This window comes from Helianthus annuus, chromosome 15, assembly GCF_002127325.2.
Source record: "Helianthus annuus cultivar XRQ/B chromosome 15, HanXRQr2.0-SUNRISE, whole genome shotgun sequence".
NCBI lineage: Eukaryota > Viridiplantae > Streptophyta > Magnoliopsida > Asterales > Asteraceae > Helianthus > Helianthus annuus.
The window spans coordinates 77418442-77490530 of record NC_035447.2 but is presented as its reverse complement, the minus strand read 5'-3'; the positions used below and the strand labels follow the sequence as shown (position 1 = coordinate 77490530).

General features: G+C 36.5%; 3 protein-coding genes, 2 long non-coding RNA genes and 1 pseudogene across 11 annotated transcripts; 3 read left to right on the top strand and 3 right to left on the bottom strand.

Annotated features, from left to right (window-relative positions):
• Positions 1 to 11477: 11477 nt before the first annotated feature.
• On the top strand, positions 11478 to 13342 carry LOC110911878 (peptidyl-prolyl cis-trans isomerase Pin1). The gene is made up of 2 exons (XM_022156529.2): positions 11478 to 11849; positions 13025 to 13342. Exons 1-2 carry the CDS (start codon positions 11609 to 11611, stop codon positions 13147 to 13149), a joined length of 366 nt encoding a protein of 121 aa, XP_022012221.1. The 5' UTR covers positions 11478 to 11608; the 3' UTR covers positions 13150 to 13342.
• Positions 13343 to 15430: 2088 nt separating this feature from the next.
• On the bottom strand, positions 15431 to 17678 carry LOC110911880. The gene is made up of 6 exons (XM_022156530.2): positions 17513 to 17678; positions 17364 to 17444; positions 17151 to 17247; positions 16094 to 16182; positions 15892 to 16003; positions 15431 to 15795 (listed from the first exon to the last, which is right to left on the bottom strand). The coding sequence occupies exons 1-6, from the start codon at positions 17546 to 17548 to the stop codon at positions 15614 to 15616; spliced, it is 597 nt and encodes a 198-aa protein (XP_022012222.1). The 5' UTR covers positions 17549 to 17678; the 3' UTR covers positions 15431 to 15613.
• A 3590-nt stretch (positions 17679 to 21268) lies between these two features.
• LOC110911881 lies at positions 21269 to 44108 on the bottom strand (annotated as a pseudogene).
• LOC110911883 lies at positions 33120 to 35706 on the top strand. 4 transcript variants are annotated; one of them, XR_002577428.2, is made up of 4 exons: positions 33120 to 33267; positions 34157 to 34223; positions 35303 to 35388; positions 35482 to 35706. It is a non-coding gene; the product is annotated as an uncharacterized LOC110911883 (long non-coding RNA). The 4 variants fall into 4 exon arrangements; XR_002577426.2 differs by having other exon boundaries at positions 33146 to 33267; positions 35102 to 35388; XR_002577427.2 differs by having other exon boundaries at positions 33146 to 33267; positions 34153 to 34223.
• Positions 39316 to 42169, top strand: LOC110911882. 4 transcript variants are annotated; one of them, XR_002577423.2, is made up of 4 exons: positions 39316 to 39629; positions 40520 to 40586; positions 41479 to 41765; positions 41859 to 42169. It is a non-coding gene; the product is annotated as an uncharacterized LOC110911882 (long non-coding RNA). The 4 variants fall into 4 exon arrangements; XR_002577421.2 differs by having other exon boundaries at positions 40516 to 40586; XR_002577424.2 differs by having other exon boundaries at positions 39334 to 39629; positions 41680 to 41765.
• Positions 44109 to 62833: 18725 nt separating the features above from the next.
• On the bottom strand, positions 62834 to 64472 carry LOC110910063 (protein ALP1-like). Its single transcript, XM_022154783.2, has 2 exons — positions 63852 to 64472; positions 62834 to 63760 (listed from the first exon to the last, which is right to left on the bottom strand). The coding sequence occupies exons 1-2, from the start codon at positions 64351 to 64353 to the stop codon at positions 62910 to 62912; spliced, it is 1353 nt and encodes a 450-aa protein (XP_022010475.1). The 5' UTR covers positions 64354 to 64472; the 3' UTR covers positions 62834 to 62909.
• Between the last annotated feature and the right edge of the window lie 7617 nt (positions 64473 to 72089).

Below are 72089 nucleotides of genomic sequence, written 5' to 3'. Positions count from 1 at the left end.
GGAAAGTGAGGTCGTGCAGGATTCTGGGCAGGGTTTTGTACTGCTTGGTTTTGAGCTGCCTGATTTTGGTTAGGAGCAAAATGGCAGGTGTTTGCAAGATGACCAGACTTGCCACAATTTATGCAAATGCGACATTGCAATTGTGGCTGGTGATGGCTGTTACATTTGTTGCACAGAGGTGCATTTCCCGCATACTGCCTCTTGGCAGCAGGTTGTGCAGCCTGATTCTGTGCTGCCTGATTAGGAGCAGCCTGGTTAGTCTGAGTAGTAACAGCGAATTTCTTGGAAACCTTACGCTTCCTTGATTTCATTGAAGACTCAGCAGCCTTCTTGCCCTTCTTCTCAGTGGCGCTATCAGAGTGTTTCTGTTTCTTATCACCTCTTTTGTGGAGTTTACCCTTCTTGACTTGAGATTCAGTAAGGGTAGCAGCTAGCTCAATGGCCTATCGGACGGTAGTAGGGTTGCTGCCAGTGACAATATCCTGAACAGGATCTGGCAAACCGTCTATGTATTTCTCAATAGCCTTATCCAAAGGCGTGACCATTGTAGGACAGAGCAAGCTTAACTCCTCATATCTGTCTGTATAAGCCCGGTGTTCACCACTGTCTTGCTTCAGATCATGGAATTCATCTTCTAGTGCCCTCTGCTCGTGACGAGGACAAAATTCTCTCATCATGAGAGCTCTAAGTTCCTCCCATGTCTGACCCAAAGCAATATCAGCACCTCTATCTCTCATTACCCCATTCCACCAGGTAAGAGCCCTCTTCTGGAATACACTCGAGGCAAACTCGACCTTACGATTGTTCGGACACTAAACATGGCGAAAAGTGCTCTCAAGACTCTCAAACCACTATAGGAGCCCTGTTGCTCCTTCAGTACCACTAAACTTGAGTGGTTTAGCTGAGTTAAACTGCTTAAAGTTGCACGGAGCAGGTGCATTAACATTGTTATTGGTGGCTTGGTTTATTTGAGTTATGAGACAAGGTAGCATAGCAGCCATCTGTTGTGCTATAATAGCTGTCAGTTCGGCATCAGGTTGTTGAACGTTACGTCGAGGAGGCATTCTAAAAGAGGAAACATGAGAGAAAATGAGTGAGATGATGTGATGAAAGATGAGATATCATAAAATCGACAAAATGCAAGGATGGTGGTCATTTGTTTGTTACCACAAAGCAAACAAACAACACACAGTTGCAAATCAAAGTAAGTGGGTCATAATAATGTATCGCGAAGACATGCTCGCCCATAAGTGAACACTCACCCCAAGAGTTCCCAGGTAAGAGTGACTGGTCCGATACTGCGGATTTGTACGAACACTCTAGCCTTAGACAGAAAACTCAGGGTACAAGCATTCACTCTTCCAGTTTGCACGTGTTCACATTATTTAGACCCAGACTTTGACGAGATTTTGAAAAACTCAGAAGGCACAAAGCCAAAAAGAAATCATCTAAGGATAGATGATTGATTTCAAAATCATTTTGGAAAATTGTGTTCATGTTTTGGTAATCACCTAAGGATAGGTGACAGGTATTGTTTTAAGATCTAAACACAAGTAAGCTTGTGTTAGGGTCCTAGAAAGTTATAGTCTAGGTCAAAGCATTACTAATAACCTAATTCCCTATAACCATTGGCTCTGATACCAACTCTTCTGTCACACCCCGACCGCGTTAAAACAACAAACCACGGCAGAAACGTCGGGGAGTGATGCGACAGAATTATTGTTTCAACAACCATGGTAATTAAAGTTATGTATTATTGAATAAAGAGTTTACATTGTCTTTGAGTTCAAACTAAAATAATATAATTAACAGTCTTTTAAGTCACTAAGGCCCGAGTCCGCCTAAGTGAAGCACAAACATCATCATGCATTAGCACCTGAAACACATGTAAAAATAGGTACGTCAGCATAAAAATGCTTGTGCGATACATAGGTTTTGTTTATGCAGGATTCATGACTTGTGGTTTAAAAATTGTTTAACAAAATGTAGTCATGAACCTTGTAAAATGTTTTCCTTTATAAAATCATGTGAAAATCGATATGAAAATCAAATGATAATAAAAGGACAATGCATGGTTAAACGAATAACCAATTAAAAGTGAATTTGTATAACATATGTAATTTGTAAAACAATGTCATGTTCTTGTATAAAACATTTCATGTCTTGCCCAAGTGGTTTAGATAACGCAACAATATATAATACAATAAAAGCACTTATATATAGGAAGTACCAGCGGCGTATCCACCATGCTTTTATCATATAACACATAGCCCCGTTACATTAGTCACTTATCAATAACCACAAAAATGTCTTGTTTAATGTCAAAAATGTTTATGTATAAACCATGTTCAATGTCATGTGTAACATGTATCATGTATAACCAAGTGAAATGCATAGCAAGTAGCAAGTACCTACTTAAACTATGTGATGATGTCAATGTGAAACAAATGTCATGTATGGTGAATAACAAGTAATTACTCAACCATAGGAAAAATGTACAAAACAAGGTTTTTGAATAAACCTAAGTTTAAATCAAATGTTATGTTTTGCAGAAATCAGTGCTTTATGATTACAAACATTTATGCAGTAATGTTAATCGCATACATTCAAGCCTTGTGACTGTGGCGACAAACCTTTAAACAAATTAATGGTTTATCTAAGTTATGTAGTCGAATTCTGTCATTCCCAACTTCCAAACAAACCTAGGAAGTCGGAAACGGGAGTTGTCAATTCCTATGGTACCATTACATACTACCGAGCGGCGTGATCAATGTTAATGAATGTATTATTGTCCCGATCAAAACACACCAAATGTCATAACCGATGTAAGCATGCTATGAAAACCATGTACTAGGTATGCTAAGTAAACATGCCTAGTAGAAATGTTCATGTAAAACAATGTGCTAGCATGCTTAGTAAACATACGTAGCAGAAATGTCATGTAAAACAATGTGTACATATGCTAAGTAAACATATGCAACAAATATGTAATAAATCAATGTGCTAGCATGCTTAACATACATAGCAAAACATAATTGAAAACATGTACTAGATATGTACTAGGTGAAACTAGCATGTTTATGTCATAAAAGCATGAAATACACAAAAGTAACACGTATGTACATGTGTATCACCCCAAAATATTTGAAAACGGTAAAAGAGTGGAACTACGTACTCACTTGGGATTGCTAATTAGTCTTGAGAATAAGACCAATTAAAGCTCCAAGTATCACAGAATCAAACGACACCTAATATAAGTAACTATGTTAATAATCGGCTCCTAAATCGGGAGATAGGATAGAATGAGGTTCTATAAATCAAATGAGTATTTGAACTCATATGGTATGATTTAGGAGACCTTACATTCTGATTTGAAAGTCTACCTAAGTGCTTTTGACCCGTTTCGACACATTATGGTAACATAAGCCACTATAATGTGTCGTTTGCGTAAACTATGATCGGATGGTTAACTATGTGCTATGTCAAGTCTTACATGCCCAATTATGCCTAAACATGTTCCTAAATCAGATTATATGTCAAAAATATGTTCACATAGTCAAAATACGGATTTATGCTTCAAAAGGGCATTTTGGTCATTTCCTATGGGCGTATAAGACAAGCAAATAACTAACAAATCCTATGTGATCATAAGGTATAACCTCAGAGGTTATTCCCTATGCAACTATGATCACTAATTAAGCTTGGTCAGATCCTAATGATCGACCAAACGGGTCGGGTTCGAAAGTCTAAGCGGTTGTTTAGACCGCTTAACTTACGACCCTAAACAAGCACTAAACTAATAGTGATGAGTTAAACATGTCAAAACATGTTTAACCTACTAATTTGGTATCAAAACAAAGTGTTTTGATACCTAAAAGTAGTTCCGTTGCATAATGCGTGCTAAAACGCATTTTGACCGAAACTTTGACTCGTCACTACACCCAGTTAACGTGGTAATCAGTAGGTATAATCGCTAAGGATTATAACCATCGTGATTACAATCACGTTGCAAAGTTCAATCGAACTTTGCGTTGACTATTGACTGGTCAAACTGAAAGTCAAACACTGTTTGACTTTTTAAACTAGTAAGCAATAAAAGAATGAAGGAATGCTCACTAAAGGTCCTTGCTATCTTTTCTACCAAGAATAAGTTTCTAATCACTTGAGAGAGCTCCCAAATCAGATTAGAAAGGAGATAAGAAGGAAATGAGCAAGGAAACAAGTTGATGGATCATGCTATTTATACTTGTTGCAAGAACACAAGATCATGACATGTGTTTGTGTAGCTTCCAAGCAAAAATCATGGCCATAGACTTGTTGGATGCAGGTTCAAAGCCTTGGAGAAGGGATAACTTGGTTACCACACCAGAAAATTGCATAAACAACCCCTAATCATTCAACAGTTTGCAAAAACAAACTTTCTGGTCGCTGGGCACTTCAGGCGGCCCGCGTAAGCATATGGGGTGGGCTTACGCGGCCCGTGTGGGCTCCCCAGTTCAGCAAAAGTTTCTAGTTTGACAGTTTAGGTCTCTGCACTTGTTTTAAGCCCATTTCAGCCCCTTTTGACCCCCGTTAAGCCATTTTCAAGGCTCAACAAGGTCAATAAAGTTTAGAGGACTCAAAATGTGCTCGGAAAACTCTCGGATGTCGGCTCGTTTGGTCGTACGGTCGCGTTGTTCGTTAAATTACGACGAAACTCAAAAGGACGTGAAAACGAACCAAATTAAGCGACGAGTGGAATTTTCGCATGCCGATCACTAAAATAAAAATATTTTAGTGTGTACAATAATTTTGGATGTCCAGATGTGGTCAGAACGTAAGATATACGCGAAAATGCAAACTTATGTCGTTTTTGACACTTTTAGCCCCTGTAAGATCATATAAGCATGTTTTCGCACACCGAACCTATCAAAGCTTATTTCTAAGCCATGTTTAGGTTATAAATGGTATGTTTAACTTATGATCATGTTCTGGACTGTACGTTTCCTTACGAAACGGCAGACTTTTGCAAGTTGACGCAAATAGTCCCTGCGAGCGAATAAACTTGTTTTTGCCATACCAAAGCCTTCAAAACTTATTTCTAAGTTATGTAAAGATTATTTAAGGTATGTTAAGTTTATGATGCTGTTCCGGAGTGTTTGTCGCGTTAAACTGATTACGTTTACGCACCAGTTCGCGTATAACTTCCCAGAAAGCGATATAGAGTTTAAAATCGATCAAAAATCAACATGTGCATAAAATCAAACATAAATAACAAACATTGGGATCAAAATACACTGTTTTAACAATATTGAATTGTTCAGAGTCTGTAAAATGATTACACAAGCACAGATGTCACAAGTGTTGAGTGATCGCACGTGAGGTATGTGAACTTGTATATAAATGGAATTTTAAAAAGGCATGTTATGCCCTAATAAGTAATTTATCTTATATAACGTTTTAAATAAATCATGACGAATAGGATTGTAAATAAATAAAAATAAAACTTAATAAAGAATCTTGGAAATCCCGACACTCTATGACAAGCCCAAAAACCTTCTCTTCTACCCGTTCCATTTGGGAGTGTAAGCCACATTATAAAAAGTTTTGCTTGAGTACAAGCAAAGATTCAAGTGTGGGGGTATTTGATGTGCGCAAACTGTAACATATAAATTACATCAAATGTGCCATAAAACTAACCCTTTTTTAGTACTAATGTTGGAAAAAGTGTGTTTTTGTCTTCCTTTTGTATTTTTAGGATTAAATGAGCTCAAATGAACAAAAGAAGCAAAAAGGCAGCTAAATCTAACATAAATACAAGAAAAGGAACAAACGTGGCATGCCTGACCCCCCGACAGCATCTTCCCAAGCAAAAACAAGAGAACAGAAGGCTGAACACGCCCCGTGCTCAATGAGCACGGGGGCGTGCCCAAGTATCTGCAGAAAAGACAATGTTGTAGAAGCTTCTATCACCCACCAAGGGGGCGTACCCAGCGGACACGGGGCCATGGTCAACTCTAAGATTCGCAGAATTTAGGGAAATCTTAACAGTACAGATACACTTCTGCACACGTGGTCGTGCCTAGCGGACACGGGGGCGTGGTCAACTAATGCAGACAAACTGTAATTAATGAAGAAAGAGAAGATGGGTGGACACGGGGCCGTGCCCAATGGACACGGGGTCGTGCCCGAGCTTCTGCGCAGGCTATAAATAGGGGTGCTTGGCTCATTTGCAAACCATCCCTTGGCACACCATCTCTCTCACACTTCACCCACCCACCACCATCATCACAACCCACATCCACCACCATCATCCATCATCCATCATAGAGTGTGTGAGTAGTCTCGGGATCCAAGATTGATCATAAGAGTTCTTGACAATCAAAGGCCATGTTTGCCTAAGTCTCTTACATCACTTGGTGAAGACAAGTGTCTAGTGTAATACTTTTTATTTTTAATCTTTTCGCACTTTTTATTTGGTTATGTATTAATGACTTTAATAACTAGTTTCTTATGTTGAAGGTGAATCTTCCTTATCATTTGTCCGTGGTGTCTTGGCATTATTTTACTGTCTATATAAAATAAAAGATTTTCACCATTCATATCTCCACGGTCTATATGGAGATATGTTGGCTACCTGGTCGGGGGTTAAGGGAATGGGTTGGTAAGAGTCTTGCCTTGTTTAGTGTATAGATCCTGCAAGGACCTGGGTCGAATTTAGTAGGACCTCCTTCAATACCCATTGGTATTGGATGGCGGGGGTCCAAACTCTTTGATCCCCTCATATGTAAGCTACTATTAAACCTTTAACCCGGCTACTTAGGACTGTATCTCTGCTGACTCAGACTACTTAGCCGAGGGTAACGTCACCTTCAAAAGAGGGCCAACCACATTATGCATTAATAACTTAATTAATTATCTTTCAATAATCCGACCCTTTAGGATTGTATCCTTGCTGACTCAAACTACTGGGTTGAGGGTAACGTCACCTTCAAAAGAGGGGCCTACTACAATAACTAAGATAATCTCTTAAAAAGTGCAAAAGTGCGAAAATAATCAAAGGTTACACTAAACACGAGTCGGATTCAAGTGATTCAACTTGTCTATCTGCTTTTACTTTTATTTTTATTTTCAGCATTTTTCGTTTTTATTTTCTAGTTTAAAACCTTTTTCTAAACTTTTGATTTGATTAGACGTTGAGGATAAACCGGTATTAAAAGCTCTTGTGTCCTTGGACGACCTCGGTATCTTACCAACACTATACTATGCTCACGATGGGTGCACTTGCCCATATGTGTGTTTGGTGTTAGTAAAATATCGTGTTTTATAATTTAAAACTTGACTAACGTGTAAAAGGGCTAAAAATATATATAAAAATATACGACACCACACGCGCATCAGCAGCCATTCGACAGCCAGAGTTTCCAACACATTTTCTAAAAAGGTGATGTTTAGCAGACATCTACAGGGATTAGCACAAACAGTTTTGTGTGTTTTCGATAAAGTAGATTGATAAATTAAATAGAGACTCCACGATAATAAGAACTTAAGATATAATGAAAATTATGGAATGTGAATAACGTGAAATAAAATAACATGAATAAACTTACGAATAAATGACATTTCAAAAATGAAATATTGAAAAATCCCTGGTATGGACCATCATAGGGTTTGATATGCCTTCCATACATCACTTTCGTAATCACGTGGGTCCCCGCGATTACCGAGCTTTCGTATGGTTCACATACGCTTAACAATTGACGTACACTTAACCTGAAGAAAAATCGAGAAATGATGAATGACTCGGGTTGAGGTGAAATGAGATGAGGGTTGGGAGGATATCCATGAATTAACACGGACACCTTAACTTATCAAAGTGTTATTAGTTCACGTGACGTTTGGTGTGACATGCTTTGGCCTAATAGGTCATCGTACTCTCATCGTTAGTTCCTAGGTAGGCAAACTGGTTTGTCGGTTGATTAGATTTATACATTGTCGGCCTAGACAGGTCTTCCTGACTACCGATACTTAACCCTTCCAGTTACTACATGTATCATGTATGTCACGGAAACTCACTTTGACGAGACTGGAAAATTTTAAATGAAAATCAAACTCAAAATTAAATAACTAAAAAATCCATAAATAATTGTAACGTATTGAAAGATTTTAAATAATATTATAGAATTCGAGTAATTAAAAGTTTTAATATTTATATCATGTAGAGTTTTTGTGTGATATTAAATAAACTATATATATAATAATAAATCATATAACAGCATGACACATGACACTTAGAACATATAACAACTAAGGTGCTTACATTCATATGTGTGTGGCATTTGAAAATTTAAAAACATGTATGTTAATCATAAGCTTGAACAACATAAATATTTTAGCAAATAAGGCACTTAATCGAATATAGTCTTGGTCTAAGGGTCTAATAACTTATCCTAAATCCCTACAGTCATTGGCTTTTATACCAGTCTGTCACACCCTGACTCGTGACGGATTATCGACCGGGGCATGATGATTGTTTATAGCTCATGACAACTAAAAAGTTTTAAATAGAGTTAATTACTGTTTTCGTCCCTGTGGTTTGTCAAAAATCACTATTTCAGTCCATTAGTTTAAAAATTACGATTTCAGTCCCTGTGGTTTCACTTTCGTAACCATTTCAGTCCACCTCCGTTAACCCCATCCATTTATTCTGTTAAGTACACATGAATTGACCATAATGCCCTTATTAAGAAAAAACAAAAAGATATATAAATGAGTTAATTACTGTTTCGTCCCTGTGGTTTATCAAAAATCACTATTTCAATCCATGTGGTTTCACTTTCGTAACAATTTCAGTCCAGTCTCCTAACGCCGTCTATTTTACCGTTAAGTTTTTAATGAAATACCTAAATTACTCTTGTGTTAATTAAATATGGACTTATATGATTTTATTATTGTATGACATATGGACTTAAATTGGATTGTAGGATTCGACCCACCATGGCTTCAGTAGAAGTAGAAGTCTGGCACTATTTTTACATATATGGTTCCAAAATTTTAATTTTGGATTTTAGAATGAGAAAATATTCAGGTAAGCATTATTTTTCAAAGTTATTATGTTAATTGATGCTGCTAGGAAGATATTAATTGGGGTGGGGTAATGGGTCGCCGGACATTAAGAGGGTGGGTTGTGATGCCGGAGACTGGACTGAAATGGTTACGAAAGTGAAACCACAGGGACTGAAATCACAACTTTTAAACTAATGGACTGAAATAGTGATTTTTGACAAACCACAGGGACGGAAACAATAATTAACTCATTTATATATCTTCTTATTTTTTATTAATAAGGGCATTATGATCAATTCACATATACTTAAGAGAATAAATGGATGAGGTTAACGGAGGTGGACTGAAATGGTTACGAAAGTGAAACCACAGGGACTGAAATCGCAATTTTTAAACTAGTGGACTGAAATAGTGATTTTTGACAAACCACATGGACGAAAACAGTAATTAACTCTTTTAAATATTATTCATGTCAAAATTAAAGCATATCACACAAGCAAATAAACATTCAAATATTCCAAACAAGATCCAAAACGTAAACATAAAAATAATATTAGGTTTATTGCCTAAGGCATATCTCTATGTGTCCTCATCCTCGTCACTTCAAAGTTGATCACCAGTTAATGGTGACTATAAGTGAAGGCAGGGATGATGAGACACCTTTACAAGTGAAGCTAAATGGGGTTGCTATAGGTATACGAAGTTCCAGATCGCGCTGGAAAATTGCAGGTTCTAACCGAAAATGAAGTTCCATGTTTGATGTTCGACGGGGAAGAAGATGGTGAGGTCGTTATTCCGGTTACTTAAATTTTCTTGGCAAGAAATACGTGGGGATGGGGCGGTGATGCATGATTGGTGTTAGTGGTTTGAGTGATGATGGTGGATGAAGTTGGTGGTGAGTTATGGATGTGTTCCATATGGAATTTTTGTCTTTTTTAATACTTCTATTTTAAAATATAAGCGACTCTAACTTAATGTTTTTAATGTTTTAATTATTGTTTTTAATGATAAAGATAGTTAAGTCATTTCATATACAATTCGCTGGATAAGTTAATAGTCATCCAATCCAGGAAAAGTCTGAGTAACAAAAGTTCATACCACACATGAAACATATGTAATTTTAGAAAGTCAAAGATCAAAGAAGAAAAAAATGATAAATCATCCGGACAATTTACTCAAAAATTAAAAAGTAAAAAAAAAAAGAGTTAATTACTGTTTTCGTCCCTGAGGTTTGTCAAAAATAATGGTTTCAGTCCATTAGTTTAAAAATTGCGATTTCAGTCCATTAGTTTCATTTTCGAAACCATTTCAGTCCACCAACTTAACTCCCATCCATTTATTCTGTTAACTTTGGGTGAAATTACAAAATTGCCCCTATGGTTTAATTAAAAAAAACGCTGGTCACAGGTTTCGAACCTGTGACCTTTGCTTTGAAATGCAATTGTTAAACCAATAGGCCATGTATCAAACTTGTGAATGAATTCAAATTGTTTACCTTATAACATTGCATATTCATCATCATCTTCCCCAAACCTTTCATCTTTATCAATGGCAGAAGCCACCATTGATGGGATTTTGAGGCCAAAACTGAAGCCTTTGTTGATCTTGAGGAAGAACAGTGAGATAAAGCCTGTCAGTCCAATCAAGAGTTTGGTGATCTGAGAGAACCATGTCATTTCCAATTTTCCATAGCCTTCAAGATCCTCTTCTTCCCTCAAGTATTTCTTCTTCTCCTCAGCTGATAAATCGAAGAACAGTCTGCTGACTTCACGAACTTTATCCAAAAAGGAACCATCCATTCCATGGTTAATTGCCTGAAATCCAATAAGATATAAATTAACTAATAAAACAAACTCAGTTCAAGTGGATGATATGTTCAAAAGAGACCTGAAAGCAGCCCCAAGTGGTAATAGCTGTTTTAAGCCTGTGAAGCTCCAAATGAGATGAGGTTAAGAGGCTAATATCAATAACAGGAATCTCTATAGGACACGAGTCGCCGGTGTTGGTGATGTTAGCGTATTCTTCATCGTCTTTGCGGATAAATCTGCCATTGATAAAGATAAAAGGTTTGGGGAAGATGATGATGAATGTGCAATGTTATAAGGTAAACAATATGAATTCATTCATAAGTTTGATACATGGCCTATTGGTTTAACAATTGCATTTCAAACAAAGGTCACAGGTTCGAAACCTGTGACCAACGTTTTTTTTAATTAAACCATAGGGGCAACTTTGTAATTTCACCCAAAGTTAACAGAATAAATGGATGGGAGTTAAGTTGGTGGACTGAAATGGTTACGAAAATGAAACTAATGGACTGAAATCGCAATTTTTAAACTAATGAACTGAAACCGTTATTTTTGACAAACCTCAAGGACGAAAACAGTAATTAACTCAAAAAAAAAAAAACATGTAAATGGTTCGGATGTAAATTATGGGTCGGGTAAACCAAATCGTTATGGACAGGCCCCGATCCACTTTGCCGTGAACCATCACGACTGCAAACCCTACGAAAACCGATCAGATCGGAAATCACCACAAGAAGAAGAAGAAGAAACCGAAAATGTCATCGTCTTCAACCGATAAAGTTAGGGCTTCACACATACTCATTAAGCATCAAGGATCTCGCCGTAAGGCGTCCTGGAAGGATCCAGAAGGTCGCATCATTAACAGCACCACCAGAGATGACGCTGTCGCTCAGCTCAAATCCTTACGCGAAGATATTCTTGCCGGCAACTCCAAGTTTGAGGATGTCGCCTCTCGTTATTCTGATTGCAGTTCTGCTAAGCGCGCTGGAGATCTCGGTTTGTGTTTCTTACACCTAACCTTTTACTCATTATTTTCTTACATTATTCCGGTTTTATTGTAGCTTAATTAGGTCAGAAATAGCATGCTTTATTTGCGAAATTGACCGTTTGTTGATTGTTTTGTTGTTATATAGAATTAGGTATTTTGCTCTTCTGATATTTGAGTTAGGTAGATTTGTTTACATAGTTGTAGAGGAGCTTATGCTGGTAACTCACTAACTCATTAGATGTAGGAGAAAATCAATTTTCCGGTGCGGAGTTTATTGAAATATCATGCTTGGAATGTGGCCCAAGATTACTAGTGTAATGAGGCAATCTTCTGTTTTCATGTTATATGATGTAATTAAATCGTGTTAGTATGGGTTGGAAGCTTGTTTACTTACAAGTTATGAACTGATAGCATGGGTTCGGGGGATGGATTGTGGGATCTTGAGGTCGAAGTGAGACATGTAATGAGATTTCCGTGTTAGATAACACTGTTTGAGACTTTGAGAAGCTCAAGCACATGTATTTTGCCTGGCACGTTACCTAAGGTGGTTATGTAGCCGCATGACCGCCTCTTTTTCTCTCTTCCACGAGATTTGGTCAGCACTACGTACAAGTGCTTATGCAGTTCTCGACTTCTCTCGGTTTCTCTACTTAAAATTGGTTTTGAATCAAACGCACGTTCTGCCTAGAAAATGATAAAAGAATGCGTATACTTATTGAACGATCAGATTGAGGGTAGAGGGATCCTTTTAGTGAATAGTTGTTAGTCGAGACATTCAACGACGAGCAGCAGCAGCTTACACTCGGAAATAGGTCACTTGTTGCAGTTTGTGCACTTGAATCCCAATAAGAAACTAGCCCAGCATAGGCAGCAATGATAGTTGGAACTAATGGTTCTACTAGATATATGGGTTGTGAATATACGGTTTTAATGTTTTATTGCCTAGAGAAGATGGAAATCTTGAATCCCATATACTAATATGGTGTAGAGTGTACTAGATCACGTTCGTTGTGCATTCACTTCATCTAAGTCTTTATCTGATAATAACATTGTTACCCCTCTTCTCTCCACTGGTTTTTATATTGCTTACGATTGTGTTGATGTAGTCATAATTTAGTCGTCTATGTAACATGCGACACTTAACCAAACTATGATGGATATATGTTGTCAAACTTTGATGCAGGATCATTTGGAAGGAACCAGATGCAGAAACCCTTTGAGGAAGCAACATACGCATTAAAAGTTGGTGAAATAAGCGATATTGTGGACACCGACAGTGGAGTTCACATCATCTTGAGAACTGGTTAATCGGGAAGCTGGCCTTGCTGAACGTTTTCTGTATGTTGGGTGTCATGCCCTTTTATATTGAAACAATAAGACCACGTATTTCCCTTCCATTGTCACTGTAACGTGATTGTCGGATTTCATATGCTTTCGTATTGGTTTTGGTATTGTTTTTGGTTTCGGTTCGGACAATCCAACATCGCAGCGTTACAAAGCAGCATTTTAATTGCTTGAATTTGTTACCAGGGTAGACCAGACCCTTGGTACTTTGGATCAACAACTATAGCAGTCTCTCTAATAGCCGCAATGATAACAAGGGAAATCCTAACCATACGATAAAGTGATTCCTTGTTTGTTTAATAGTATCTAAACCAATCCGATCAGTTAACGGGTACGACTGCTGGTTTGGCGAGTATTTTAGTACTGCATTTGGTAGTTTTAAAAGTTTAAATATCATATTAAGACCATGCGTAGTGGTTTGATGAATAATGCCCACACCCTGGGGCGTTTTCTTAGGGGTGCTAAACGGGTCGTGTTCGCAGGTTGGCGGGTTCAACCCGACACGAACCCGAAAATCGTATCATACATAAGAACCCGAACACGACCCGAAGTTTCGTGGGTTGACCCGAACACGACCTGTTCAACCCGATTTTTTTTGTTTTTTCTGTAATTAATATATTAAAATTAAAATTTAGTTAAAAAACACAAATGTATATAATAATATCATATTTAATTTCTCTTTTTAAGTTATAATCATTGCATAAGATACACACTCCATTTAATTTATGACATAATATATATTGTAAAAAAATATAATATAGTATAAATGTGTTAAACGGGTCAACCCGCCAACCCGACCAGGTTGACCCGAACCCGACCCGTTAACCTAAACGGGTTCGCGGGGTTCAACCTGAAATTGACCCGAACCCGTTTAGACTAAACCTAAACCCGCAAATTTCGTGTTAGGTTCGCGTCGGGTTTTCGGGTCGTGTCAGAAATTCACGCCCCTACGTTTTCTGCCATGTGGCAGTCCAGTTAACATGGGGGCATTATTGGACGTTTTTGCAAAAGTAGCGTAGTGGGAATAATGCCCAATAATGCCCCATCCAATCATTACACAATATATATGGGTGAGGTAAAAAAAAGAAAAAAAAAATTAAATCTAGCCATTTGTTTATGAGCGTTGCATCTCGTTCTGATTGGTCGAAGGTTTGCCCCTTCACGCCGATCACGCCGAGGGGGGCGGTGAAGGGGCGTTTTTGGGCGTGTTTGGGCAATTTTTTTTAAAAAAGAACGCCCACTACGGGTGGTCTAATAGTCTGAAAGTTGATGGTATAGAGATACTAAATGTCTGTAATTGTTTATTAACATAATAATACTGAATCGTTGACTTGAACGGAAGTCCGACTCTTTAATCTTATCTTGACGTACATCTTCATTCAAATCTACAAATCAAGTGTTGACAAAAAAGTTGTTAGAATTCAATTCAACATTGCACGTTAATATGTCAGTTGTTGGGGTATACGGGGCACTCTCGATCACCCCATGCGGTGACCCAAGTCCCCGCTAGGGAACACCGCCGCCATCCCTGCGGTGAGGTAAATCGGGGACCAAGCTCGGTGTATGTTCACCGCATGAAGGAGAGAGGAGATGGTGGGTCACCCTCATTTTCAACCAATCAATTATTTTCCTTTTTTTTTTTTTTTGAATAAAAAAACAGTTCCCCCAAGAGAGGAGTGCCGCCATCAAATTGAGAGCGTGAGGGGAGTTTAAGAGGGGAGTTGACGTGGCATAACCTGACTGGGTGTGTGTAAGAGATGGGACTCCCCTAAGAGGGGAGTGCCCCTCTCACCCTTATTGTATCAACTTAGATACTATAGACTTAAACTGAAGTGGGATCACTTTCGGCTAATACATTAGACAGGCCCTCGCATTTGTAATACCCGGTTGCAATAGTATACCAATCATGATTGCAGTACCACTGGTCATGGTTGCGTACGCTGGAATTTGGCAAAGATCGAAAATGTGAATATGCCTCCCTTCCCGCGGAGAAAAACTAGGAACGATTCGTTCCTCGTTTCACCGTCTGACCCGCAATGTGTATTTCTTATTTTCAAAACCGTCCATTCTGACTAGTTGAAAATAGTAAGTTAACCCAGAGTCAATAGCAAGGTTGACTTTGAAGGAAGCAGCGACAATTTTGATATTTTGACTTGTCGAAGTTAAATTCGTCTCGATATTCAACTATCTCAGATGGTGAGAATGTATTACTTGTTTATGTTGAGTTGTTGACGACTCCTAAATATGACCAAGTTAAACTCGCATATGCTACAATTCACCAACACAATGCAGGTGTAACCCAAATATTCCAAGTACAAATTACAAATTTCAACAACAGATCTACTCTACACAAAGCTACATTACCTCAAATTTCAACTTTAACCCAGTCGCAACTATACAAGAAATAAGTGAACCTAAGGTGCACCATTTAACGCGATGGATGGCTTGTTGCTGTTCTTAAATCAGCAGCAGCTGCGGCAAATGGCTTGACCGATGAGCGAAGCGATTCAGGTCCCTCAGTAGCAATTCTCTTGCATAAGGCATCACAGTCACTCATCACTTCAGTTAGCCTTCCTTTCAGCACCCCAAGTTCCACCTGTAACTCATCAACTGATTGCAACATTGTAATCCGGTTAGTTGTTTATAAATTTGTGATGAAGAAAATTAACCAAGTTTTTAACTTTGTGATGTAGCCAAGTAACGTACCTCCAGATAAGTGAGTTGATGCGGTCTTCATTGCTGACGCAGAGTAATTATATCGTTGGAGAAGTTTTAGTGCCAAAGCATCCACAAGTTCTATCTTGTTTTCAATTTCTTCCTACAGAAATATCCAACTTATCACGATATTGTATAAAGATACGCTTTTTAAAACTTTATCAAACATGTTTTTACTATATTAAAACTGGACCTGTCTTTTGTTGATGTTATGAGCCTGTTTTTCTTGCAATTCTTGGTACATTGAGAATAGTTCCGATAACACCTTCGTATCTACAACACCTATCACAACAAAAGACCAATACAAATAAACTCATTGTGTAGGGTTCTGTTATATAACTTTTAGCTATTCCCCATCAAGTATGCTCAAAAGGGAGTTCAACAACTTCACTCTTTATAAAAATATTGGGAAATTGGTCTGTAACAATCCTTAGCAGGTGTAATTGGCCGTTGGGAGTCCCGCTTTTGAATATTCCCCCTACCAGTCCAACCTTTCACCTATTTTTTCTCCACCGGTCCCCCGTTAAAAAAAAACTCAATGGAGTTAAGTTTTTTTTCGAATTACAAACAGATGTTTTAAGGCTTTTGATCAAAACGACGAAAACGGTGCTTAAATTCGGGTGTTTAAACTTCCAATTAACAAAAATCAAGTTGTTTGGAGTACCATTTCAAGGTAAGTTTTACATCAATCGACTCGTATTGTCATTCTGATCAAAAGCCCTAAAACATCAGTTTGTAATTCGGAAAAAAACTTAACTACGTTAAGCTTTTTTAACGGGGGACCGCCGGAGGAAAAATAAGTGAAAGGTTAGACCGGCAGAAGGGGGGGGGGGGGATATTAAAAAATGAGACTACCAATGGTCAATGACATCTACTAGGGATTATTACAGGCCAATTTCCCTAAAAATATTGGTCAAGAATAATGATATTCATTATTAGTTGAATTATTAATAGGATTCAAAGCAGGCGGGATGGTCCGTGATACCACCCCATCACGCGTGAAACTCCAAAGTAACACCGCCGCCGCCACCTTTATAACTCGTTATTTTTTTAACGCGTTGAAGGTATAACGCGTTGAACTTTGGAACGAATTTGAACGTTGGTATTATTCGACCGTTATTCAACGGTAACTTTTATAAAAAAAAAAAAAAATATTGGGTGATGACATGGCATGATTTGATTGGATAGTGGGAGTGATAGAAATCTATCACTAGTGACCACCCCTCCTCCCCTTATAATAATAACTATACCTGTATCAGAAGAAGTTGATGGTTTCCTGACCAAAATATCTGTGAAGCTGCTGCTGCTGCTGCTATCTGTTGATGCAGATGCCAATATGGGAGATGCCTGTTTGACACATGAATCACAAAGGACCGATTGGTACCGGATGGATTGATTCAACTCATAAAATTAATTACAAAGGAAACCCAATCAAATAAACCCTAAGTAAATATAAAACTCACAATTTTGAGGGATGAAAGCTTGTGTAGCAGGGGATCTACATCTTGGAATCGCTCGGAGACGGTGGTGATACCGTCGTCAGTCTTGTTCACGGAATAAAAAAATGAGTTGACGAAATGTTGATGAATTTTGTTGGAGTAAATTAGGTTACCTGTGAAGTTAAAAGTGTAGATTCCGTTGAGCCCATGCCGGAGTGCTTGGATTCTGCTGCCTTCCGACGGTCCACACAATCAGATAACTAATTAGGTTTTCTATGGCCCAATTTTTACATATTCTATTGAGATACACTTTAGACCTTAACCGAAAATGTTCAATCAGTTCAAATTTATATTTTAATTAATAATTAATGTAAAATAATTCCTTGGAAATAAACGAGTTAACCCACCAACACATTAGCTTAATTCGAAACCGGCTAGTTTAGCTAAACATGTTCACAAGTTAGGTAGTGTTTGATATGCAGAAATGATAGACAAAACGGAAAGGACCATTATGAGAGAAATGAAAAATGGTGTTTTGTTGGTCAACAAAATTGAATCACATGTTACACAAGAAATCTCATTCACTTTAAACACCCACAATTCATTCCATCGACCTTCAATTTTTTTTCCATTATATTCTCTCTTTCACCCTTCATCATCATCATTACACTCCCAACACCACCGCAAACACATATAGGGTTTGCTCCCACTTATGAGAGCATTCTTGGTTGAAAGTGGGTATATAGAATACTGAGACACCGCAATGAATTTGTTAATTTATATATAGCCTAGATTATTTCCAAATACTTCCATTAGATTGGGGGTATTAATTATACTGATACATGTTCAATTGTCAAACTAACCACTACGGGTCGATTTTATAGTTTGCCTTCTTATAGCTGGGATTATCGAAAAGTTGGAGTCAACAATGTCATCTTCTATGCAAACCAGTGTTTTTCAATGACGCGCGTTGCGCGAAAGGCATTGGTGTTTTCGATTGTGGGGTATGGTGGGGCGGGGGTTTGGGGCATAGGTTGACATGTGGACTTCGAGCCCACCCGCTGGTGAGTGACGTGTTGGGTCGGTATGGCGGGGCGTGGCTAGCCCGCGTGGGTTGGCCAGTTTTATAAAAATAAAAAAAAAAACAAAAATTAAAAAAATACACACAGAATTAAAAAAAAAAGCCTAAAATTATTATTAAAAGTTCCTAAAAATTACAAAATTCTAAAAAAAGATTACAAAATAAAAAAAAGCCTAAAGTGTTAGGTAGATTTCGAACATGGCAAGCTTGTCAAACGGCTTCCGCTCCTTGCCCAGGAACTCGATGTTGGCCACCGCCACCCGGTCTTCGTGACTCATATCACCGTCTGGGACACTATCGTAGTAGGCTTTAAAACGGTTGAGCTTCGGTCGTAGCTCGCGCCACTTGTGTTGGCACGCGTTTAAATTGTGCTGGTCGTTCCCCACGTTGTGCCAGTAGCTAGCGAAAGCTTCCGGCCAGTAACGGGTCTCACCGGGTTGGCGGCCCTTCATCGCGTTGTGCCGGTATCAAGTGTGGGTAACGGGTTCAGGTAGGTGGAGTGAAGGGTTGGGGTAGCGATGTGGACAGACAATGGGGTTGGGGGGGTTTTATAGTGACTTGGGTGAACCGTTTGGCTTGGCCAAACGGTTATTTTTTAAAATTTAAACCTAGCCGCTATGGCCTAACCAACCCAGCCAATGAGAGCCAGCCACGGAGGATCGCTAGGCATGCCCAACACCCGGGCTGAAACTCTCATCCAAGGGGTCACGCCGAAACCCAAGCCCACCCAAGGTGGTGACTTGGGCATTTGTACCCAACCAATGCCCCAACCCTCGCCCCATACCCTATAGTCTAATAAATGAATATAAAGTATTATATGATAAAATGAAAACACTGGCCATTTGTACCCTACCCATGACCCAACCCTCGCCCCGTACCCCATAGTCAAGCCAAACGGTTATTTTTTAAAATTTAAACCTAGCCGCTATGGCCTAGCCAACCTAGCCAATGAGAGCCGGCCACGGAGGACCGCTAGGCATGCCCAACACCCGGGCTGAAACTCCCGTCCAAGGGGCCACGCCAAAACCCAAGCCCGCCCAAGGTGGTGACTTGGGCATTTGTACCCAATCTATGCCCCAACCCTCGCCCCATAGTCTAATAAATGAATATAAAGTATTATATGATAAAATCAAAACACTGGCCATTTGTACCCAACCCGTGCCCCAACCCTCGCCCCGTACCCCATAATATAATAAATGAATATAAAGTATTATATGATAAAATCAAAACACTATTCATTCCGTTTTGATTTTATCATATATAGATTCAGTAGACTTTTCATATGGCATAACCTCCTCGATTTGTTGACTTGATTCTCACACATCATGTATGTTTGTTGTAGAAGATCATTTATGTTCTTAAGAAAGCGTCGAGAGCTATCTACAACCAGGGCCGGCCCTGGGGTGGGCGGGCAGGACCACCGACCATGCCCGATATTTCGGAGGGCACGCTATTCATAGAAAAAACCCGATATGTATATGTAAAAATTTCTTTTTTAACAGGGTATACCTATACAAACATTAACATAGGCTCACTTACAAAACTATTCTTATGCTTTAGACTAGTTATTAGCCCATTGGCATTAGGTTTATACCTTTATTGAGCTCAATACCCAATTTTGTTAAGGTCTAAGGGCACGTTTTTTAGACCTCGAGCAGGGTACACGAATTCTCAGGGCCGGCCCTATCTACAACTCTCATTACATGTGGATTCACTTAGTGTCATTGATACATCCTCGTTCATTTATTATCGAGACACAATTACTTGGCATGTGTTTATCTACGTTGATAACATCATTTACTAGAAGTTCTTCATCACTTATGGTTATTTGATTGGACATTTCCATTCGTTGTTATCACTCAATAATTTGGCTCTACTTATTGGATCTCTTGCAACGAATTGGTCTTGGTCAACGTCTAAGCCTTGTCTATTCCACTCTTTCCTAGTCAATAACTCCTATAGTATTTTAGTGTACCTTTGGGGGCCATATGCTATATCAAGCATTATTGGGCCCTTATAGTATCTTGTGTAATCTCGCCCATAGATTTTTTATGTAATGATTAAGGTTTCACAATTTTTTAATACGTGTATTGACCTCTACCAAATAATCATCAAGAGTATTCTTTGTTGCGTTAAAGGTGCCATCACTCATGGGTTAACTATTTGCAGGTCGATTAGTCTTGGTATTCATTCTTATGCACATGTTCATTGAGCTAGCTCTCCCTTTGATCGTCGGATCTGGTGCTGTCTCATTCCTTCAGTTTGTTCTGATTCCGATGAAGGATACTATATTCCGCCTATCTACCGCAAACCATTATGTGTTTTATCGGCCCAATCTTACTAGTTGGGGTCCCGAGGAACAACATACAATTGTTCGTTCTAGCATCAAGGCACGGTAATGTGTTGTTGCTCTCACTTACATATCGGCTTCATGAGATGCCTATTTGTCTTCTTATTGCGGTGTGACAATCAATATCAGCAACACATAGTTAGCGGCCAACCTAGTGTTTCCTTAGCGTATGAAACAACTTGAGATTGACTACGAGACATGCTTGTAGGATAGATTAGTACTATTAAGATCATAGATCTTCTTACCAATGAGTCGTCTTCCATACGATTTAGCACTCCCTAGTCCAAACTCCAAACTAGATGTTGTACATGTTTAGCTTGAAGAGACATATTAGAGTAGTTGTTTCATAGCAGTTAGTTGGTTAAATTACCATTAAATCATTTTGTTACCTATGGCACACATTTTTATCACCTCATCATTATTAGTCCATGAGAGATTGCTTTGATTTTCTCTTAGTTATTTCTCTTTTTCACTATTTTCACACATACAAGAATCATGTATGTAACATACACTTTACAATTTAATATTGTTCTGGAGACCTTACAAAATCATCTTATCGATACCAAAGATTTGAATCCATCACTCAACATAAAATATTATTGAATTGCTAGAAGTACATTCTATGAACAAATTACCTTTCTCATGTTCTAAGCTCAACACTTTGTACTTCAAACCAGCTTAGTAGACATAGCCCTTAACAAACATTCCCTTTTTCGCCTCCTCAGACTCGCCCTCACCGGTGTATTTCCCAAGCTGAGCTAGGGAGTTTGCGCTAGCCCGCACCAGAAGAGCATCCTGGGCCGCTTTCACATTCTCGGGCCTTCCTCCCCATGTCTTGAGGCAAGTGTTCTGAAGGGCACGCGCGTATGAGAATGACACGTGCCATGGGTTCGGGCTTTGGTTCATTGCATTCAAGTTGAGTCTAGCTTCCACCTCAGATTGCCCACCGGACAAAAACTGCAATATGATGAATACATCAAGATTTTCAACTATACAACTTATTCATGCTAAGGGTGAGTAGATAACAACCCAAAAAAATGAACCGTAACCAAATTAACCAACATAATCAAATCGAAATAACCGAACGATACAAAAAACTACGGTTCGGTTTTGTGTTGGTTCAGTTCTGTTTAGACATAATGGAAAACATGAAAACATGCCTGATTGCAGCAGTACAGGCCAACAGAGAATCCAGATGGAGACACAGCAATAAGTTCTGACATGATTGCCATCTTAGTCTGGTTCCTCCTTAAGGTGCAATCTAATGATGGTGATGATAAGAAACCGACAAGGGAATCGGTTATGGAGAGGGAGGCGAGATTGATGTTATGTGCTATTAGGGTTTGTGAAATTGTCTAACCTTTTAACCTCCACATTATTCTCCTTATATATGCACCCAGGAGGAAACCCTAATTAGTTAATAAGGGTAATTAGGCCCATCAACAATTACCAACTAATTATTTAATAGGATTGTTATATATTTTGATCCATATAATGTAAATGATTATAATGGCTACTAGATTAAATATAGAATAAATTTTTTTAATCTTACATTCTCCCACTTAGCCGAGTAATCATTTACTATGAGTGTTAGATAAGCCTGATCAGGAGTTAACACTCATTTTAGCCTTAAACAAGTACTATAGCAGAAAAATACAGCCGTTGAATCATTATGCGACTCAGGACCCCCATTAATCATACTATAGCCTTAATTTAAAACCTAATCGTTATGATCAAAAAATGCATAAGCCCTTTGTTTGATTTGTAACTTTATTTGTCTATATGCCATTATGCCGGCTTGACATATTCTTAGAGACATACAAAATCAAACTGATGAGGAAAATTAACTAATACTTAGTCATTCATAGTACGATATGCAATTGCGCACGACCATTAATTAATACCCGTCTATGAGCTCTCCTAATAAGACTTATGGGTAATAGCCCTTCAGTTATAGGATCCTTAAGCATATCATGAATGTATTCGATACAAAACTTAGTTTCCTCAATTCGAATAATTAATTGCGTATCGAAAATTTAATGCAGCACCTCTTGAACTGTTACTGTTCAAGGAGTCATGGTAGCTGACTTTATCACACTAATTCTTCAAAACATTAATTATATGGAGTTAATAAACTTATGAGTCCACTGATAAATTTCCAACAACATTTAGTGACTATATTATGTCGTTATAACTTAGGTTGTTGATATCAGTCCATTATGACTCCTCCATGAGATAGGTTTTTCCTGCTGACATAAAGATATACCCGAAATTACATTTTGTAATCTTTGAATATCACAAAGTTAGAGTAATAAACCGGTTTTAATTCTCACTTCTTCTTTAAATTGTAGTCTCTCGTTTCTTTTAAAGATATTGTAATACTCCATTAGATGCTACACATTAATCTAGACATATCTAGTGTGTTGCAATGTAAGTAGTATCTAAACGAGTATAGACTTAAACTTACATAAGGCTTCCAATTAATGAAGCATAAGGAAATAATTTCATTTATCCTATTATCCTCTAAAGGAGAGCAGTATTTTGTTACATATGTAAGGACCCATTTAATGTTAAACTTATGGAACGAAACTAATATCCCATTGGGTCTATCTCGGTACGTTATGATATCTATTACATAAGAGACATCTCTGAGATCTATTATATCAAAGTTTGTGTTAACAATGCTTTGACTTATGTAACATATACTTGTCAAAAGAATATCATCTATATAGGCAAGTTTATCTTAGTTGCTCCCATTCATTTTGAGGTAGGTTCGTTAATCCACTTGATTCTTGATGAAAATAATTACGTTAGCTTTTCATCACATTATGATGTTTGCATTAACCCATACATGGATATTATTGGCTTACAAATAAAGTGTTCTTTAACCTTCAGTTTGAAACTTTAGGTTGTTATCTAATGAACATGTAAATGTGTCAGCCATTTGATAGGAAAAATTGTTTTTAATATTCATCTAATGTAGCTTTAAACCATTATAAGCTACTAGAACAATGATGATCCTCAAATAAATCTTTGATAATTTATCTCTTCCTAAGTATAACCTTTGACAATCAATCATGCTTCTTAGTGTCTTAATGTTTATATCAGGATTTGGTTTAGTTATGAACACTCTTAGGTAATTCATCAAATCCCAAACGTTACACGAACACATAAAATCAGTTTTACTAGAAAACTATTTTATTCCATTCAGATGATTGATTTACGCTAATGGCTTGATTTTAAGAGATAGGATCATTAAACATTTCCAAAAATCCATTTCAACTTCACTAGGGAGGTTATGTAATCATCAAAGTTAGTAGGCTTTTAAACCTAGATGACCTCCTGAGTTGATTATTGGGTTCATTAGAAGTTTCAGTTTTATGGATTAGCTCTTGGTTAGGTTGCTATCATTTTCATTCTAAGTTTGTAAGAGTTGGTGCAGTATGGTGTACAAGAGGTGTAATCGGAGTTAAATTCGGAGTGAAATTTAATGACACTCTTCCCCCCGCCTCTTGTATTCCTTGCAAGTCATGATAAGGACTTTGACTGCTCCTACTGACCTTAGAAATCTTTAGGAACTCAGCATGCTTAGGGTCAATATTTAACGACCAACAAATTCTAATAGAGAAAACAAATTAATGACGTTAGTCATTGTGATTTCTCTTGTTGAGGATTATGTTAGTTTAGGTAAGAAATCTAAGTGTGCCCACAATTAAGCAACAATGAACCTTTTGTAAGAGTAGCATTAGATTTTAAGGAGACAAGTATTGATGGAACAGTGTCATGATGGAGCGGTGTCTTGTACAAGAGATGCAAATTTAGGTAATGTAAAATTTTCACTCCCCCACCTCTTGCAACTATTACAAGTTATTATTAAGACACTTAATGCTCCCACTGATCTTTAATATCTCTAGAATGCTACAAGAGAAGTTTCAATGAGCTACGTGACGTGGGAACCTATCACATATACGTTAGAATTTATTTGATTTCTTTAATGTCCAGATATCATAAGAAACTTTAGGGACATATTTAATAGAAATCTTATTAAGTACATATATGAATAGAGTTCTTCTAAGACAGTGGGCCATATGTGACAAAATTTAGATAGAAGTTGATAGTCTGTTAAATGATAAATGAATTATGTCTGAATATTCCATTTGGAATAAGTTCCACGAATGTCAATGAATGACTTATGATGGACCCATGCTTATTCCTTAAGCCAAGTCATATTTTAGGGCTTTAACGTCATGATTTAAAATCACTTAAAATGAGATTAGATGAAAAAATCATCCTCATTAACCATGTTATGATTTCTCATGAATTTTGGTTATAATGGATGAAATTTATAAGTCTCATTTTCCTTTTGTCAAATTCTCATTTGCATGATGACAAAAGTTGTGAAAAAGTAAGGTATCGTCTAGTTTCATCTTAGTAATGTTTCTATCCAGATATTTAGAACAAATAAGAGGAGAGTTTAAGATAAGTATGACTTTATGTTGACTATACAAACCTCACAACCTTCATAACATTGCTTAATCATGATACTATATTCTGATTAATCTTCAGAATATATAAGGTATCGAAAGGCGTTGTTAGAAGACTGCTTATTATGGTTCTCATAGCCTTAACAATTAATTTTGTCACTAACTCTCATGTTAGTTATTTGTTGAGTTCTGGTAAGGAAACATATGGAACTAGAGTCAACTAATCATGTGTTAATTGGAATATTAAAATTAGCAGGCTTAAATATCATTAGTAAGTGACTATATAATTAATTTATCCAACTGTTCTTTAGAATAATGGATAGTCTCGTTGCTTATGCCTAGTCTAATAACATAATTATGCAGTGAGATTTTCCCTTGAAGAACCTTAACGTTGGGATTAGCACTTGTAATTTGTCTATGGACCTTAGAACAATCCTCTCTTAAGGTTTTAGTGGTTGTAAGGTGAATAACATCTTATTTTCCAGTTTCAAACATTTATTTCTATGTACATATGTTGCTTATCAACACACTCGTTATACTTTGGTATTTTTGAGTGTTATAGTTGATTTGTAAGGCATCAAATTGTACAAGTGAAATCTTAGTATGTAATGTACTAGAAAAATATACTTATTTCCATGTGTAAGCCCTTAACTTTATGGGTCATGGTATTGTACATTGTTATGTATTCACATATACCACTTAGCTTTATAATTTATAATTTTAAATGAAGACATGCATCTTAGGAGTTCTAGTGATTATTCCACAATTATAGATTAGTCTTAGAAAAAACTGAATCTGGAATAACCTTTTAGTGACAGCACTTATGTTACAGAGTTCTTAATTATCATAAGAGACATCATGTTTGATTTGTCCTATTCAGCATGCTCTACTTTTCTTCTGTAGTGCTTTATCAGAAGAGAGCAATAGGATCATCGTGTCTTAAGAGATAATCAAGGATTTAATTTAAGAGCTAATTCTTATAGAAACTTTAAGAAAAACATTTTAGGTTTAGGAATTAGAGTGGATGAGATATAGATTTATAGAAGAAAATTATAGTGAGTAAAATTATGGGTACTAAGAATAAGGCAGACGAAATGATCATAAAAATTAATTGAGGATCATTAATATAAGGATCATTGTGTGAAGAGGTTGTGATATATCTATTACTAACATCAAAATAATAGACTACTTAAAGTTCTACTTAAACGAAAACAAATCAGCTTTGGCCAGAAGTGTAATCATTTAAGCATGTGTGCAAAGTGGTTGTAACAAATCAGCTTTGGCCAGAAATTGAGACAATCACTTTAGTTATGCACTTGTTAAGTATGCCATCTATGAAGGAATTAAATCAGCTTTGGCCAGATATTAAGACATTCATGTTTATGATGCACACTTAACATAGCTTTCGTAATACTTGAACGATAAGTAGATGCATCAAATCAGCTTTGGCCAGAAGTGACACATCAGAAGCTCATTCAAGTTAAGCCATTTTGGTTTTGTAAAACATTATTTGATCCTCATTAATTAACTAAGTAATTACAAAAACCAATCATTTAATAGCAAATCACTTGTTAGCGCGGATCGAACTCCGCGGTGAGTTCGCTGGGGTTTGCAGGGGGACAGCGTGCCCCCGCACGGGGTTCGGGGCGGAGCCCCGAGCTAAATCTTAGTTCACATTAAACAGCCTAAAATAATGAGGTTTCGAGTGGGATCTTGAGTCAGTTATGAGGTCTCGAGTGAGATCTCGAGTCAGTTATGAGGTCTCGGGTGAGATCTCGAGTCAAGTCTCGACTCAGCTTATAACATTATGAGGTCTCGACTCATTAATGGTCTCGAGTCGCAACCTCAGTGTCTCGAGTCGTAATCATGGTCTCGACTGCTGTGAATTATCAGATCTCGACTCCTTATGAGGTCTCGAGTCACAACCATGGTCTCGAGTTGTGACCTTTATGGTCTCGAGCCGAGACCTTTGTCTCGAGTTGTACAGATTTAAGCCCTTAGTCGAAACCTCAGTGGTCTCGAGTCGAGACCTTATGATCTCGAGTCAAAATCGTTGTCTCGAGTTGTAAACATTTGAGAACACTTATGATTTCGAGTCGAGTTCTTGTGGTCTCGAGTCGAGACCTTTATCTCGGGTGGTTAAAACTTATCTCGAAACTTCTGTTACAGCTATTAATGTGAAAACATAACCGAAAATTCGAATTGTTAGGGATTTTGAGATATGGTTTCCTGTTTTAGTGATGATCTAATTTTATCATAATATTTCGAAAATTATAACCGTATATCTTTTAACAGTTTTCGAATGAACTTAACAGATTAAATTGGATCAAACAGGGAAATAACACTCAAAAAACCAAATTATATTCCAAAACATAAAGGAATTTCGAATTTTCCTAAGAACACATGATGAACCCTAAAAATAAAAATATGATTCTGGAACCCGAAACCTGAATTTTAAGGCTTTAAACAGATTTCGGTACAATTAAGATTCACCACTATGATTCCGAGTCATTTAAAAAACATTCTTTTCCCGAAAAACATTGATCTCGGCACATATGACCCGAAAACAGCCGTGAGTTTTATTGAGTTTTCAAAACTTCTGTTTTGCAGATTTCAATCCCAGAATAATGGATACGAAAACAGAACTGACTAATCAACATATGCTCTGATACCACATGTTGGTTCAGTTCTGTTTAGACATAATGGAAAACATGAAAACATGCCTGATTGCAGCAGTACAGGCCAACAGAGAATCCAGATGGAGACACAGCAATAAGTTCTGACATGATTGTCATCTTGGTCTGGTTCCTCCTTAAGGTGCAATCTAATGATGGTGATGATAAGAAACCAACAAGGGAATCGGTTATGGAGAGGGAGGCGAGATTGATGTTATGTGCTATTAGGGTTTGTGAAATTGTCTAACCTTTTAACCTCCACATTATTCTCCTTATATATGCACCCAGGAGGAAACCCTAATTAGTTAATAAGGGTAATTAGGCCCATCAACAGTTACCAACTAATTATTTAATAAGATTGTCATATATTTTGATCCATATAATGTAAATGATTATAATGGCTACTAGATTAAATATAGAATAAATATTTTTAATCTTACATTTTGAATATTTTGGAAACCAAAATTTACGGTTTGGTTTCGGTTTTGAATTTTTGAAAAACCGAACCAAACCGAGAAAAAAAACTTGTTTCTTTTTTATTGTTTGTTACTGAATTTTGTGGAGTATAACTTTTGTTTTGAATTGAGTAATTTATAAGAAATTTAACAAACAATCCAAAGTAGTATTTAGGCACAGTTTTTAATAATTAATTAATCACTAAAAAAAACTTTTAAGCCCAAATTTATGATTTCGGGCCATTTATTTGTCCCAAAAATTTCAAACTCAAGTGTTCAAAAAAAAACGGGCCCATTATGAAAACCAAAAACCAGAAAAACTGAAAAGGACGGTTTTTAAAAAAACAAAAAACCGAATTTTCATTTTTTAGTTTGGTTTGAGCTCAAAACCGACCCATGCACACCCAAAATTTCATGCATATTCATAACACGAATGAATGAACACACGTGCACGCACAAGAAGTAGAAACTTGCCATGATTCCTGGAACCGCGGGTGGGATTCTTTGTTTGAGGAGTTTAAGAGTGTAATTAGCAACTTGTTGAGGGGTGGCTCTTTCCTTGCAATCGGCTCCGGGGGTAACCATGCTCGGCTTTAAAAGGATTCCTTCAAACAACACATTGTTCTCAACAAGATAGAAGAAAACCTCAGCCCACACCTTCTTTGCGACCTCGAAAGTTTTGTCGATTCCATGTTCACCATCCAGCAAAATCTCTGGCTCCACAATGGGGACCAATCTGTTGTCCTGAAAGTGAAAACCCAACATTTTGACATTTCAAATATTTGGAAACCACATCTAACAAACATATGGATAAATTACACTTTCCGTCCTTTATGTTTGTATCGAATTGTAATCGATAGCCTTTAACTTCAATAATTACAGTCACAATCCTTTATTTGAAGAATTCGTTACACCTTTCGTCCTTTACCACTAACTAGGTTAAAAATTTAAGTTATGTCTGATCATGTGACTTGCACATAAGGGTAGATCGGTAATTTTACTTATTTATTTAAAAAAATAAAAAAATTATATAATATACACATACAACTACAGTATCCCAGCCAACCTCACCACCACCAAATTCAGCCACCACCACTACAGTATCCCAGCCACCATCACCGTATCCCAGCCACCACCACCACCGAATCAAGCCCCACCACCACCAGCCGCCGTATGTTACTATATAATTATCTAATCATACATAATCACCTTTCTATAGGAGAATGATGAGCCAAAAGAACCATTTTATCAAAATTATCATATCATAAATCCACTCAAAATATGAAAAAAAAAAAAAAAAACAAACAGTTGATACCGATCATTTTTTCTATTATGTTTCTTTTATTCTTTTGAATGTTATAAATAGAATTTCTGCATTTGTGTTGTGCATTTGTTTTTCTAATTATCATACATACAGTTGGCAATTTCTTTGTGAAACTTTATTATAAGCAAAAGGTTTTACTAATAATAAATTAATAACATGATCCTTAAACTTGATTTTTCTTAATGTTGAAGCTTGAAGGCATCATACTTCGCTTAACTTTTGTAAATGTTGCAGTAACATTATTATATGTTTCGGTCAACAAATATTTGAAACCCCCAACAATACCTGCAACAACTGAAGAACCCACCACCGCCGAGTCCAATAACTCCAATCTCAGATCTGTTTCTCCCCATCTCTCTTCAACAACTGCAATCAATTCTGGTTCAGAACTTTCATCAAGCACCTCATGCAATTGTTGTAGATTTGTTGACTTCACCCCCTCACGATCTTTTGGTCTTTCATAAACTTGTGGTTTTGAACAGATTTCACTCGTGATCTCATTTCCACCATAAGGAGACCGCCGCCGGCGCTGGTGTGAGCTCCGGCCATAGCCTCTGACCGCACATATTCAACGTAATTCTTGCACCAACATACTCGTCTTCATCTACTAATCAAAAGCCCTAACATCTTAATGTCTAACTATGATTAAAGAAATCGAATTTTGGGATTGTTATAAGGGTGAGGGGGCACTCCCCTAAGAGGGGAGTCCCCTCTCTTACGCACACCCAATCAGGTTATGCCACGTCAACTCCCCTCACACCCCAATTTGATGGCGGCACTCCCCTCTTAGGTGACTTGTTTTTTTATTAAAAAAAATTTCATTGGTTGATTGAATGGGGGGCCACCTTCTCTCTCCTCCCCTCTTCGGTGCTGGCTCCCCGATTTGGCCTCCCGCCTTGATGGCGGCACCGCCCCTCTTCGGCGAACTTGGTCCCCGCATGGGGTCACCAAGGGTGCCCCCCTCACCCTAAGTTGGTTGTTCTAGGGTTCTTATGTGGTAGGGTTGGTGGTGATTGTCAGGGTTATTTAGAGAGAGAAAGACTTATTGTATCTAGATAGAGAATGGATTTAAGTATTATTTTTGTGTTCTTTATTAAAATATATTTTAAATAATTTGGTAATTGGTAAAAAGACTAAATTACCCTTATGTGACTAAAGTAACTGAAAATTTTAACCAGGTTAATGCTAAAGGACGTATGTTGTAGTGGGTTTTACAAATAAAGGATTGTGACTGTAATTATTGAAGTTAAAGGCTATCCATTGCAATTCGATACAAACATAAAGGACGAAAAGTGTAATTTTTCCCAAACATATTGTGTATGAAGTGGGTTGTGTTACCTGAGAAATAGCAGCGTAACGAGCCAAACCCAATGCTGCTTCCTTGACTGCAAGCGCCGATGGACCATTTGGAATGCTCACAACCGTACGCCTGAAAATTCAAGTGAAGAATATATAAGCACTCACCAAATGTCAAATGAATCGAATCAAGCCGAGCCCAAGCTCCAGCTTGACACATTTAACTTATAAGAGCTTGAACTCGTACAAGGTCGGCTCAACCTATTTGGAGGCCTAAAGCGAAATAAAAATTAGGGCCATTTCTGAAAACTTTTAACATTTTTAAATGACCAACTTCATACTTTGGATTTTGATTTTACATAGAAATATAGAAAAAAACATACGAAAAGGAGGAGGAACATGACTACGGAGATAAACTCTCGGTTATGATTTTGATTCAGTGTTGATAATCATGGAACAACCAAACATTATAGTCATTAAAACTTGAAATTATCAATTAAAAAAATATGCTCCAAGGATTCTAACCAGTGTCTGTGTCTGTAGAGTGAAAGTTGGGATTCTTACCACTACAATCCAACAATATTAATCCTGAAACTAAATATTAATATCTATATTAAATTTATATATTTTTTTTAAATGGAGGCCCTAAAATTTTGAAGGCCCAAAGCCCTTGCTTCACTTGAATGGCCTTTGGGCCGGCCCTGAGCTCTTAAGTAGTTTTTCAAGCTCGACCTTGGCTCGCCCGTTTATAATATGTTACATTAATATACTTGTAAATGTATTTTTATAAAGAGTTAAATGACATTTTAGTCCTTGTGGTTTGAGCCATTTTGTCAGTTTAGTCCAAATGTTTCATTTTTTGCATATGGGTCCAAAAAGGTTCACTGTTACCATTTTAGTCCACTGGGTTAACTTCATCCATTATTTCTGTTAACGAGAAGGGCGATTCGGTCATTTTATATGGTCGAATTGTCTTTCTAGTTAACAGAATTACATATAAAATGACCGAATTGCCCTTCTGGTTAACAGAAAAAATGGATGAAGTGAACCTAGTGTACTAAAATGGCAACAATGAAACCTTTTTGGACCCACATGAAAAAAATGAAACATTTGCACTAAACTGACAAACTGGCCCAAACCACAGGGCCTAAAATGGCATTTAACTCTTTTATAAATAACATTATATATAATATTTACTTATTTTTTTCTTAATTGTATATATGATTATATTTATTACTTAACTAGTGTTTAATACTCGCGTTGCGGGCACATAAGTCGTAAAACCGTACTAAGTAGTAAGCAAACGACGTTAAAAATTTGTAAAACAAAAACATTAATCTATACTGCCACGTGACGTAAAATGTAGGGTATAAATTGTAAAACAAAAATTCATGTGACGTAAAACATAGACAAATATAAACACAAACTTATACTGCAAGTTGGCATAAAATATAGATAAACTCGAATTTATACCGAAAAAATTTTAACATAACAAAAAAAAACACAAAACTTGAAGACCATATAAACCATTTTAACTAAAAACAATAAAAAAAATTCACTAAAAACTATAAAAAAAGAGAGTTAATTGCTCGGATGGTCCCTGTGGTTTCACGTTTTTTCACGTTTAGTCCCCACATTTTGAAAATAGCATATATGCTCCCTATGGTTTGTCATTTTGTTACTCGGATAGTCCCCCAACGTTAACTCTGGGGACTATCCGAGTAACAAAATGACAAACCATAGGGAGCATACCTGTTATTTTCAAACTAACTGACATCTACTCAGGGACTATCCGAGTAACAAAATGACAAACGATTGGGAGCATGTAACATCCCGATTTTTTCATGGTATTAAAATATATATAATCTTTCAAGTAAGTTTGTATTGGTGGAAATAGTATTTTTTAACACCCCAAAAAAATACTAAATTTCGGTTATCATGTTTCATTATGATATTAACATGAAGTATTGTAACTAGGTATATTGAACCTAGTTAAAATATTAGTTATCTATTAGTGAAAATAGTGCTTTGACCAAACTAGATAACTAACCAAAACATAAGGGCCAAAAGTGAATATGCTAGAACCTTAGATAAATAAAAACACAAAAAAAGAAAGGGAAAAAGAAAAGGGCGTGACCAGGAGGTCACCCCTGTGCGACGCATGACAAGGAAGAAGGAGAAGGAGACTGATTTCACATGAGGATCACAAAATTGGAGGGTTGAAGTCTCGATTATGTCTTCTTTGCTTGATTCTAAGGCTCTAGTAAGTGATTTCATATGTTGTTTGATGAAATTCAAAGTAGTGTTCTTCATGGTTTTTGTTCAAACCATGAAATTAGGGTTAATTGTGTGTGATTTTGGTGTTGAACAACCATAGTGTTTATGCTAAACTGATTTATTGTAACTTTTGAGTTATGGATTCATGTTGCATGTTATGATTTGGGTTCAAATTCAAGATTTGGTGATTAGGGTAGAGATGTATGAAAACCATGTGTGAAGTTGCTGACCAAAATTTGAGTAGAAACTAATGATCCTAAAACAGCGATGATTTTGTTTAAAAACATAAAAGATGATACTATTTGAGAATTACAAAGAAAGTAGACATCTTTAATGATGAATTGGGTGCATGAGAGTTCATATAAGCGTAAAAATGGTGGAATATAGTTTATGCCCGCAAGGTGTTTGATTAAATGCCTAAACCAAAATAAAAGTGAGATTTTGAAAGTTTTGCCATGTTTACTTGATTTTTAATGATTTGCTAAGAATTACTTAGTGTTTTGTAAACATAAAGCTTTGGTGAATCTAATGGTGAATGAGATTAACATAAAGTACATATGTAAATGTTATTTTCACTTGATCCTCCAAACGGGTCACTTGAGTGAATGAGTTAATTGGGTTGGATTATAACCCAAACTTATACACATTGGTTAGTCGATGAAGTTGTGGTGAAAATGACCCATATGTTATGACTAAACACAAATGCGTGATAACGGGTCAAATGGATGTTGATAAACCAATTAACAAGTTTCGGGTAAAAGAATGATTTAGAACACATGCTTGATGATGGGTTGGATAAGTAACTAGGTATTATGAGATAAATGCCCATGTTACGTGTTCTAATGATTTGCAAGTTTGATTTGTTGTCAAGATAGGTGGCATAACGTTTGGATGGCAACAGGTCAAACGGGTGATAAAGCAACAACATTCCTACGGGCAAAGGTGAGTGGCTCGTGTATGTTTGGAGTCGCATTGATTTAAATAGTCTTATTGTTGGCTTAAATTTCTTATGGTTAAGGTGGTTTAATGAAACTTATTGAATATGGTTTAACTTAACAATAACGTATTGTTTTAGCGATGTTTTGGGGGTTTTAACCCATCAAGAAAGAGTACATAATGTTAATGGGTCGAGATACCCAAATGCTGAAAATTCAGCTTATTTCCATATTTTTGCTAGTCTTTAAAAATTCATAGAAAATCAACCGAATGTCCGTTCGGGGCGTATTTTATATCCACGGAAAGGTCTCGAAGTCACCGTTAATAGAATTTTCGTTTGAAGTGAAATACTCACTATAAATATGGGAAAATACTGAATTACTACAGCTGCATAAAGCTGAGTGAAAAACATAAATTTTATAGTACTTGCATAATCTTAGGGAATTTATAAAGAACCAATGGGATGTGATTATGTTGTTGTTTTAAACCTCTATTTAGCTATATATATATATATATATATATATATATATATATATATTACATGAGTTGAGGTGAGTGATTCCTTGAATATGGATGTGTATGCTAAACTAAAAAGTCATGGGTGTTGTAACCTGCATGTGCAAAAACATGTGTTCATTTAGTAATTTAGTAGTGCTTATGAATGAATGACACTTGTGTCATAAAAACTATATAACATATTGGAGTATGTTATGAATACATGTATGAATTATTAAGAGTATTTTAGATAATAATGATTGTTGATAATCGTATATATTGTCTAATGAATTACACATAGATATGTGGCAGTTTACCATTTTATTTATATTGACCGAATCAATTCGATAATGGTTTACTTTGAAGTTTCCTTGATTCTATATTAGCAGGGATATACATGAGATATAAAAAAGGGGCATCCATATTAGATTGGAGAAAGTCACAAAATGTGTGACTCGAGATAATGAAGTGGTGGCTCGATATTGTTTCGTTGGGCATTATGAGCATTGAATACTCCGTTATGTTTGGTACAAAATCATATTATGAGTCCTCACTTAACAAAAGCTAATATTTTGATGTTTTAAATGTAGGTGATAAGTCATGAAAATCAACGGGGTGACTTGAACCAGAATCATGAAAGAAGAAAACATCTCACAAGTCATTCACCAATAATTCGGTTCAATCTATATATATTAGTCATAATTATGCTTACCGTAGGAATATATAATTTCTCGGTTGAGGCTAATAATATGGTAATGTTATATGACAGATTCGGGTGGTAGGAAGGCGAAAGTGATCAAGTTTTTGAAGCGGGTCAACGATGTGAAGATTTAGTGATGCCTTGTTCACTAAGTAATATGGGTTTTCTTATTGGGTCAACTTGACTTAGTTAGTTGCATTTTAGAGTTTAACTTTAATGTTTATTTTAGCCAAGTGCTAGTATGTCAATGTAGTAGTGGGTTATATTTGTTTTATAAAAACCTTGGTTAATAAGTAGGTATTGTTTTCGTAAGGATTGGTCGTGATGCAAACGAGTCATGGCGAAATTTTCTAAAAGTGTGTTTGTAATTATTTTATTAATCCGATTATGTGGATTAATAGATTTTAGGAATATTAACCTTTATTAGGTAATATTAACAAAAAGAAAAATCTGGGCCTATTTGTCGCAAAGTATTATAATATTGTTTTTAACAAGTCGGGCGTTGCAAGTTGGTATCAGAGCCGTGGGTTGAGAGAATTGAATATGAAGTGGTATTCAAACTCAACCTTAGTGCTCTTATGGGGAGATGAAAGTTGACCCGAGACTTGATCACGAAGCCAAAGACGGCTAAGGCGGCCTAAGGCCTAACTAAGTTACCGGTATTGATAACGAGCTACTCGTTTCAACGAGTAATATAGAATGCTTTGTATTATCGTACAGGCTCTTATTAAATTGTAATGTTACTAATATTTTTTTGAATATTTCAGTGGTATGATTCTCGCATCTGAAGATGGTAGGAATTTGATGATCCACCAGACGTGATGGTAGAAGGGTCGGAAGTATGAAGTAGGGCATGCTCATCAAGGACCTAAGCCAAGTGATGATACCGAATAAAGGACAAATGGCAATGAAAGTTCATCAGAGCGAGTATCACCCAGGTGCACACTTTAATTTATTGTATGAATAATAGTATGCAACATTTAAGTAATGAATGACGATTGCATACGGAATTAAGGCTTGGGAAAATTGGATATGATACCCATCCAGGGTGATGCTCCCAAGAGAAATTGGGCGGGTAATACGCATCATTCATAATTGTGAATAATTAAAGTACAAAAGACTTCTGATTTAGAAACTCGGACGAGGGTGACCATCCAAGTAGATATTCTTAGTAGGATCTTACTGAGGAAAAGTAACGATTACATTGATGAATGCGATTGCATAAAAGTTTTATAAAAAGAAAACATTCTACATGTTTTGAGAAGAAAATGGGTTAAACTAATAATTGTTAAATAACAATAAAAAGTGGTTTTACCAAAAAAAAATCGGAGACACGAACATGAACTAAGGATTTACTTACATGGGAGGTAATGTGTTAGTTATAATAAGGTCATATGTACCATGTGTTGACTGCTTACCTTGGCCAAGTAACTAGTAAACACATGATACCATGAACTTCTTAGAATAAACGCATATACGTCCAATGTAGTAAGGACGAGGTTAATGGAAATGGAATAATCCAATGAAAAGAATGTGGATGGTTTAAGCTTAAGTGCTTAAACATCATAATGGGTCAAGTAAACGTAAATACAAACCGGGTAACGGGAGCGTGAGAAATGGAGGTATTGCCCAAGTGGAAACGATCATAGTCGTGGACAATGATCGTAGAAAAGATAAAAAGGGAAAAGAAAGAAACGATGATGATAATCGTTATTCATGGTCTATAGGGCCATGAATGATGGATTCGCATGTAAAACCAATGTATAAATGACCCACGAAGTCATAGAATGGAGGTGTTGCCTATAATGATCAAACATAGTCATCGGCTATGATTGGAAAAGAATAGAAATTGTATTGATGACCTAAATGCCCATGCTTGGTTGGAAGGAGAAAGAATATTAATTTTGGCACTCACTGTCTAAAGGGCCTTATGTGACAAAGGAAAAATGAGAATGAATGGTATAAAGGGCCATGATGGGCTGACAAAAGAAAATAATAATAATAATAATAATAATAATAATAATAATAATAATAATAATAATAATAATAATAATAATAAGAAGAAGAAGAAGAAGAAGAAGAAGAAGAAGAACGAATGATCTAGAGGTTCACGAGACCCTAATAGATTCAAACATGAAAATAAATAATTTTCAAAACATAAAATGGATGTGTGACACCAAATACATTTAATGAATGACACGGGTAAAGGGTGGTCTACGGGATCATCATAACCTTCTGGTTATAAATAAAGGCAAGGGTCTGCAGGACCAATGTGACCTTCGGGTCACGGATAAAAAGAAATGCCTAAAGAAATAGCCTACGGGGTAAAATTAAAAAGGGCATGTTGGTCAATTGTGTTAAGGCGTGGGAATCGGTTACGATTCCTCGCGTAAAATAAAATTGGTAAAGAGAAAGCAATTGGTCGTCAATTCCTTGATGCGAGTAATTGACACAAGTTAAAAAAAAACGTTGAACTAAAACTTGGTTTTAGTCAGTAACGACAATTTTAACGAATGTAATAAAAGTGACATAAAGCAGATATCTACGAACATCATGGAATGAATGGTGATTGTCCACGGACATCACGAATGTAAGGCGATGATATATGGACATCATAGATAACACTTGGAGTGTAAGAACTCCAAGAGAACTAAAGTGAAGTGTAAGGACTTCATGAATGATATTAGGGTTTAAATATCCCATAATCTAAGGCAGTTAATTAAATTACAATTGTTGATGGTTGTGAGACATGTGTACGTATTAAGTACACAGAAGTACGGTGAGCGTACTTGTAAGTACACACGAAGGGCCCCTACTTACTTATTAAGTAAGCAAGTATGGAAAGGTGTTTAGTTGTTTATAAATTGTAATATGGGAATATGAATGTAGGTAAGTACGTATGAGCCCATATAGATATTTTTTTAATGAAGGAGAAGATAATACATAAATATGTCTAATTATGTGTATGATAATGGCGTTAAGCTCCTATGTGAATGAATTATGCAAGTAAAAAGAGAGAAATTAGAATGATAAATTGTAATAATAGTAGTGGTGGATGATAACTTGAAGTATACGAACTTCACGGGTGTATACATGAAGTGTCCGGACTTCATGGGGTAATAACATTGATGTCTAAGGACTTCATGGAAATGATAATAAAGATAAGTACCTCACGAGTGTCAAGTAAGATTTAATTCCCAAAAATTGTAACGTGTAAAACCATTGTTAAGTAATTGGGTAATGGTTGAAAAGTTACTTTCACGACATGTGGATGTAAAATAATTAGTAATCGTTTTCAAAACGTATAAATACTTGGAGGTGGACTAAGATGTGAACGAAAAGTTAATTAATGATAAAGGAATTAAGAGGTGTTACCATGATTGAAATAAGTATGGACTAGAGGTTGAAAAACCTCATATAAAGGAAGGGGTTCATGTTAGAACTCGTGTTTAATATGAACATGTGTTTTAAATACGTTTAAATAGAGATGTTACAGGTGGAAAGATGGAAGTCATGTGTGAGTTGCATAGGTGGTATGCAACGGGACTCAAACGAGCATGGATGAATGCTCTACTTGATCGTACACGTAAGTAAATTCTAAATGTGAAATCCATTTAATGGACACCTTTAGTTTAATGATAGTTGAATAATAGAATAACTCCTTGCTTAAGCTTAAAGGCGCAAACAAGTGGGATGGTGATTAAACTATTAGGGTAATATCCTAAGGTAGAGTATAACTCGGTTTCGAGGACGAAACCTGTTTAAGAGGGGTAGACTTGTAACATCCCGATTTTTTCATGGTATTAAAATATATATAATCTTTCAAGTAAGTTTGTATTGGTGGAAATAATATTTTATAACACCCCAAAAAAATACTAAATTTCGGTTATCATGTTTCATTATGATATTAACATGAAGTATTGTAACTAGGTATATTGAACCTAGTTAAAATATTAGTTATCTATTAGTGAAAATAGTGCTTTGACCAAACTAGATAACTAACCAAAACATAAGGGCCAAAAGTGAATATGCTAGAACCTTAGATAAATAACAACACAAAAAAAAGAAAGGGAAAAAGAAAAGGGCGTGACCAGGAGGTCACCCCTGTGCGACGCATGACAAGGAAGAAGGAGAAGGAGACTGATTTCACATGAGGATCACGAAATTGGAGGGTTGTAGTCTCGATTATGTCTTCTTTGCTTGATTCTAAGGCTCTAGTAAGTGATTTCATATGTTGTTTGATGAAATTCAAAGTAGTGTTCTTCATGGTTTTTGTTCAAACCATGAAATTAGGGTTAATTGTGTGTGATTTTGGTGTTGAACAACCATAGTCTTTATGCTAAACTGATTTATTGTAACTTTTGAGTTATGGATTCATGTTGCATGTTATGATTTGGGTTCAAATTCAAGATTTGGTGATTAGGGTAGAGATGTATGAAAACCATGTGTGAAGTTGCTGACCAAAATCTGAGTAGAAACTAACGATCCTAAAACAGCGATGATTTTGTTTAAAAACATAAAAGATGATACTATTTGAGAATTACAAAGAAAGTAGACATCTTTAATGATGAATTGGGTGCATGAGAGTTCATATAAGCGTAAAAATGGTGGAATATAGTTTATGCCCGCAAGGTGTTTGATTAAATGCCTAAACCAAAATAAAAGTGAGATTTTGAAAGTTTTGCCATGTTTACTTGATTTTTTAATGATTTGCTAAGAATTACTTAGTGTTTTGTAAACATAAAGCTTTGGTGAATCTAATGGTGAATGAGATTAACATAAAGTACATATGTAAATGTTATTTTCACTTGATCATCCAAACGGGTCACTTGAGTGAATGAGTTAATTGGGTTGGATTATAACCCAAACTTACACACATTGGTTAGTCGATGAAGTTGTGGTAAAAATGACCCGTATGTTATGACTAAACACAAATGCGTGATAACGGGTCAAATGGATGTTGATAAACCAATTAACAAGTTTCGGGTAAAAGAATGATTTAGAACACATGCTTGATGATGGGTTGGATAAGTAACTAGGTATTATGAGATAAATGCCCATGTTACGTGTTCTAATGATTTGCAAGTTTGATTTGTTGTCAAGATAGGTGGCATAACGTTTGGATGGCAACAGGTCAAACGGGTGATAAAGCAACAACATTCCTACGGGCAAAGGTGAGTGGCTCGTGTATGTTTGGAGTCGCATTGATTTAAATAGTCTTATTGTTGGCTTAAATTTCTTATGGTTAAGGTGGTTTAATGAAACTTATTGAATATGGTTTAACTTAACAATAACGTATTGTTTTAGCGATGTTTTGGGGGTTTTAACCCATCAAGAAAGAGTACATAATGTTAATGGGTCGAGATACCCAAATGCTGAAAATTCAACTTATTTCCATATTTTTGCTAGTCTTTAAAAATTCATAGAAAATCAACCGAATGTCCGTTCGGGGCGTATTTTATATCCACGGAAAGGTCTCGAAGTCACCGTTAATAAGAATTTTCGTTTGAAGTGAAATACTCACTATAAATATGGGAAAATACTGAATTACTACAGCTGCATAAAGCTGAGTGAAAAACATAAATTTTATAGTACTTGCATAATCTTAGGGAATTTATAAGGAACCAATGGGATGTGATTATGTTGTTGTTTTAAACCTCTATTTAGCTATATATATATATATATATATATATATATATATATATATATATATATATATTACATGAGTTGAGGTGAGTGATTCCTTGAATATGGATGTGTATGCTAAACTAAAAAGTCATGGGTGTTGTAACCTGCATGTGCAAAAACATGTGTTCATTTAGTAATTTAGTAGTGCTTATGAATGAATTACACTTGTGTCATAAAAACTATATAACATATTGTAGTATGTTATGAATACATGTATGAATTATTAAGAGTATTTTAGATAATAATGATTGTTGATAATCGTATATATTGTCTAATGAATTACAACATAGATATGTGGCAGTTTACCATTTTATTTATATTGACCGAATCAATTTGATAGTGGTTTACTTTGAAGTTTCCTTGATTCTATATTAGCAGGGATATACATGAGATATAAAAAAGGGGCATCCATATTAGAATGGAGAAAGTCACAAAATGTGTGACTCGAGATAATGAAGTGGTGGCTCGATATTGTTTCGTTGGGCATTATGAGCATTGAATACTCCGTTATGTTTGGTACAAAATCATATTATGAGTCCTCACTTAACAAAAGCTAATATTTTGATGTTTTAAATGTAGGTGATAAGTCATGAAAATCAACGGGGTGACTTGAACCAGAATCATGAAAGAAGAAAACATCTCACAAGTCATTCACCAATAATTCGGTTCAATCTATATATATTAGTCATAATTATGCTTACCGTAGGAATATATAATTTCTCGGTTGAGGCTAATAATATGGTAATGTTATATGACAGATTCGGGTGGTAGGAAGGCGAAAGTGATCAAGTTTTTGAAGCGGGTCAATGATGTGAAGATTTAGTGATGCCTTGTTCACTAAGTAATATGGGTTTTCTTATTGGGTCAACTTGACTTAGTTAGTTGCATTTTAGAGTTTAACTTTAATGTTTATTTTAGCCAAGTGCTAGTATGTCAATGTAGTAGTGGGTTATATTTGTTTTATAAAAACCTTGGTTAATAAGCAGGTATTGTTTTTGTAAGGATTGGTCGTGATGCAAACAGGTCATGGCGAAATTTTCTAAAAGTGTGTTTGTAATTATTTTATTAATCCGATTATGTGGATTAATAGATTTTAGGAATATTAACCTTTATTAGGTAATATTAACAAAAAGAAAAATCTGGGCCTATTTTCCGCAAAGTATTATAATATTGTTTTTAACAAGTCGGGCGTTACAGAGCATACCTGTTATTTTCAAAAGGTAGGGACTAAACGTGGAAAAAGTTGAAACCATAAGGACCATCCGAGCAATTAACTCAAAAAAAGGAGGTAATACATCAATTCTTATTATATAATAATAAACAAAAAACTACAACCTTCTAAACTAAGGGTACAACTACTAAAGCATGGAACACCAACTAAGCTAAATGTACAAAACTATATGCCTAGAAATGTTATAAATTTATATTATATAAATATATATCTAAAATATTAAATAAAAGTTATTTAAGTAATAGGTTTGGTTAATGTTTAGGCTAGTGAACTCACTCAAGCTTGATAAGGGAAGCTCGAGTTGAGACTCATTTATTGAATTGCCTTTTTAGGCTCGCACTTACCATTTAGCGAAACGTGCACCCTGTTGGTAGTAAGCCGAAGAGCGCAAAGCAAGCCCATCAAGACCTTGGCACCATGACTCGTCATTCGAGCCAGCCAGCGGAACTAAACCCTGTCAAAACCAACCATTTATTAACTGCGCTATATGTCTATATATATATACACAAGAATATATATTACCTTGTCTACTTTAATACCGGGTACGATGCCTTGTTCAACAAGGATATCTACAATCTTTTTGCCATCAACAGTTGATTGGTACAAGGTCTCCTCAAAGAGGATTGCACCAGAGATGTAGTTGCCAAGGCCCGGAGGGGTAACAAGCAATGTACATTAAGCCTGACGGTTAGCTTCAGTGTTCTCAAGACCGATAGAAGCTAACCGTTTGCCGCAGGTGGCGTTTGATTCATCCATGGCCAGGATTCCTCTTCCTGGAGATGCTATAGTTTTCTACATTTTCAAAAAGAAAATCCATAGGTCGGTTTTTATGATCGATTTTTAAATTAAACTTCGTTTTGGATATTGTTTGAATTTTGAAATTCATACAGAGTATTGTCCTGGAGTTAATAGACTCAATCATCATTAAGTGGAGTTAATGACACATGTTTTCCTCTAAGATTATATTTTCTCATTTATTTGATTTTGTTCAACGTGTGAAAAGATAGAGAAACACATATTATAAAAAGCCGCTTAAGCATTCAATCATATATCACTTTTTCCTCTTAAGACTGTTTTCTTACATAAAAAATAGAGATAATTAAGCACATACCGCGGTTTTAACAAGCTCATCCGCATACGAAGCACTGACGGTTAGCGCAGAGGGTGCACCAACGCTTAAGCGCACCACAGAGCCTGATGGCTGACCAAGTGTCTGACCCTTGACCCATTCAGACTTGTCAAGAATGGCTGGGGATGACCGTAAGAGAAATGTTGAGGCCATTTTTTATATTCTTTTTAAAATTCTAAAAAAATATAAAATTTACAAAAACAAAAAAGGAGTTAATTGCCATTTTAGTCCCTGTGGTTTGGGCCAATTTGCCAGTTTAGTCCAAAGGTTTCATTTTTAACATCTGGATCCAAAAAGGTTTCATCGTTGCCATTTTGGTCCAACTGACTTAACTCCATCCATATCTGTTAAGTCTGCCAAGGGCATTTTTGTCATTTCATTTTTCTTTTTATTAACCCTTTTTTCTTAATTGCCTAAAATGCCCTTGGCAGCTTTAACAGATATGGATGGAGTTAAGTCAGTTGGACCAAAATGGCAACGATGAAACCTTTTTGGATCCAGATGTTAAAAATGAAACCTTTGGACTAAACTGGCAAAATGGCCCAAACCACAGGGATTAAAATGGCAATTTACTCAACAAAAAAGTAAGGAAAGAGGCTGCTGGGCTCTCTTCCTCTATTAGTTTGATTTGAATACCACTGACTCAATTGTGTTTGGGCTGACTAAATTTATAGTTGTGATTTATGGTTAAAAAGGATATATTTTTAAGGCTATAGTGGGTTGGTATGTTAGAGAATGACACGTGGATTGATAACTTTGCTGACATGGCAGTTGGAATGAAATTGTGGCGTGCGAATCTCAGGGTTTGTTGTGACAAAAAAGAACAAAAATCATGAACTTTTCTATGGTATACTCTCGGACCCCACCTGGTTTTAATGCGTAGAGGTTGTGATTTAACCATCTGCAATCGTTCAAAAGTTTTGATTTTTATGTGTGTTGAGAACAAAAGCAAGAATAGCATACACGGGTGGAATTTTGATTTTTGATAAATGTGTAAAAGAGTAATAGTATGGTATATGCATTGGTAAAATTTTGGCAAAATTTACACTTAAAATCAGCGAAAAAACAAGGCGGGTTCCTCTTAGGTATGAGCGTGGTACCGGTACCGAAAATACCGATATCGAAATTCACTAAAACTGGATACCGGTATCGAAATATTCGGTATGGTACGGTACCGGTATCGGTACGGGATTGGTACGGTACCGGTATTTGAAGGTAAAATTCGGTATTTTACCGGTACCAATACCGAAAATGCCAAAAAGTGGGTACCGATACCGAAAAAAATTTTGTACGGGAAATTCGGCACCGGTATAATTCCGATACCAAGTATCAAATGCTCATCCCTAATTCCTCTGACCCTAACTAAGATCCTCCACTGTTGGTGGTTGTTGGTGGTAGTGTGGTACATTGCATGTGTGAACGTTAGTATAGGCATTGGTGATACACTACAAATATTATTGATTATATTATAATGCAAAAGAAAAAAAAACATTTTAAGATACCAAAAAGTTAAAGAAAATTTTTTGTATCATAAGGTACAACCTAAAATTGAGAATAAATTATTTTTTCAAACACTAATTGTCACACCCCGACCACGTAGAACATACAAAACGTGGCGGAAACGTCGGGGAGTGTTGTAACAGAATCAATTGTTTCAAATCCATGGCAAATGAGGTTTTGTTTTATAAATCAAACATGAAAGTTTACATTGTCTAAACAAGAATCAAAGCGTACATAACATAAATTAACTAGTTCTTGTCTCGTTTTAAGTTACTAAGGCACAGGTTCGCCTAAGTATGTCTTGATAAGTCCTATGCATCATCTCCTGAAAACACATGTGAAAATAGGTACGTCAGCATAAAAATGCCTGTGAGATACATTGGTTTTGTGAAAACGGAATTCATGACTTATGTTTGAGAAAATGTTTAGTCATGAACCTCGTATTTTGCTTTGTCTTGTAAATCATTTGAAAAACGGTAAGATCAAATGATATGTATAAATAAGAAGACACTGTATGGTTAAGCGGATAACCATGAAAAATGCATTTGTATAAGATAAGTCGTTTGTAAAGCAATGTCTCGTGAAAAGTGTGTTATTTGTATAAAATGTCATATGTCTCAAATCGAAATGATTCAAATAACGCTACGATATGTTAATACCACACAAACACTTATATATAGGAAGTACCAGCGGCGTATCCACCATGCTTGTATCATATTACACACGCCTCGTTACTTAATCACTTACTCAAACCAAACCATCAGAATGAAATGTTTAACAACGGTAGAAATGTTCATGTATAGTCAAATGTCTATTGTCAAATGTAATCCATGTCAATGGATACAACTGGTTTACACGGTTCAATGGTTACAGACGGTTCATGAAATCAAAGGGGTAAGACGGTTCACATAGTCAAATGGTTACAACGGTTCAAAATGTAGTGTAATGTGTTCATATGTTGGATGAGCATATGCAACAGAAATGCAATGTGAAACAATGTACTACGTATGCACACAATGGGCGTACGTAGCATGAAATGTATTGTAGAGTACAACGGTCCAAAATGTAGTATACTGTGTTCATATGCTGGATGAGCATATGCAACAGATATGCAATGTGAAACAATGTACTACGTATGCACACAATGGGCGTACGTAGCATGAAATGTATTGTAGAGTACAACGGTTCAAAATGTAGTATACTGTGTTCATATGCTGGATGAGCATATGCAACAGATATGCAATGTGAAACAATGTACTACGTATGCACACAATGGGCGTACGTAGCATGAAATGTGATGTAAAGCAATGTACTAAGTACGCACACAATGGGCATACATAGCATAAACACAATGAAATCATGTACTATATATGTACTATCGAACATAGCAGTATATGATGTGAAAACCGGAAAGCATGAAAGTAGCAAGTAGGCACATGTGTTTCACCCCAAAACAGTTTGGAAAACAGTAAAAGAGGGGTTCAATGTACTCACCTGAGATTGCTTTGAATTCCTTGTATAAAAACCAGATAATGCTAGAGGTCACGGGATATCAAACGGCACCTAATAGGTAGCTATATTAATATACCGGACCAAAATCGGAGGGTCGGATAGTATGCGGGTTCGTAAACCAAACGAGTATGGAGACTCGTGTAATATGGTTTAACAAAGCCTACATACTAAAATGAAACCTAACCTAAGTGCTTACGCCCCATCATGACCCGTTTAGGTAGCTCAGGCTACCCTAACGCGTCGTTCGCGTAGAACGCGTCTGGAACGCCTAACATCGTGACCACAAGGTATAACCTCGGAAGGTTATAGCTATGGTCACCTAATGTGTTTGGTCGGATCCTAAAGATCGACCAAATGGGTCGGGTTCGAAAGTATAAGCGATGGTTTAGATCGCTTACCTTACGACCCTGTATAAGCACTAAACTAAAAGTGACGAGCTAAGCATGTTAGAACATGCTTAACTAAGTTTAGAAAACAGGTTTGACATCAAAACAAACGGCTTTGATGCTCACGAGTAGTTTGGTTACAAAATATGCAAGAATGCACATTTTGGCCGAAACTACGACCCGTCATTGAGCCTAGTTAACGTGGTGATCAGTAGGTATAGTCACTACGGACTATAACCATCGTGATCACGCTCACGTTATGAAGTTCCATGAACTTCGCATCGACCATAAGCTGGTCAATGCAGAAAGTCAACAAAATGTTGACTTTCGGACTCGAAAAGCGATAAAAGAGCGAAAGAAGACTTACGGAAGGTCCCCGAGTGCTAATCTAGATCAAATAGCTCAGGTATGGAACAATGGTTCCAACTTAGAGCCTTAAGATCAGATTTTGTGGGTTTTTGGAACAAAGGGGGGGTATTTATAGGAAAAGTGGAACCGTTAGGATCGTTTATCGAATATCGTGCCGCGATCTCGAGCGTACACTTGTCAAATTCTTGTGGTAAGTCAGAACTTGGCCCTTGGCTCCTGATTGGGTGAAAGGGCATTGCCCCTTGATCGAACGAAAGGCCAAACTGCATTAAATGCAAAGATTTTTCTGTCTGACAGTCTCACGCGCCCCGCGTAAGGATTTGGTAAATCCTTACGCGCCCCGCCTAAGGTTCCCAGATCAGAATTTACAATTTTGGTCCCTGCACTTCAGAAACACGTATTTTGGCCCATTTTTGGCACGTTTAAGCCCCGTTAACCTCATTTCAAGGCTCTAAGATGAAGTTAAAGTGTAGGGGACATGAAATATGCTCAAAGATATTCCGGATGTCGGTTCGTTTGGCCGTACGATTGCGATGTTCGCTTAATTACGACGGAATGCGCATAAGCGCGAAAGACGATCCAAATGACGCGACGAATGGATTTTTCTCATGCCCAACACTAAGGCATAATATAAGGATGCTTACATAAATTTTTGGATGTCCGGATGTATTCAGAACGTAAGTTATGCGCGAAAGTGTAAACTTGTGCACTTTTTGACACTTTTAGTCCCTGAATGATCCAAAAGTTTGTCACAGTCTCCCCTACTTTAGGAAATTTCGTCCCGAAATTTATTCGTAGGAGTCTATTTTGTGAATTTGCCAAATAACCACCAATGATATGTAAGGCAATATCTTGTCATTTCCTTAACGGTCATTCTTCCGAAACGAAAATGAACAGACGGGTCATTTTCAATGGTTGCTTCATCAGAATTGGAAATGAAGGATTACACAACGGATATTCATTTCCTCAACGGATAATCTTCAGAAACGAAAATGAACAAACGGGGTCATCTTCAACGGTTGCTTCCTCAGAGTTGGAAATGAAGTATTACACAACGGATATTCATTTCCTCAACGGATAATCTTCAGAAACGAAAATGAACTAACGGAGTCATCTTCGACGGTTGCTTCCTCAGAGTTGGAAATGAAGGATTACACAACGGATATTCATTTCCTCAACGGATAATCTTCAGAAACGAAAATGAACAAACGCGGTCATCTTCAACGGTTGCTTCCTCAGAGTTGGAAATGAAGTATTACACAACGGATATTCATTTCCTCAACGGATAATCTTCAGAAACGAAAGTGAACTAACGGAGTCATCTTCAACGGTTGCTTCCTCAGAGTTGGAAATGAAGGATTACACAACGGATATTCATTTCCTCAACGGATAAATCTTCAGAAACGAAAATGAGCTAACGGAGTCATCTTCAACGGTTGCTTCCTCAGAGTTGGAAACGAAGGATTACACAACGAATATTCATTTCCTCAACGGATAATCTTCAGAAACGAAAATGAACAAACGGGGTCATCTTCAACGGGTATTCTTCAGATTTGGAAATGAAGGATAAACGGATATTCATTTCCTCAACGGATAAATCTTCAGAACGAAAATGAACAAACGGAGTCATTTTCCTCGACGGGTATTCTTCAGATTTGGAAATGAAGGATAAACGGATATTCATTTCCTCAACGGATATTCTTCAGAAGTGAAAAGTGAATAGCTAGTTCATTTTTTTCCTCAACGGATGCTTCATCAGAATTGGAAATGAATAGGGTTAACTCTAGACACATGACAGAACTTGCTGTGATTTCTGTGCACTAAATTCCATAATTATGTATGCATCCATAATTACGTAATCCCTTGCACAGTCCGCACAGTTTGTTTTGTAATGTTTTGGGGAAGGATATCAAACTTGTGACGAGGGTGACTAGACTTCCATCGGTTCCTTTTAATTAGATCGACAGGGGATCCTCTTGGTTAGGCCACCAAGGAGTCCTTTCAGCTATATCATCACATGATATCCCTAACCAGATTTTTGGATGAATCTGTTTAGCTAGACCACTCAAGGGGTCTAATTATGAAGTAGTACTTTATAATCCGAGGGACTTAACTATAACATAGAAGTCCATTGAGGATTTTAAGTAATACCTTTGGGCATCCTACTATGAATCTCTTGTACACGGATATGTAAGATTCTACGAAGATTTGGATAACATAATTTGGATCACACAACAATACATAAGGAAACACATAAGCACATAGTCACATAATTGTTTAATTTGATCATAATTTGTTATTAACTTGTTATCGATTGAATACGGATATGGAAACCTGTCGACGGATCTCAATGTTCACTGGAATCTATCTGAGAAGATAGAAAGATCTCCCAAAATTCGATTTTTGATTACAAGGAATCACCACATTCGAATGAAGGTATACAACAATTAAAGACTTACGGGAAATTCCTAGGTACCCTATTAAGGATTTATAGTGGTACCTTGGGTATTCGTCTTGTGTTGTAACCTGCGCCTTGTACTTCGTTTCCTTAGAATAAACGGGTACTTAGGAATTCCGTGGAAGACGCAAGCGATTATAGAATGGGAGAATTTTGGGGGTAGTTTGTTCTTCAAGGAATACGGTTCCTTGATTGTCGGTATTGCAAGGGATATGTCGTTTATACATGCAACCATCGAAATACATTGCAATGTAAATGAAAGATTTATTTATAAACAACGATATCAACTGTTCCTTGGATCTTGACAACAAAAGAAACTTAATACATAAGACATGATTATTTCTAAACGATGTTGTCTTCTAGTCAGTCGGGTGATCATCCTTGTGCTGGATTTGCATTAGCAAGCTTTGGGCAATTTCTTCGGAAATGACCCATCTCGCCACAGTTGAAACAAGAACCTGGTAGGAAACGACCTTGAGCGGGATTGTTGCCAGCTTGGTTTGGTGCAGCTGCAGCTGGGCAGATTCTTGTTGTATGGCCTATGAGTCCACAAGTTTGGCATTTGCGGCACTGTACATTGGCGTGATGATGGAGGCTACATTGGTTGCACAAGGGTGCAGTTCCATTGTATGGTTTTCTAGCAGGGGGTTGAGCTGGTTGGTTGGGGACGGCTTGACCATTGTGAGTGACCACGGCGAAGTTCTGAGAAGCCTTTCGCTTCCTTGACTTCTTAGGAGATTCAGTCTGTTCATCCATGGTCTTTGATTCCTCGATTGGGTTCGATTCCCCGGCCGATTTCTTGTCACCTTTTCGAAAAAGTTTATGCTTTCTGATCTGCGATTCAGTCAAGGTTGCAGATAGCTCAATGGCCTGACGGAGTGTGGTAGGGTTGCTACCAGTGACAATGTCTTGTACCGAGTCAGGCAGGCCGTCGATGTACCTTTCGATAGCCTTGTCGAGTGGGGCGACGATAGTCGGGCAAAGTAGACTCAACTCCTCAAACCTATCAGTATATGCCCTGTGTTCGCCACTATCTTGTTTCAAATCATCAAACTCCTTCTCCAACGCTCGTTGTTCATGACGAGGACAAAACTCTCTCATCATAAGTGCTCTCAGTTCAGCCCATGTTTGTGCTAGAGCAACATCTGCACCACGGTCTCTCATTACCCCGTTCCACCATGTAAGAGCCCTCTTCTGAAACACACTCGAAGAAAACTCGACCTTGCGATTTTCCGGACACTGCACGTGGCGAAAGGTATTCTCGATGCTCTCGAACCATTGGAGAAGCCCAGTTGCTCCCTCAGGACCACTAAACTTGAGTGGTTTAGCCGAGTTAAAGTTCTTGAAATTGCATGTACCATTGTTGTTGTTGTTGGCTTGGTTCCATTGAGCAAAGAGATTTGGGAATTGAGCAGCCATCTGCTGCGCAATAATTTTTGCCAGCTCGGCAGTTGCTATCTGGTGTTCGCGTCGAGGAGGCATTCTAAAAGAGGAAAACATGAAAGGAAACAAATAAAATGGTATTGGGTAAGAATAGGATGTTACAATCACTGACCATAATCACGGTTGATGGTCACTTGTTTGAATCATGAAGCAAACAAACAACACCAGGGCTGAATCAAAGCAAATAGATCCTCATAGTGTATCGCGAAGACATGCTCGCCTATAAGTGGACACTCACCCCAAGAGTTCCCAGGTAAGAGTGACTGGTCCGATTATGCGGATTTGTACGAACACTCTAACCTTAGACAGAAAACCCAGGGTACAGGCATTCACCCTTCCAGTTCGCACGTTATTTAGGACCCAAAACTTTGACGGGAGTTTTGAAAATTCAAAGGGGTTCAAAACCTTATAACAAAGGGTTCAAAACCTTACAATAGAGGGTTCAAAACCTAGTAATCAATCATCCTAGAACAGATGATTAGCTTTCAAGGCGGTTTTGAAATTTATGTTCTTGTTGTGGTCGTCGCCTAAGGGTAGGTGACGGTATTGTTTTGTGACTAAACACAAGTAAACTCGCGTTAGGTTCCTAGGAAGGTTATAGACTAGGTCAAAGCATTACTAATAACCTAATTCCCTATAACCATTGGCTCTGATACCATCTTTTCTGTCACACCCCGACCACGTAGAACATACAAAACGTGGCGGAAACGTCGGGGAGTGTTGTAACAGAATCAATTGTTTCAAATCCATGGCAAATGAGGTTTCGTTTTATAAATCAAACATGAAAGTTTACATTGTCTAAACAAGAATCAAAGCGTACATAACATAAATTAACTAGTTCTTGTCTCGTTTTAAGTCACTAAGGCACAGGTTCGCCTAAGTATGTCTTGATAAGTCCTATGCATCATCTCCTGAAAACACATGTGAAAATAGGTACGTCAGCATAAAAATGCCTGTGAGATACATTGGTTTTGTGAAAACGGAATTCATGACTTATGTTTGAGAAAATGTTTAGTCATGAACCTCGTATTTTGCTTTGTCTTGTAAATCATTTGAAAAACGGTAAGATCAAATGATATGTATAAATAAGAAGACACTGTATGGTTAAACGGATAACCATGAAAAATGCATTTGTATAAGATAAGTCATTTGTAAAGCAATGTCTCGTGAAAAGTGTGTTATTTGTATAAAATGTCATATGTCTCAAATCGAAATGATTCAAATAACGCTACGATATGTTAATACCACACAAACACTTATATATAGGAAGTACCAGCGGCGTATCCACCATGCTTGTATCATATTACACACGCCTCGTTACTTAATCACTTACTCAAACCAAACCATCAGAATGAAATGTTTAACAACGGTAGAAATGTTCATGTATAGTCAAATGTCTATTGTCAAATGTAATCCATGTCAATGGATACAACTGGTTTACACGGTTCAATGGTTACAGACGGTTCATGAAATCAAAGGGGTAAGACGGTTCACATAGTCAAATGGTTACAACGGTTCAAAATGTAGTGTAATGTGTTCATATGCTGGATGAGCATATGCAACAGAAATGCAATGTGAAACAATGTACTACGTATGCACACAATGGGCGTACGTAGCATGAAATGTATTGTAGAGTACAACGGTCCAAAATGTAGTATACTGTGTTCATATGCTGGATGAGCATATGCAACAGATATGCAATGTGAAACAATGTACTACGTATGCACACAATGGGCGTACGTAGCATGAAATGTATTGTAGAGTACAACGGTTCAAAATGTAGTATACTGTGTTCATATGCTGGATGAGCATATGCAACAGATATGCAATGTGAAACAATGTACTACGTATGCACACAATGGGCGTACGTAGCATGAAATGTGATGTAAAGCAATGTACTAAGTACGCACACAATGGGCATACATAGCATAAACACAATGAAATCATGTACTATATATGTACTATCGAACATAGCAGTATATGATGTGAAAACCGGAAAGCATGAAAGTAGCAAGTAGGCACATGTGTTTCACCCCAAAACAGTTTGGAAAACAGTAAAAGAGGGGTTCAATGTACTCACCTGAGATTGCTTTGAATTCCTTGTATAATAACCAGATAATGCTAGAGGTCACGGGATATCAAACGGCACCTAATACGTAGCTATATTAATATACCGGACCAAAATCGGAGGGTCGGATAGTATGCGGGTTCGTAAACAAAACGAGTATGGAGACTCGTGTAATATGGTTTAACAAAGCCTACATACTAAAATGAAACCTAACCTAAGTGCTTACGCCCCATCATGACCCGTTTAGGTAGCTTAGGCTACCCTAACGCGTCGTTCGCGTAGAACGCGTCTGGAACGCCTAACATCGTGACCACAAGGTATAACCTCGGAAGGTTATAGCTATGGTCACCTAATGTGTTTGGTCGGATCCTAAAGATCGACCAAATGGGTCGGGTTCGAAAGTATAAGCGATGGTTTAGATCGCTTACCTTACGACCCTGTATAAGCACTAAACTAAAAGTGACGAGCTAAGCATGTTAGAACATGCTTAACTAAGTTTAGAAAACAGGTTTGACATCAAAACAAACGGCTTTGATGCTCACGAGTAGTTTGGTTACAAAATATGCAAGAATGCACATTTTGGCCGAAACTACGACCCGTCATTGAGCCTAGTTAACGTGGTGATCAGTAGGTATAGTCACTACGGACTATAACCATCGTGATCACGCTCACGTTATGAAGTTCCATGAACTTCGCATCGACCATAAGCTGGTCAATGCAGAAAGTCAACAAAATGTTGACTTTCGGACTCAAAAAGCGATAAAAGAGCGAAAGAAGACTTACGGAAGGTCCCCGAGTGCTAATCTAGATCAAATAGCTCAGGTATGGAACAATGGTTCCAACTTAGAGCCTTAAGATCAGATTTTGTGGGTTTTTGGAACAAAGGGGGGTATTTATAGGAAAAGTGGAACCGTTAGGATCGTTTATCGAATATCGTGCCGCGATCTCGAGCGTACACTTGTCAAATTCTTGTGGTAAGTCAGAACTTGGCCCTTGGCTCCTGATTGGGTGAAAGGGCATTGCCCCTTGATCGAACGAAAGGCCAAACTGCATTAAATGCAAAGATTTTTCTGTCTGACAGTCTCACGCGCCCCGCGTAAGGATTTGGTAAATCCTTACGCGCCCCGCCTAAGGTTCCCAGATCAGAATTTACAATTTTGGTCCCTGCACTTCAGAAACACGTATTTTGGCCCATTTTTGGCACGTTTAAGCCCCGTTAACCTCATTTCAAGGCTCTAAGATGAAGTTAAAGTGTAGGGGACATGAAATATGCTCAAAGATATTCCGGATGTCGGTTCGTTTGGCCGTACGATTGCGATGTTCGCTTAATTACGACGGAATGCGCATAAGCGCGAAAGACGATCCAAATGACGCGACGAATGGATTTTTCTCATGCCCAACACTAAGGCATAATATAAGGATGCTTACATAAATTTTTGGATGTCCGGATGTATTCAGAACGTAAGTTATGCGCGAAAGTGCAAACTTGTGCACTTTTTGACACTTTTAGTCCGTGAATGATCCAAAAGTTTGTTTTAGCATACCAAACACCTCAAAGCCTATTTCTAAGCTATGTAGAGGATATTTAGCGTATGTTTAACTTATGAACACGTTCCGGAATGTTCGTTACAATTCAAATTGGCATACTTTCGCAGTTTGTCAAGTTTAGTCCTTGTAAGCGAATTAACTTGTTTTTGTTATACCCAAGCCTTCAAAACTTATTTCTAAGTTATGTAAAGGTTATTTAAGGTATGTTGAGTATATGTTGATGTTCCGGAGTATTTGTCGCATTAAACTGAGTACGTTTACGCACCAGTTTGCGTATAATGCTCTAGAAAGCAATGTAGAGTTTGAAATTGAACAATAATTGATATGTGCAAAACATACACATATTTATACAAGATCCCAAGTATGAAATACAATATTTCATCGGCTTGGTATTTGTTTGATGGTCGCGGTGACACAGGTGTCACACTAATTACATTTTAACTCCCTCATATTTAACCAAATTATTGATAATTTGTTAATATGTACATTTTGTTCCCTTACTACATCACGATTTTTAAACGACCATAACGTCTTCGTACGTTAATATTATTTTAAAAAAGTTACACAAAAAATAATATTAACGTACGAAGACGTTATGGTCGTTAATTCTCTTTAGTTTGAGTATAGTATAGCTATATTTTTTTAATTAAAAAATTGATATGTTACATGATTAACACTGTATAGGAGTGAACAAAATAACTGAATTGTTAACCGAAAACAGATAAAACCGAACCGAAATCAACAAAAAACTGAATTAACTAAAAACCGATTAGTCGAAAACAGAATTAACCAAAAACCGGTTATCAGTTTTTTGTAGACTCGTTTAACCAAAATTAACTTAATCGGTTATTCATATTTTTATATATTTCTAGTTTTTATACATCCATTTCATTTTTTTTATATTTATACCTCAATTTTTATATATATTTCCATTTCATGTATTTGTACATCTATTTCATGTATTTACACCTCACTTTCATGTATTTTTAAGCAAAAGTTTTAGCCCAAGTTTGATTTTAGCTATTAACTGAAATTAAACAAACTAAATAACAAACCATCAATCTTACCGAATAAATCAAACTGATTAACCGAAAACTGATTAGTTAATAAGATAGACTAATAGATGACTTCGATTCAGGATCATAACTAAACAGACAAAACCATGCACACTACAATGAAATGGACTAACCCATAACTTCGCTCATAAAGTATATCCATCACAATAGTGCTACAATAAATATTATACGAATAAGAAAATTACCAGAAACGAGTACCGCAATGCAAAGTGTCGCCTTCGCCGCATCGGGCGGGCACCCTACTAGTTATTTGTATCCGATACTGAATAATAACAATTCAGCTGATATTGTAAGAAGTAATATAAACTGAAATTGAAATTGATACGAAGAAGATGATCCAATCGGATCTTACAGACTCGATAACAAACTCCGAAGAGTTCCCAGGGCTACGCCCTCTCTCTGTAAACAGAGCCTAACAAACTTACGCCTTTTCTTATCCTCCTCCCCAAGTAATTACTGACTCATACTTATACTATATTATTTGCACTTACCCCCCCTCCCAATCCTAAAATAGACAATTGACATTTAAACTAGAAACTAGAACATGATTCCTATCATTACTTCCCCCTTCAAAAAAGTCTTGTCCTCAAGACTTTGATCAGAAACCTGTCCCAGGATCCCAGTAGAGGTCTCCTCCTATGCGTCGTCCGGTGGCCGAGGCTGCCCATGCACGACCCATAAATGGCATGTAGCCGAAAACGTCAATCGCGTTCCATTTAGATGACGGTGAGACAATGAACTCTTTCCCCTGTCAAACGGAGCTTTTCCCTTCTCACATAAGTCCAAATCGGAAAAAATCAAGCCCACAACCATTTTTTGGTCCACACCTTGGCCTGGATCTGGATAATCCAAATCCACAACTTTTTTCAGCTCCACATCGTGACCCATCACTGGTTCAGAGCCCAATTTCCAGTGTACAATATCATATATAGCCCAATTAGCCTTAGTCGACATCAAACTTTCATGACCAGACGACTTATCGTCAGAGCCGGAGATGAGCACAGTCAATTGAGCCACAGGAGACAAAGATCCATAATAAGAGCTAATCGATCGCAGATTAACAGCGCCAAACACATCGGATTGTGAAGTATTGATCAGAATTTTGTCAGATTTGGATCTAACGGAAGCAAGTGGCGTACCTGGAGTAGGCAATTTAGAATCATAACCTAGAGAGCGTGAATATGTATGACCCGTCGACATCAATTGTCCACAACCACTCAAGCGTTCTTCAGATCTGGAAACTATCGTCTCCAGTTGAGCTAATACCGATCCAGATCTAAAACTAGATCCCAACGACTCTTCTTTCCCTTTCTTCTCATGTTGTGTCATCCAGTTGAGCAGAATTTTACGAAATTCAGCCAACTCAACACGTTCTTCTTCCAACGATTTCAACGTGGATTTGATTTCGGCAACATCGGATTGTAATTGTTGAATCTGCTGGTCGTGAACATCCAATCTAGACGTCTGATTCACCATGGTCTCAGCAGGTCAATGGCAGGTCGAGCAGATCTGAAATCGAATTAGATCTGAGATCCAAATGTGACACAGATCTAGAAATTGAAATCAAAAGGAGAGCAGAGGTGAGGTAGGTCGGACCAATGATAAGATCTGATACTGAATAATAACAATTCAGCTGATATTGTAAGAAGTAATATAAACTGAAATTGAAATTGATACGAAGAAGATGATCCAATCGGATCTTACAGACTCGATAACAAACTCCGAAGAGTTCCCAGGGCTACGTCCTCTCTCTGTAAACAGAGCCTAACAAACTTACGCCTTTTCTTATCCTCCTCCCCAAGTAATTACCGACTCATACTTATACTATATTATTTGCACTTACCCCCCTCCTAAAATAAACAATTGACATTTAAACTAGAAACTAGAAGATGATTCCTATCATGATAGCATTGTTTGTGTTACCGTAGAAACTCTAGTGTTTGGACTAGCGATTACATTAGATGTCAGGATAGTATAGTGAATACATTGGTGATTATACTATATTTGTTGCTGGTGGTACATTGGTGTATGCATTGGTAATTATACTACTTATGTTACTACTTCTACTTTAGAGTTTAGTGTATTGCATTGGTGATTACTTTGCATATTATTTTCTAACATATATAGTGTATGCGTAAGTAATAACACTACATGAGTTCCTGATTATACTTTATTGTATACATTGTCATTTGTGATTAAAAATGTGTTACCAGTGATACCTTAGTGTACATATCAGTGATTACCTTACATATGTATTTGTATTCTTAGTATAGTGTATCCATTAGTGATAATTATACTATATTTATTGCTAGTTTATACTTTAGTGTATTCACTCATGATTGCACCACATGTGTATATTGCATATGTTATTGATTATATGTTCTCATATGATATGTTCTGTTTAGATATGGTCTGATGGTCACATTTGATTCGGTTTGTTCTCAGTTGATTTCCATCTAGATATTTCTTTAATAGGTTTACACAACATGTGAGGAAGAGAAATCGACCTCCATATCCAATTTGGATCTAACTTTTCGCGTTCGATTTTGTTTCAATGATATATAGAAGATATGGAAATACACATATCATTCAATCTGCTCTCGTCTGATATTGATATTGATATTGATCTTGATCCCGTCTAATTTTATATTTGATTTCAATTGTATTTATATATCGTGACGTGAGCGATTTTACCCTTCTATTGTTGCAAAAAGATGCGCTTACAACCATTGATCAATATCTTATGGCATAGAGGAAACGTCATTGATAAAGAAAGTTATTCTCATATATACATTGTTGAAAATATAGAAGAACAATGTGGCAGTTGTATCATAAATAAGTGAAACATAAATAAGTAAAACATTATAGGAGTTTAAACATTCATGTGAATCACAAATGGGAAAGAAAGTTTTGGAATAATAATTGATTATTATGAGATAATAGTACTTATTATTATGAAACTAAAAAATAAGAGTTTATTGGTGAATTATTGGTTTATTAATTAAAAAAAATTATAATTCTAACGATATACTGATATAGTGTATACATTTGATGATTACACTATATGCTGGGTGGACATAACTCACAAATAGGGGTAGCGAATGCTACCCCTCAACTTTTACGACTTAGTGCAAACTTTTTCTACGTTTTTTTATATGTTGTTACCCCTGGAAAAAAAAAATTACTTTACCCCTAAGATTATTTTAGGCTATCACTAAAAAAAATTGGCTTTTATTGAAAGCCCAACCCCTAGGACTGTAAACGAACCGAACGTTCAACGAACAGTTCGTGAATCGTTCGGCGGGAAGTTCGTTTATGTTCGTTCGATTAGTTTAACGAACGAACACGAACAAAAAATTTCGTTCGGTTAGCTTAGCGAACGAACATGAACATAGGTCCCGTTCGTTCGACTGCGTTCGTGAACGTTCGGTAATATGTTCGATTACATTCGTCCGTGTTCGTTTGATTATATTCAAAAATAATAAATAATAAACCTTTTATCTATACATATTGAAAACTTAAAACCCTGTTTTTTTCTAAGTTAGCTAAAATTTGGACATGCTAAGACATTTTTGGGGATAATTATGTCTAAGTTAGTTAAAGTTGATTCATCTTTTGGTGGTGTATTAGACTTCTTGTGTTTTAATTTATCATTTAATGGTTGTATTTAACTACTTATAAATAAGATGTTTAAGGATAACCAATATTTTTATTTTTTTTTATTTTCAAGTTAAATGTTCGTTTGCGTTCTTTTTTGTTTGCTTGCGTTCGTTTGTGTTCACTTGCATTCGTTTGTGTTCGAGACCAGTGTTCACGAACTGTTCTTGAACAACTGAATTTACTTAACGAACGAACATGAACATAAACTTATGTTCGGTATGCGTTCGTGAACAGTTCACGAACATGTTAATTTTCTTAACGAACGAACACGAACATGGTCTTGTTCATGTTCGTTCGGTTCGTTTACAGCCCTACCAACCCCGCATTTATGATTAAAAACCCACTGATAAATCGTTAATATGCTACTATAATTAAAACTCAACAACTCGATTAATTAAAACACAAAGCTCACATGGTTGGTTAAAAGCCCAAATGATTGGGTTTGAATTTTGAACTAAACAAACAACTGCACAATGCGCAACACCATCAAGTCAGCGACCTCTGGCCGCCTCCCACCTTCGTTCTCGTCCTCCGCCACTCCGTCTCCCCTGCCGATTGCCGAATGCCGTCCTTTGGCCACCTCCCAAATCCCACTATCATCCAATTCCACGCCTCCAAATCTCCAATCTCAAATCTCCATTGTATTTGTAAAGTGGGTATGTGCAATTGATTGTGTACAAATTCTAGTTTTAAATTCAAATTGATTATGTGCAAATTGCAATTGTTTATGGTTTGCATTGATGGTTTTGGGTTTGTAATATTAGAGTAAATTACATGTTTTGCCTTTTAACTTTACACCAATTTGCACAGTGTGTTATTTGTCTTTAGAAATTACACCTTGTGTCATTAATTTGAAACTTTTGCACATCACAAGTTCTTTACACTAACCTTCATCCATTTTTTTTAGTTAAGACTAGTCATGTGCCTCTCACATGAGGACCAAAACTGTCATTATATCATTTTTATGTAAATTACTTGTTCTATTCTTTAATAAAAACATCTCAAGTTAATATATATATATGGAGCGGCATTCATAAAAAGTTACAAAAAATTAAAACAAAATAATTGGTTGTTGTTTACCTATTCGGCTGACGGCAGGCGTGTGTTTTGTATAATAACTCGTTGATGTCCCGCTCGCGTTGCGGGGCGATGGCCGAATAATGAGCGAGTGTTAGTCAGCTCATTGACACGGAAAACAATTAAATCGAGTCAACCAATTAAAATAAAACATTTTTATAGTTTTGATAAACAAAACTAAAACAATGGCAATATTGTAATTTTTAACAGAGGGAAAGTTGTATTTTTTGACTGGGGGTAAAATCGTAATTTGACAAAAGCTAAAGTAATGGCAGTACTGTAAATTTGAACCTGGGGCAAAATTGTAAATTTTCACATGGGCAAATTCGTAATTTTTAACTTGGGGTAACAACGTAATATAAATTTGAACTAAGGGTACAATCATAATTTTAAGCTTGAGGCAAAAGTACAATTTTATTTTGAACCGAGGGCAAAATCGTAATTTTGAGTTGGGGGAAAAAAATAATTTTATTTTGAACAGGGGAAAAAACGTAATTTTGAATTTAGGGCGAAATCACAATTTTTAAACGGGGAAAATCACATTTTTGAACAGAGGGCAAAATCGTAATTTTTAAGTGGGGGTAAAAACAAAATTTTATTTTGAACTGGGGGCGAAAAGGTAATTCTGAGCTGAGGGCAAAACCACAATTTTATTTTGAGTGGAGGGAAAAAATCGTAGTTTTGAGCTGGGGACAAAAGCGTAATTTTATTTTGAGCTGGGGGCAAAACCGTAATTTTAAAGAGGGACAAAAAACGTGATTTTAGAATAGATATAAAATAATAAACTACTTGGTCCAATGGGAGAGTGCCAGGCAAAGTCGTAATTTTGAATTGAGGGCAAGATGGTAATTTTGAGATGGGGACAAAAAGCTTAATTTTATTTTGAACTGAGGGTAAAAACGTAATTTTAAAATGGATATAAAACAAAAAACATATTGGTCCAATGGGGGTCCCCCATTTGGTTTTTGTATATGTAGGTTAACTAGGTTATGCGCCGCCCGCGTTGCGGGGCGCTAGACCAAATATTTCTTAGTTTAATAACATGTACGCCTTTATGTCGGTTAGTTATACATGCTATTTATAGCACGATATCAAAAAATATACATCAACCAATTAAAGAAAAACAGTACCATAGTTATGATAAAAAAAAAAATAACCAAAACGGTGACAAACGTGTAATTTAGAGTCGGGGCAAAAGAATAATTTGTCAGGACCAATTAGCGAGTGCTAGGCAGCTGTTTGGCACGAATAAAAACAAAATTGAGTCAACCAAGTAAAATAAAACACTACCATGGTTTTGCCAAAAAAAAAACGATGGCAATAGTGCAATTTTTAGCTGAGGTAAGATCGTAAAGTTTTAATGGAGGTAAAATAATATTTTTAACTGAGGGCAAAAAAATATTTTATTTTGAATTGGGGGGGGGGGGGAATCATAATTTTTAGCTTGGGGCAAAAGGGAAGTTTTATTTTGAACTGGGGGCCAAATCGTAATTTGGCAGGACTCTAGCTGGGGGCAAAACCATAATTTTATTTGAACTTGGGGCAAAATCACATTTTTTAACTGAGGACAAAATCGTAAATTTAAGTAAGGGACAAAACCAAAATTTTATTTTTGACGGGAGGCAAAATCATAATTTTAAACTTAGGATAAAATTGTAATTTGACAAAACCTATAAACAGCTATTATATATAAAAAAAAAAAAAAACAACCAAAATGGCTGCCACGTGCTTGTACTGTTCCCGCCGGCCACTTACTTTTGAAAATGTAAATTTAAGTAAGGGATAAAACCAAAATTTTATTTTTGATGGGAGGCAAAATCATAATTTTAAACTTAGGATAAAATTGTAATTTGACAGAACCTATAAACAGCTATTATATAAAAAAAAGAAAAAAACAACCAAAATGGCCGCCACGTGCTTGTACTGTTCCCGCCGGCCACTTACTTTTGAAAATGTATTGAAAATTGAAAATTGGTGGCCAATGCTAACAAGTACGAAATACTTATTTCACTTTTCAGATTTTAAATTATCTTTTATTTCACATTTTTAGATATACCCAAACAACACTTTTTGTTAGACCATGCGTAATGGTGTAACATTATAATGCCCCCACCATGGGGCGTTTTGCGCCATGTGGCAGCCCAGTCAGCAAGGGGCATTATACCATAAAATGGTGTAGTGGGGCATTATTCAGATAATGCCCATGCAATCATTTCCCAATTATTTTTTTTAAACTTTAAATACTTTATTAAATAAAAAAAATACAATACTAGAAATAAAAAACATAAAATCCGATTAAATAAAAAAAATACTACAAATAAAAAAATTAAAATCCGAATATAAAAAAAAAGACTAGTTTTCATCTTCGCTTTCTTCACCCTCGTCCTCCGTTTCTTCCTCTCCCTCCGGTGGAACATACCGAACCGACCATGCGTGGTGTAGTAAATCAACCATTAACTGGGAATGGTACGGTTCGTAACGCAACTCTCGCGCGTTATTCACTCTTTCTTCCATTGACGCCTGCGGATGCTCTTCTTGAACGGCTTCTGGCACATAATTCTGGCATATTGCCTTTCCTTCGTCTTCCAAAATCATGTTGTGCATGATTATACACGCGTACATAGCATCTCTCATTTTTTGCTTGCTCCATGCACGACAAGGATTTCTCAAATAATGCCAGCGTTGTTTAAGAACCCCAAAGCATCTCTCAATGTCTTTTCGTGAAGACTCTTGAACCTTTTTAAAATATGCTCTTTTTTCATCAAAAGGATCACTATACGTTTTCACGAAAATCGAATACCTAGGATATATTCCGTCGCTCAAGTAATATCCATGAGGGTAATAGTTTCCATTTGCGTAAAACGACGCTTTAGGAGCTTTGCCAGAAATCCACTCCTCTAACAGCGGAGATTGTTCAAAAACGTTGATATCATTGCATGACCCGACCACGCCAAAGTAAGCAGACCAAACCCAAAGGTCCTGTGAAGCAACCGCCTGAAGAATAATAGTGGGTCCTTTTTGGTCACCACGTGTGTGTTGGCCTCGCCATGCAGTCGGGCAGTTATCCCAACGCCAATGCATGCAATCTATGCTCCCGATCATACCAGGCAAACCATGCTCGGCATTATGTACCTCGTAGATCTTTTGAAGGTCCTCCCATGTAGGCGTTCTAAGATAACGCGCACCGTACACATCAATTATACCTTTATAAAAAAAAAAATAGTCACAAAAAAAAATTAAAGAAATTGTAAACATAGACAAAAAAAATAAAAGTGTAAAGTATAGGAATTTTACCGCGACAAAAATGCTCCAAGCTATCTCTCGTTGTTTTCTCCCCCATTTTTAGATACTCGTCATTGATGTCGGTAGTGTTTCCATAAGCAAGGATTCGTAACGCCGAGGTACACTTTTGGATACCGGTAAATCCAAGTTCCCCTCTCGCATCCGCTTTTTGTTTAAAAAAATCGTAGTTGGCTTCCAAGTCGTGGACTATACGTAGAAATAACCGCTTACTCATTCGGAAACGACGTCTAAACATTTCGTTCGAATATGTCGGCTCCTCGTCAAAATAATCCTTCATCAAACGATCGTGTGCCCCGCGTCGGTCTCGTTCAATATAACCTCTTTTACCTTTTTTGGCTTGTGGGCGACGACAATGCTCGGCATATCTCATCGCTAGTTTACAAGCACCCGTAACCGCCTCTTGCTCAACCTCCTCATCGGTTGAACCATCGCCATCCGCAAAAAACTCGTGATAGCAATAGTTTAGCATGGAGGAAGAACTAGGAGAATCCATCAAGTTTTTATAAAATTCTTGTATTTTTTAGAGAGTTTTTGTGATTATTTGAGTTGAAAATGTTTGAGGGTATATATATATATATATAGGGGGAAATAAAAAAAAAATAAAAATAAAAACTAGCCGTTAGCAACTAGCCGTTTGATTCGTCCGTTCCACATTCTCGAGCGTTTTAAAAATCACGCCAAAACAAATTTTTTTCAAAAAAAACGCCGGAAAACGCCCCGTGTAATGGCGAATCCGGCGTTATGCAGCGTTTTTTTTCAAATTTTTTTAAAAAAAACGCCCCGTTACGGGGGGTCTTATTGATGACATCATATTGTTCTGATGTAGCATCCATGTATTTGATTCTCCATGTACTCTAAGGTGTTGTTTGGTAGTCTTTTAATAACCATTTAGATGCTACCTTTTAATGGTTTAAAACCTCTGAATGAATAAGAGTTAACCTCAAGTCTGAATGGTTAAGAGTTAAACCTCTGAATGGAAAATCATCACATGTCACATTCTTCTACCTTTTCATTGGTAAAATTCTTAATGGTTCCATTAAGAGGTAGCCTCTTAATGACCATTCAGAGGCTACCAAACAACCCTTTAATATTGTCTGTTGGTTCGGACTGAATCTTGAAGCGGATATATTCTTTCTTAAATGACATGCATATGGCACCCGTCCCCGGGACGTCTTGGTCCGGCGCCGAAGGGCATACCCTGCCGCCCCCCCCCCCCCCCCCCGGGTCTCGTCGCCAACGTCCGAGTTCCGACGTTTAGGACGCGCGCTAAATGACAAAAAAGGTGTGAGGATCGATGTGTTTTGACTGTTTGAAAAAAAAATTAAATTCTGAATTTTAATTATTTAAAAACTAACGGTCCTAATTCAAAAAACACCCCATTTCACTTCCATTTTTATAAATACTCACCTATTTAACCATTTTTTTCATAACTTTTCACTCTCTACCAACCCATTCTCTCTCACATTTTATTACCACTCTTCTTTTTTTTATAAAAACTCTTCATATTTTGTACCATTTTTAACCGCTACCACCCCATCTCTCGCTAAAAAATTATCATGGCTTCACCCATTTCTTCCATTTCTTCAATTTCTTCTACGTAACGAGTACACACATCACAACCTACAAGCGGACTTGGTGGAGTACATTTGGAACAACGCTCCCAACGAACTCGGCCACGACATGGAAGACGAAGACTAGTAGATTATTTTAATATATTAGGATATTTTTAACTTTTTTTTTAAACTTTATTTTTTTAAGTTTATGTTTTTTCTAATTTATTTTTTTTAAGTTTAATTTTTTTTTTAAGTTTATGTAATGTTTTTTAATATTAATGAAAATATTTTGTTACTTTATTTGTTAAATGTTAAAAAAAAAGTAGAAGATTAAAAAAAACATAAAAGTGGTGGAAGACTATGAGTAGGACCATCCTCCCATGCCCCCTAGTTTTGGAGGATGATCCATCCTTGGGAGGACTATGACGTGTCGCCTACGTGGCGGATCATCCTCCAAAGATGGTCCATCACCATACCTTGTAGTCTAATGGGTCGACTCATGAATCATGAACTAAGTTCTTGAACGGTTTTATCGTTCACTCATTTGTATATCAATGGACCCCAAATGAGCAGTACGTTTAATTCCCAAATGCTGGTGGAGATGCTAGCCAAACTAATGAATCCTCTGACCATATTTACAATAACCAAAAGCCACATAAGTCCCCTGGTCTAATCCAACACCGGTTCTAGAAACCTTTTGGGCTTGGCTCGTTTAAGTTTAGCTTGGTTCGAGCCAAGCTCAAGTATCTAGCGAGTAGCTTAGAATGTCATATATTTTTTTACTTTTTACTATTTGTATTTTATATCTTTTAAATTTTGTATATTTGTTTATTTTGTTTTAATTTTTTCTAATTTTTTTGACGAATGACGTTGCATATATATTAACCCGAGATGTTTTTATTAAAGGACAATATATGTAATTACATAAAAATGATATAATGACAATTTTGCCCCTCACATGAGGGGTGCATGACTGGTCTTATCTAAGAAAATGGATGAAGTTGGTGTAAAGGACTTGTGGTGTGCAAAAGTTTCAAATAAAGGACAGACGGTGTAATTTCTAAAGACAAAGGACACACGGTGCAAGTTGATATAAAGTTAAAGGACAAAATGTGTAATTTACGCATATATTATATGGAATTGATAGGGGTTTATGTGCAATTGGTTTTAGGGTTATAGTTATTAGATTTTCTAAGGTTTATGTCATTACGTGCGATTGATTAGGGAATAGGGACTTAGGGTTGATGACTTTATGTGCAGTTGATTATAATTTACATTGTGTTTCTTTTAAAGTTTGGGTACTTGGAAGATGAAACCGCATTTTAAACAAGTTCTTATTAGCAATCTTTTTGAAAGAAGATTCCAAGAAAATGATGGTATCGGTCCAAGTTCAAATATTGCTAACAAGCAATGAAAGTACGGTAGAAAAAAAATTGTTTCCTTTATATTGTATGAAAGTATGATAAAAAAAATCAAACGTTACTCCTGAAATTTTGGTCTAGATCCGCTACAGAGTACATATACCACCGATTATACTTTAGTTGTGACATTCTATCTTTTGGAATATAAATAAGGTAGTTCAATTGAAGCCATTTGATGTTAAATACACAAAGATGAAAGGTTGACATCAGTTTTACATTGTACACGAAACTTATCTGAAAATGATTATGTATACCATGCATACCCAACCCAATCAATGACGTTGCATAGTGCAATTGAAGCCATTTGATGTTAAATATTTAAACTAGACGAATCCTAAGAGTACAACTAAAATCAAATCTCATAAGTAGGCAAATAAAGTTTGGAGAGAGAATTGTATGTCAGCCACAAAGAATATATCAAAGTTCAATCATATAATAAACTAGAAAGTCTATGAAAAAAGTGATTAATCATTCAACACATATGAATGTATGATTAAAAGCATTTTTCAGAATCACAAAATGGCTTTCCAATTCTAAAGTTTAACTTGGGGGTTTCTAGATATGCATTTAAAATAATTACTTCGCTCTATGACACAATTATTGGTTTATATGTTTTTGCCGAAAATGATTTGATTATGATTTTCTGACTATTTAAGTATTTATCATGAAAATATTGACCACCTAATCTAGCAACATCAAAAGTCTATTTTTACTAATATCAAAAAATCATAGTTAAACACAAATATCAAAGTCTATTTTACTGACCTACCTTCGATAATGCACATCTAACATGCACTTGAGTGTATAAATGTTCCAATGTTCCATCTAATTCTAATACTAGAAGATAAGTGTCGAGCCTGATTTAGAAACCGGATAGGTTGGGCACGGTTTGGACCTGAACCGAGACGTAGAGTTGAAATTGATTGGTAACCCTATACTTTGAAACCAGTCAACTGAACCGAACAGATTAAAACCCGGTTTCAAACTGGTTGGGCCCGATCCTTTTCCCCCTCAAAATTTGGTTTCAATCCGAACGAGTTTTGACTTTCTTTGTCCAAACTCGAACCGATTTGGGCTAGAACCTAATTTGTGCACCTTTAGTAAGGATGTGTACATCAGGCCCGAGTTGGTTCGAACCTTAGAGCAACATTAAGGTTAGTGTCATGTGACCTGAAGGTGCTTTGGCAAAGATGTGTACATCATGCTCAAGTTGCCTGACACCCCCACAACTACATATTAGGGGGCCTCATTCACCGGGTTAGCACTATTAACTTAGAGCAAGCATAATTATAATATTAGTTCATATATTGAACTACATGTAGTCCAATTTCAACAAGCCCTAAAATATTTCTTATCATACAAAATGAATTGTCATTGTTACATAATTTTATCACGAAACACATTAATCCCTCAATACTCCTAGTGTCATCATTATTATGGGATTTTTACATATTTCCACCTCCTAAGCTGGCTTATTACGTATTTCCCCAAATAAAAAATACAATTACATATTTCCCCTCCCTAACCCATATATATTACATATTTCCCCTTTTCATTAAAAACTCTTATTAGATGACTATTTTACCCTTAATGAACTATTAAATGAATATTTACATATTTCTCATTTTTAATATCATCAATCAATTACATATCTCCCCAATTCATGTAGTATTATATCAATTCTTCTACTTGCTACTCTTCTCAAACAATACCATAATAATCATAATAAAAAATACAATCTTTCAAAAATGTAATCCTTACTTCTTCATAATCAAAACTATCACAGAATACAATTAGCAATAAGGTAAAAATGAATAGAAGTTCATACATATTTATTTAAATTAACTATCCGTACAGTAGATTTGTTTAAATTATTCAATGTCTTACAGCCTAAAAGTGATAACTATCCGTTTATATTCTGCAAAATTTTAGTTTCAAGTTATATGAAGTTCATCTCCAATGGTATGCAATTTATCAATATATGAACACAGTTTAAAGGAATTGCTAACAGAATTAGAATCCCTAACTTATACCAATACTTACACAACAAAGAAACAACGGCACAACTTTCACAAATAGTTTTGCAACTCAAACATCAGCTACCCAAGTAAATCATTCCTATTAATTCTTTCAACATAAATTGAGGTTGTTTTCTAAAAAAATAAAAAAGAAAGAACAAAAAAGTTGATTTGATCACATTCAACCGACCTTAGTAGACATGCATTCAGAAAAAAAAAATCCACCTGACCTTAGTAGACATATGCATTCAGAAAAAACTGTTTTCGGTTTAATTGATTTATATTTGCTTTCATTTTGAATATTTAATCTCCATATCTCGATATTCTTTCAGAAAAATATTTATGGTGTTGATTCCGAATTGATTTATGTTCGAAACGATTTCCGAAGATCGTTTAGATTACTCAATACATGTAATTTATTTTAATCAAAATAAATATGTATGAACTTCAATACATTTTTACCTTATTACTAATTGTATTCCGTGATAATTTTGATTGTGAAGAAGTAAGGATTACATTTTTGAAAGTTTGTATTTTTATTATGATTATTATGGTATTGTTTGAGAATAGTAGCAAGTAGAAAAATTGGTAAAATACTACATAAATTGGCGAGATATGTAATTGATTGATGATATTAGAAATGGGAAATATGTAAATATTCATTTAATAGTTCATTAAGGGTAAAATAGTCATTTAATAAGAGTTTTTAATGAAAAGGGGAAATATGTAATATATATGTGTTAGGGAGGGGAAATATGTAATTGTTTTTTTTATTTGGGGAAATACGTAATAAGCCAGCTTAGGAGGGGGAAATATGTAAAAATCCCCATTATTATTATACTCAGTAAATCTCACCAATAACAAAACTAAGGTAGGGTCTGATGATGGTAAGATGTAGACAGCCTTACCTTTACCCCGTAGAAATAGAGAGACTGCTTCCAGTGAGACCCCGACTAGTGTGTTAAATGGAAATCAAATATGATGAATTTTGATTAAAAAAAACAATAAAACAAAGTTTCCAAGGAAAAAACGACCAATTCCGAGGCCGGGATGAACATCTACACTCTTCATAGCTCGTTTTTAGGCCATCAACAGACAAGAAGAATTGATAGTCTTCGTCATGCATGGATGCTTTAGGATTTGAGGGATATTAAAAAAATTTGTTAGAACCAACCCTTTAGGATTCGAGGGATAATTAAAATTGTTGAAACCAACTTTAATATTTTATTTAGGGATGAGCACGGTACTTGTTCGGTACCAAACCGGTACCGGCTAAAAGTATCGGTACCGAAAAACATGGAAAATTTGTACCGGTACTGGTATCGAATATACCGGTGCCGATACGGTACCGGTATTTATCGGTGTTTTACCCGTAAATATTGGTTAAAAAAAAACAGGAAAAATGAGTACGGTTACCGCATATACCTGATACGGTATCAAATGTTCATCCCTAATTTTATCTAGAGATAAATGGGCCACGTCGGGTTAGATAACTGTGATAAATCATAATATCTTAGTTGCACTCACAAACTGAGACTCGTTGATTACTTTTAAATTACTATCATCTTTGGTTCACATTGTCTAGTGTAACTAATTATTAACAATTATACGTTTGCGGTTATACTATTTTTTAAAGAAAGATTGGGGTTCATAGACCCTGACCCGGACTATATGGGTCCGACCCTGCTTGCGGTGTAACTAATTATTAACTTTATTTTCTTTCATAACCTTTAACATGCAATATTTTAATATAAATCCCAATTCATTATACGGGTGTTTTCATCTATCTATTAGGTTGGGGTTGTGGTATAAAGTTCATAGAGGCTTTATCATCTTTGGTTCACATTGTCTAGTGTAACTAATTATTAACAATTATACGTTTGCGGTTATACTATTTTTTAAAGAAAGATTGGGGTTCATAGACCCTGACCCGGACTATATGGGTCCGACCCTGCTTGCGGTGTAACTAATTATTAACTTTATTTTCTTTCATAACCTTTAACATGCAATATTTTAATATAAATCCCAATTCATTATACGGGTGTTTTCATCTATCTATTAGGTTGGGGTTGTGGTATAAAGTTCATAGAGGCTTTATCACATCACATCCAGGGGCGGATGTACATTATAGTAAGGGGTGGCGTCCGCTACGGGTTGGCGTTCCGGCGGTGGTGTAAAATTAGTGTAAATTTTTGAAAAATTTGACGTTTTCGATTTCGTTACCGCTTATTTATAAAACGTTACCACTTGGCACGAATCCTAGATCCGCCACTGGTCACATCAGCGTCATGTCACATAGGGAGCTTTAAATCCTCTCTCTTTAAGTTGCATGCAATGATTTAAAGTCTCTTTAAAACTCCATATTAAAACTCCATATAGTCTGACCCGGACTATATGGGTCCGACCCTGCTTGCGGTGTAACTAATTATTAACTTTATTTTCTTTCATAACCTTTAACATGCAATATTTTAATATAAATCCCAATTCATTATACGGGTGTTTTCATCTATCTATTAGGTTGGGGTTGTGGTATAAAGTTCATAGAGGCTTTATCACATCACATCCAGGGGCGGATGTACATTATAGTAAGGGGTGGCGTCCGCTACGGGTTGGCGTTCCGGCGGTGGTGTAAAATTAGTGTAAATTTTTGAAAAATTTGACGTTTTCGATTTCGTTACCGCTTATTTATAAAACGTTACCACTTGGCACGAATCCTAGATCCGCCACTGGTCACATCAGCGTCATGTCACATAGGGAGCTTTAAATCCTCTCTCTTTAAGTTGCATGCAATGGTTTAAAGTCTCTTTAAAACTCCATATTAAAAAAATACAAAAAATTAATGAGAAAAGATTTGATTGGTTGAAAAAAAAATGGGCCCCACTTGCACCCCCTTTAGCGCCCTCGTTACTGCATTGGAGCCCTCTCCATGACACCCCCCTTTTGACGCCCTATGAGGCACTAAAGGACGCTAAAAATGATGATTTGGCAAAGAGGGCTATACCACACCCTCTGACCTTGGTGTAAAGTTTATTAAAATCTAGTCAAATCTAAAAAGGTTTATTAATTAAAAAATATATGATATTATATTTTAGTTAAATTATAACGAAAAGAAATAATAACATTATACTTCATGCCCTTGAAGTTTGTTAGTCTTGACACTTGAAGGCATTTTAATTTATTTTTAACAGTCTATGTAACCTAGACAATGACCCTTCATTGTTCATTCTAATCACTAGA

Excerpts from the sequence above, each read along its gene's own strand:
- LOC110911878 (XM_022156529.2), top strand. The coding sequence starts at position 11,609 with ATGTCATCGTCTTCAACCGATAAAGTTAGGGCTTCACACATACTCATT. Across the intron at positions 11,850-13,024 it reads TAAGCGCGCTGGAGATCTCG|GATCATTTGGAAGGAACCAG; the intron begins GTTTGTGTTTCT and ends ACTTTGATGCAG.
- LOC110911880 (XM_022156530.2), bottom strand. The coding sequence starts at position 17,548 with ATGGGCTCAACGGAATCTACACTTTTAACTTCACAG. Across the intron at positions 16,183-17,150 it reads ATCAACTTCTTCTGATACAG|GTGTTGTAGATACGAAGGTG; the intron begins GTATAGTTATTA and ends TTGTTGTGATAG. Across the intron at positions 16,004-16,093 it reads ATAACATCAACAAAAGACAG|GAAGAAATTGAAAACAAGAT; the intron begins GTCCAGTTTTAA and ends ATATTTCTGTAG.
- LOC110910063 (XM_022154783.2), bottom strand. The coding sequence starts at position 64,353 with ATGGATTCTCCTAGTTCTTCCTCCATGCTAAACTATTGCTATCACGAG. Across the intron at positions 63,761-63,851 it reads CTTGGAGCATTTTTGTCGCG|GTATAATTGATGTGTACGGT; the intron begins GTAAAATTCCTA and ends TTTTTTATAAAG.